We start from the raw sequence: 66866 nt of genomic DNA on the forward strand, positions 1-66866 counted from the left end.
TACCTCAAGTAAAACGTTCCACCAGCTCGTCCCACATTCAAACGATAAGCCTTCTGGTGGCATGTAAAAGCAAAAGATTTATAAAAACAGGTACACTCGTTATTTGTTAACGTGTTTAACATTAGCTGGTGTGGTGGATTTGGCTATGAGACGTAAACAAGTCTGCCAGAGCCATTTGGATGACAGCGAATATCCGCGGTTAACCCTTGAAACGCGGAACACAGTTTCAGTCTTTCGGAAAGGATTTACATGACATTATTAAATAGATCGACGCTACTTACAGAGTAGCATTACAGTGTAGTCCTGTTCGGTTAATTGTCTTGACAGACGAAAGCAGTCTAATGTTTCTCATTTGAATCAGAAACTGATTATCGTGAAGGCCAGCCAATGGGAAAGCATATTTTGTTCACAGAGGTATGACCTAAGCTGCGTTTTAACCAATACGTGACGAAAGACAGCAATTCTGCTCCGAGTGCTATTCCCTATGGGAAAATAAGCTTTACTGCCCTCTTGCGTAATAAGTAGGTCCTTCAGATAAAGAGTTAATACTTATAGTATTAGTGTAGTAAATAAACGAATACATAAATAGATACATTTCCAAAGTCGGTTTCCTTCACATCCATGCATGGACCCATGGGGCTATGTACTTTAAATTATACAACTAACCTATTTTACTGATTTAACCTTGAATAATTAACTACTGTACCGTTTCCTCCGGTTTAAACGGTTTAATCGCTGATCTCCCTTATACTTTGCCTCTAAAATTATCTGAACCCCTGTCACAAAGACCTCTTTAACATAGAAGCAGCCTACTGCCTATTGCTTGCACGTGGCTTCAATTAGCCATGGCCAGAGGTACACTGTCTGAAAGCCCTGGGTCAGGTCAGGATAGGGGAGTGGGAGGAGGTATGAATGGACCCAAAGCCACTGGTTGGGGTTCATTGCTTGTGTCTAGGTTCCCAAGTATCCAATTGTATCCTGATTAATGCTATTTGAAAGCCTATCGATGAATCCAACACTGTGGCGGCAAAATGTTACAGCTGTTAATCGGTTGATGAAATAACAGAATTAGTAAACCAGAATTATTAAAGTATGTATGAAAAGTGCATAACTAGAAATAGATTGGATATCAAATATAACTACAGCTTATTATATTGAATATTAGTGATGGGGATGTGTGAAATTAAGGTTTTTGTTCACATATTCCATAGTTATAATGGATTCTAACAGAGCAAGTTCATGATTATTTACTTCAGTTCACTTTCTTTAATGAGATAATTTGTAATAGATGACCATGAAAGCAGTCTGGGGTGGATCTCTCTTTATTCAAAAGAGAGATTCATTTCTGCAACTAGCACTAAAACTCATCTCCATACACCATACTCCCTATATGGAACTCCATCTGGAAGTTATTTTAACATCAGAGGTGAACCACTTGAGCCATTCGACACGTGACAAAAACCTGTATAAAACACACTTGTAAGACCCCTTTCAGGTGACACACGTGTGCCCTGCCACACCACCCATGCAGTTATGCAGGAAATGCAGCAGTTAATAGTCCTGGAGTGTGTGCCGTGAGGGGTGGGGGGGTTTGCCGGGGGTCTGGTCAATTCATCGGTCTGTCGGACAAGGCCCTTAATCAGCCAGTCAGTCCCCAGTTCTGCTGCAGCATGTTGAAAAGAGTCTGTCTGAGTTCTGTCAGCAACACCTTCAAAAGGGTCTCGTAGCGATGTATTCGTTCAATTCACACAAGCCTCCACAAACACCCACGGTAGGCCTTTTTTAAACATGTTTGTGTGACCGTGTCGCAGTGGTAGTGGTTGTCATGCTGGAGCATAGTCTATCCTCTATGTGGCAGCTGAATCAACCTTATAACACACTCTTTCACATTTGAGTGTCAAGTTCAACTCTGCAAACCACAAAATGCTGGATTTTCAGTTGCTCTAAATTTATTTGTTCAAAATTAATTAAGAAAAATAAATATATATTTTAACATTTGAGTGTCAAGTTCAACTCTGCAAACCAAAAAATGCTGGATTTTCAGTTGCTCTAAATTTATTTGTTCAAAATTAATTAAGAAAAATAAATATATATTTTAACATCAGAAAAAAATGATTTTTCTTTTACCAGAAGTAAATCTAAATTAATAATGGAAACTATTAGCCAAACAATGTACCATAAGAACACAGGAGTGATGGTTGCTGGAAATGGGCCTCTTTACTCTTATGTAGTAGTCATTTCCAACTACTCATTTACCACACTAACAATGTCTAGACTGCATTTCTGATTAATTTAATTTAATCTCCATTGAAAAAAACTATGCTTTTCTTTTAAAAATCATGACATTTCTAAGTGACCCCAAACTTTTGAATGGTAGTGTGTGTATATATATATATATATATATATATATATATATATATATATATATATATATATATATATATATATATATATATATATATATATATATATATATATATACACTACAGCAACGGCCACCTGGACCTGCTTTATTTTGGACCTGCTTTATTCTAGGGATCATTGGGTTGGGGAAAAAAAGAGACATAATAGTTGAAAGAGATGTGGTTAAGAGATAAACACGTTTTTAATCTCTACACCGAGCAAAGATAAGAAACGTCAGGGACTTGTTTGGCTGGGAAAGTGTGGCTTACAATGAAGCTACGGTTCCGTTACTGAAACCTTAGTTAATTTCTCTCCAACAATTCCAGCCAAATGCAACTCCAGGATTACCGTACTTTGTTTAAATTGCTTCTGGTCATTTTGTTTTCTCCATTCAATCATTCCAAGTACTAAATCTTTCCCAATGACTTCAACGTTAGGGTAAAATATTGCCCAGTGTCTGATCTGTTGACAAGGAAATTTATAGTCAACACTAACAGGGTGTTGAGGAAATGTACTGCCTGCGGTTCCTGTAGTGCAAGTCAATTTTCCCATTATGCTTCGAGACAAATATAGCACCTAGGTACACACCCTGTTCCAAAACTATCCATACACTGCCCAGTGGAGTTCAGGTGAATATGTTTAGACTTCAGTTAAATGGAGAACTCTGAAATATTCTCAAGTACTCCTCTTCCTCTCAGAGGGTCTAAGGTGAATGTATCATTAGGAGGAAAACATGATGGAGAATTTATTCACACACATCATAGTTACAACAAATAGCTACAACGGTCAGCTGGCCTACTGTAGGCCTGTAACACCCTGGTATCATTTAACAACAATCCAACAAATATCTTTAAAAAGGGCTTGTGTTACCTATTAGAATGCAATCAAACAATGAGGAGATTTAAATAAAGGTTTGTTTTTTTACAGATCTGATATGTTTGTGAGTTTTCAGTACATGGTATTTCCTGTCCTTTAAAAGGTCCACAGTACCCCTGTAAAGGAACTCATGAAAGAACCGCTTTGTCTCAAAACCCCTGGATGGAGTGGAACCACAAATATAGAGTTAGTTAAATGTATTAAATATACCACGTACTACTGCCTCTCTATTGTTCTCAGAAATATATAATAGAAACTCAAATAAATAAAATAAGCAGATAGAACCTACTAAAGAACCCAAAAGTGACAGCTTTTACAGATTATTTTCTTCTAACTCAGTATTTTGTTTTCCTTAAAGTGGAATATAATTGTTATATTTCAAATACGCCCCCCCCCCCCCACACTCACTCACTCACACACACACACACACACACACACATACACACACACACAAACACACACACACACACACACAGACACACACACACACACACACACACACACACACTCAAAGGACACGCTACCTCATACCTGCCATGTGCTATGGGGTAGGTGAAACAGTCTCTCTTCTTGCCTTGTGTCTGCACCCTCCGCCCCTTCATCAAACTTTGACAACTAAGCCCGCTCCTCAGCTGAAGGAACCCTCTTTCCAGTTTGTGCTTGTGACCAAGGTGCACTGGAGAACGGACACGCATCGATTGGGATTTAACTCACTGAAGACTTCACCAAACTGAAATATAGAAACTATACTCACTTATTTGTGTGAACACATTTCAAGAGGTAGGAAATATCTCGTTTTCTGTGTATCACATTTGTATAGATTCAAGAAGTATATCTTGGACATATAGTCATTGTCACCTTTTTTCATTTTATTTACTTATTTATTTGTTTAGTTTTTAAACTACGGTAACAGCAAATTGGGATAATGGCTTTGACATTAAGCACTATATTATATTGTTTTGATGTTAAAATATGTTATTATAATATTACATTGTTATGATGCTATAATATGTTATTATACTGATATGAGTTCCTATACTATGGGTTGCTTTCATGGCTTGGGAGATCCACACAGAACTACTTGTTTGAGTTCAAGTCCAAGTTATTCAGTTGATGCTCGCTGCAAAAGAACAATGCTCCCCATGTAGTCATGAAGCCATCAGAATGTATGAAAAATTGTGAGTTCTGCCGGCCATATGCAGCATCGGTCCGCCTCATATGCCTCTGCACTTTCTAATTATTTCATCTGAATGTGAGCAGTGTTGAGGCATGATGGGAAGGGCCGCTGCGCTTCCATACTGCAATGTTTGCATAGGCCCCAATGTCGTCAGAGCTACCATAATACCTGCCTCAGAAGGGAACAGATCTGGTCTATGGGCCCCCGGGGTCTCTACGGGAATAGCTCCCGGCGCTCGAGATCAATGAGCGCAGTGTGAAGCGCGTCGCCAGGACCCCGCACATAACTCAACCGTTGACGATGTGTCGCTCACTCAGAAAACGCTTTTAGGGGGCCTAATCAAAAAAGGGCCAATTTGGGTGGTTTGTTTTGTTTCAAAGAGTTGTGCAAGACACAGTTTATTCAATCTGGTACTCTGAAGGCATTTTTGCCTCATAAGTGTAGTGTTAAATCTTAAAGCCATTGGCATTGAATAAATAAAAACCTGAATAAGGACATTCAGCCCAGTTTGCGCAGACGTGCAGAATGTCTGTCAGTGCCAAAGCGGAAAAGCTGTACGGTTTGTTTGCTCTCTCCAGAGGGTAGGCCAGGATAGCGCTTTGTGCCAGGTTTTAAATCACTTTACAAACGTGGCAATCTCTTAGCCTTGTGACCTTTAAATTATTTTATATTAGGATTGTATCACACACTTTAACGATTTTAATCACTGCATTCATGTGATAAAGTGCCGTTTAGAGGAAGTCCAACTCAAGTTGTTGACCACCATGACACATTAGGTGCTTTTCAGTCCGATAGGTCTGTAAATAAGGAAAAAGGCTCTGAAAACCAAAGACAAATGCAAGCACACACAAACATTTGTATTCTTCACATAAAAGGTTAACTGTGAAGGATAAAAAATGTTTTAATCAATATGCAAAGTGTATATTATGTTGTTGGTTTGATAATAATATGGAAAGATTAAATCTCTGAATTGAAGATGTATTCTTTTAGTATTTAACCTTTAACTTATTCAGATGATGTGGTTTGCTTCTACCTTTTTATTTTGCAGGCACAATATGTGGAAGAGGATTGCAATACTATCAGTATGTCTAAACATCATTTCAGCAACATTTGATTACATGTACGATGACATCTCTTTTCTGGGTAAGTAAACAAATAGTTTTTTATTCATGATTATATGTATCATTCAATAGTATGTTATTCCCTTAATCACGTCATCTTTTGGATCATGAGATTAAGAACTAACAAATTTCAGATAACATTCAATCGTTTGTATTGGGAGTTTAAAAGCGCTCTCTTCCTCTAGACCCAGAAGAAGTACTAAGTGTTAGCATTCCTCTGGAGGGTCCCCAGCACCCTTTATTGGGAGGATCCCTGATTCTACCATGCTACTTCCAGGTATATTGTGCTTACATAGAATGGATATTTGCTAGATACCCTGAATCAGTTGTGAAACGTGATAGCCGGCGGTAGGTCAGGAGGTAGAGCGGGTTAGCTGGTAACCGCAAGGTTGCTAGTACGATCCCGGCTCCTCCTAGCTGAGTGCCGAGTTGTCCCTGAGCGAGACACTTCGCCCTAACTGCTCCTGACTAGCTGTCTGTCGCTTTGCATGGCTGACACCGCCGCCGGTGTGTGAATGTGTGCATGAAGTGAATGTTAGGCATTATTGTAAAGCGCTTTGGGTGGCCACTGGTTAAAAAAAAGCGTAATATAAATGCAGTCCATTTACCATATACCATCGTGATAGCCAAACACTATTAATTATCCTCCTTGTAGGATCTCACCGTCAATGACCCAGGAGCACCTACCGTTACACCTCACTCCCATCGCATCAAATGGAGCCGTGTGACCAAGGAGAAAACCACCACGGTACTCGTAGCGATGGAGGGAAGAGTGCGCGTCGACATCAACTACCTGGACAGGGTTCAGATGGTGGGCTACCCCTCGACGCCCAGCGACGCTAGCATCAAGATGTCCGAGCTGCGCTCCAACGACACGGGGATCTACCGCTGCGAGGTTCAGCAAGGCATCGAGGACCACCATGACACTGTACACGTTCAGGTCCAAGGTGTGACACCAGAACCGAGCACAACTAGAGCATATGTTGTGAGAGGTTCTTCATTCATTTAAGCTCCACCTAAAGGTGTACACTTCATACTGTATCTACTGTAAAAAAAACTATTAGGGATACCATGGGGATAATTGTGCGTTTGCTTTTTCTCTAAAGGAATCGTTTTCCACTATCGTGCCATAACTACTCGCTACAGTTTAACTTTTGAAAAAGCCAAGGCTGCCTGCATCCAGAATAGCGCAGTCATTGCTACCCCAGAACAGCTACAGGCTGCTTATGATGATGGATTCCACCAATGTGATGCTGGCTGGCTCTCTGATCAAACTGTCAGGTCAGTTGGCAACTTTCATTTAAGATCTGTGTAAATTAATGGTTTTGACAACTTGGACACTTGAGATCAATCCCTGGTACACTTTTCATCATAAGGTACCCCATTCATGACCCGCGAGAGAAATGCTATGGTGATAAAGATGACCTTCCTGGGGTCAGGACCTATGGAGTTAGAGAAGTCAACGAGACTTATGACGTCTACTGTTTCGCTGAGAAGATGACAGGTACTTAACAAACTGCTGTGATATGCTTAATCCATAATTTCTTATAGACGCATGATGCTATTTCATTTCCCCCTATTCATGTGATCGACTCACCTTTTCCTGTTTCATCTCATGTAGGCAGAGTTTTCTACAGCGGTTCTCCGGCTAAGTTCACCCATGCCCAGGCTGTGGATCAGTGCTCTCAGCAGGGGGCTCAGTTGGCCACTACGGGGCAGCTTTACCTGGCTTGGCAGGGAGGCATGGATGTCTGTAACGCCGGCTGGCTGGCTGACATGAGCGTCCGTTACCCCATCAATGTCCGGAGGCCGCAATGCGGAGGGGGTCTGCTGGGGGTACGCACTGTCTACCTGCATGCCAACCAAACAGGGTACCCCCTTCTGGAGACCCGCTACGACGCCATCTGCTATACAGGTGGGTGCCCTCAGCCACAAGACACAAGACAGGAGAACTGTTAGTTTATCACTTACTCTTATCGCTATTACTCTGCCCATCTTCCTGCAAAAGATGAGACGGATATAAACAGGCACTCGCTCGACAGGAGTACTGTTAGTTTATCACTTACTCCTATCGCTATTACTATGACCATCTTCCGGCAAAAGAAAAGGCGGATATAAACAGTCACTCTTTCTCCTCTATCACGTCCACAGAGACCCCAGACGAGGAGAGCTCAGGCATGGATTCCTTTACAGAAGTGGACGGCAGCATTCTGAGTGTTGCCACGCTAACGATGACCCCCGAGGTTCTGTTTGGCACCACAAAGGGGAGCGAGGCGGTCGGTGAGGTGGTGACTCAGCAGCCGCCCACCTTTGACTACACGCAGAGCCCGACCGAGTCGTCCCTGACCCAACCGCCCGACATCAAAGAGGACATCCACAAGGTTATAGAGAAGGTCACGACCAGGACTCACATCAACAGGGAGCCGGACAAAGGCTTTGTGATGCCGTCAACCGGTAAGGACTTCAAATATGTCTCCAACTGGAATCTAAGACAGCATAGCATTATCAACTGATTTAAATAAAGCTGGTTGTTTCTTCCTTTCTAGGCCTGGTGTTCCATTACCGTTCAGGCGCTGGTCGCTATGCGTTTTCATTCGTGGAGGCACAGCTGGCGTGCCAGAGTATCGGGGCATCCATTGCCACCGCAGATCAACTTCAGGCCGCATACAGGGCTGGTTATCACCAGTGTGATGCAGGCTGGTTACTGGATCAGACAGTCAGGTAATTATTACATCCTAAACCTTCAGAGCTAGCTAGTGTAGCCCTGTAACCATTCAACATCCAAACTAAAAATGTCTTCCACAATTATTCATCCACATCCAGGTACCCCATTGTGTCTCCTCGTGGTAAGTGTGCAGGAGACCTCATGGAGCAGCCCGGGGTCAGGTCCTATGGCTTGAGACCAGCAGACGAGCGCTATGATGTGTATTGCTACGTTGATGGGCTCAAAGGTGGGACTATTCGAGGCATACCAATTTTGGTTCCCAAGCTCTTAGCTTAGCTCTTTAGCTTACTTCACCAATACTGACACTTTCTCTCTGCTCCTCTAAATATCTAAGGTGAGGTGTTCCACGTCAGTTCCGCTGAAGGTTTCACATATGATGAGGCGCTCTCTCGCTGCCAGGAGGAGAATGCCAACCTGGCCTCCACAGGAGAGCTGTATGCCACCTGGAAAATGGGCTTTGATAAGTGTCGTGCGGGCTGGCTCCTTGACCGCAGTGTTCGTTACCCCATCAACAACCCCCGGGCGCAGTGTGGGGCAGGGAAGTCAGGAGTGCACACAGTTTATACTCACTCCAACCAGACTGGATACCCTGACCCTTACGCCAAATATGATGCCTATTGTTTCAAGGGTACGTAGTGCACCAACTCCATCAAAGTTTTCAGATAATAACACATTTATTGTGATAACAACAGCATGTTATGTATGATGATTTCTATAGTGGATATTTTGCTCATCGCAAATGAAACTGGATTGAACATCACAGAGATCCAAGAAGCTTTGTTAAACCTTACATCAATCAATGATTTGCTCAGGATTGGTAAGTTGCGTTCTTCTCATATGCAAAGACATAGTTCTCCCAAAAAATCCCAGTCGCCTCTCTCTTCTTTGTTTTATACCTGGATTTGCTCCGTATGCTATTTTCTTACATGGTTCCTGCATCTTCTCCTTTCTACAGCACCTCCTTCCATTGCCCTGCCCATCCCTGTGGAGCCTTCAGGTTCTGGATCAGGCTCAGCGGATTATGGGTCTGGTCTGGGTGTCAGCATTGCCTCTGGTGATCACTCTGGAGACCTATCAGCATCTGGATCTGGGACAGGGCCCGGCTCTGGTGACACATCTGGTTCCGGGGACGATTCAGGATCTGGTGTTATGCCTGGGCCTGGTGACCCGTCTGGTTCCGGGGAACAGTCAGGATCTGGTGTTATGCCCAGGTCTGGTGACCCAACTGGATCAGGAGACCTGTCTGGTTCCGAGGTCCTATCTGGTTCGGGAGACATGTCTGGTTCTGGGGTCCTATCTGGTTCCGGGGACTTGTCTGGTTCTGGGGTCCTATCTGGTTCTGGAGAACTGTCTGGATCCGGTGCCATGCCTGGTTCTGGTGAATTATCAAGTTCTGGAGACATGTCTGGTTCTGGAGACCTGTCTGGTTCTGTAGACCTATCTGGTTCTAAGGTCTTATCTGGATCCGGAGACCACATTACTTCAGGAGACATGTCTGGATCTGGACAGCAGTCTGGCAGTGGAAGTGCTGAACTTCCTAGTGGAGGATCTGGATTGAGTGGCGACAACCTTTCTGGATCCGAGGGCAGTGGATTGGGATCAGTCATCAAAGTAATCTTCTCAGGTAGTGGTAGTTTTCTGTCTGGAGAAGGCTCTGCTTCAGGAGGACCTCAAGAGGCAGGAAAGGGAAGCACAGAGATCATCACGTACCTTCCTGACAGCAGCTCTGGGATGTTAAGTGGCAGTAGGGAGCAGGCAGGATCCGGTTGTAGCTCTGGTGAGAGTGGCTCTCCCTCCTCAGACATATCTGGCAGTGGAACATCTTGTGGTACGTTGTCTGGTCCTGGCTCAACCCAAGAGCTTTCTGGGTTCAGTGGTCTCCCATCAGCATTCTCAGCCTCAGGAAGTGCCAGCGGATCATCGGGAGAGGAATCAGGCAATAGAGAGGTTCGCATCCTACTGGTAGATGGTGAACTGGTTGACGTTTCCACCCCAGTCGATAAGGTGTTTGAGCTGGGGGGAGGTCTGCTTGAGTTCAGTGGTTCTGGAGGCATTTCAGGATCAGGCCTGCCAAGTGGTCTGAGTAGTTCAGGCTCTGGAGAGGGCTCTGGGTTCTTCTCGGGTGTGACCTTTGTTGGATCAGGGTTAACTGACCTCACAGAGTCATCCTCTGGAGAAGGGGAGGCTTCTGGGGTTTTATTATATGGTTCTGGACAAGAGAGTAGTGGAGACCTGTCTGGATTTGGACCCTCTGGTTCCGGGTCAGGCTCAGGGATTGGCTCTGGAATCTCTGGATATGGTATCTCTGGATCTGGAATCTCTGTCTCTGGAATATCTGGATCTGGAATCTCTGGATCTGAGTCGTCTACTAGCGAAAAAGAGGGCAGTGTAACATTCTTGTATGGAAATGAGATGACAGAGCAGTCCACCACAGCCACTCAATCCCTTGAGCTTGGACTAGGGTCAGCGGAGTATAGTGGAGACGGAAGCACCGGCAGAAGCTTCTTCTCCGGTAGTGGGAATAGTAGGAGTGGGAATGCCATCTCACCCACAACCAGTGGTGGCTCATCGGGGGATACCTCTGGAAAACCCCTGGTTATACCCACTACATCTGCTGACAGGGAGCTCACAGAAAGCACAGCAGAGCCAGAAGTGGGGAACACGCTCAAGGTAGAGACTGCAGAAGATTTGTATGGGAGCATTAGACCTGACATTGCACCAGCAGCACTGGCTGTCAATGTCACCCAACCCCCGGCCACCACTCTTCAGGCACCTAGTGTCACTGAAGGAGTAAACGGTAAGTCACAATATTCACTATGGCTATTCACTATAAGCTTCTAACCCTAGCAGTGTAAATACAAGTACATGAAACTTAATAACTGTACTAATGATAATTTTTCTGCTCTCTGTTCTGTCCTGATTGTTTGACCTCCGTATTTTGATATCTATATCTATTTTTGAGATATGTTGTGTTGCATTTCATCTTCATGATCTATTGGTTTGCGTATAATCTCATGGTTGGTGGGTTGTCCTATGTGTCAGTACGGTTTTTTTTTGATACGATGTAAGGAAATTATGAATCACATTTGTTGATGACATGGTTCTTCAGACAGGTCCGCTGTGCCCGTAAGTCTGCTCTCAGTCTGCTTACCGCCTGCTCAACCCGTGCTACATATGATCTCTGGCATCGTATGTGTGCTCAGCTCATTTGCAGATTTGAATTCTGACGCATTGAACTGCTGATCCAAAAGTAAACTGTCTGCAAAATGCTCAATACAATTGTATCAATCCCTTAGGGGGAGGATTCAACAGACATGCACTGAATGACGATATTAACACTATGGTTACTCAGTGTATAAGAGTTTTTGGATCATGGGACATCAGTCAAATTCGACCAGAATCTAAGATATGCTGCTACAGCCAAAACACATACACCTCACCTGCCGATATGCCAAGCTTTGCCTCAAATGCCTCACGCCAACGCCTTTTTTGCAGAAGTAGATGTGTGCCATTCCAACCCCTGTGCCAACGGAGCCACCTGTGTGGAAAGTGCCGACTCTTACAAATGCTTATGCCTGCCCAGTTATGGAGGGGATCGCTGTGAGATTGGTAGGGTTGGATCTGCTTCAGCTTATAATTACTAACACCAGACAACATGGAGGCCAGCAGTGGACAGTATCATTATGAGATGTGGTTATGCAGAAGCTATAGTCTATAGGCTTTGCTTCAACAGCTTTTTCATGATCAACACGCTGCAGCAAGTCATAATAGAACCCTTCTTACAATGCAAAATGTCATAGTATGCTATTTACTTCAAAATACTGCACATGATACTCAAGGTAAAGTATTGTGTAAAATGCTGCATTCTATTATGGGAGATTTATTGTTTTAAGGTTCAAATGTCAAGGTGGATTATGTACTGTATTCAACCCCTATTTATCCATTATTGACTCATTTTTTGTACGTGCCAATCCATTTTGTATAATATGGGTTTAACTACACAGAACATACCACTTAGTAAGGATCATACAAATGATTAGGTAAGAAATAGATCTAAATTGTTGGGGTTGAACAGATCTTAAATGTTAGTAAACCACTTGGTAGCTTTTCTGTGTACGTACTCTGAGTAGCAATTGGAAGTTTCCAGATGAAGGGACAACATTGATTGAATTGGGTGTGGTTGCTGACAGATGAACAAAAGTGCGAAGAGGGATGGACTAAATTCCAGGGCAACTGCTACCGGCACTTCTTTGCAAGAGAGACGTGGTTGGATGCAGAGCAGCACTGCAGGGACATTGATTCTCATCTGGTCAGCATTATCACCCCAGAGGAGCAAGACTTTGTCAACTGTGAGTAACACTCTTGGTTGGGTCGGTTTGTGTGCAAAGGAACAGTTTAGAAGCGAAACACATCAATCGTTCACTGTTTACCCACAGCAAACGCACAGGACTACCAGTGGATTGGGTTGAATGATAAAACAGTGGAGAACGACTTCCGCTGGACGGACGGAACGCCACTGGTATGTGTAGGTTAGGATATAACATAGCAAAGAATAGAAGGAAGAATAATTGGACTGCTATTGAAATGTAAACATAACAGACACTTGGACGTCGGCATGACTGGGTTTACCACTGAACAAAATAACCCTTGATATTGTCAATCCGTTCTCAGCAATACGTGAACTGGAGGCCCAACCAGCCAGATAACTACTTCAACTCGGGGGAGGACTGTGTGGTGATGATCTGGCACGTGCAGGGCCAGTGGAACGACGTGCCCTGCAACTACCACCTGCCGTTCACCTGCAAGAAAGGCCCAGGTAGGCACGGCCTGATGGAGCTCAGTGGGAGACAGAATGCACCGAGTTTTTATCGTTTTATTCATGGAAAGAAATGAAAGCGCATCAGGTGATTAGGAATAGGCTTAATTAATCTTAATTAATAGGTTTAAAAAAATGTCTAAATTAACTTTGATTGTGCCTGCAGTCTTATGTGGCACACCGCCAGAGGTTGAGAACGCCAGCAAGTATGGGGATAAGAAGGAGTACTACCCGGTCAAATCCATCATCCGCTACCAGTGCAACGCAGGCTACAGACAGCGACATACCCCAGTGGTACATTGCAAGCCTGATGGACAGTGGGAGAAACCGCAGGTTCAATGTACTGCCGGTGAGTCCATGCACATACCACCACACACACATAAACATGCATGCACACAAAGACCCACACACACGCAAAGACTCAACTGCACAAACACACACGCACACATCCACAGCAATTGTTCACTAAATGACCTGTTATTGGGTGGTTTTGGGTGCTAATGGATCGTTCTTGTGTTGACTTTTTCTTTACAGTGAAGGGAAAGCCAACACTACAGCGGAGAACCACCAGGGCCAGAGGAGAATCATCCATCAACGAGCTTCTCTAAGAAGGGAATACAATAATTTATTAGCTGTATTAAATTAACATCTAGCGAAAACCAAATTCCTTAACTAAAAATGTAAATATCCAGACGGAAAAAATAGATAATGGATTAAACAAGAGTATATTTTATTATTTTATTGGTAATTGTATTTGTCAATTCCTCATCAGGGCAATATGTTTTTGCTGTGCCCTGCCCCCTGTCATTTATACAACTTGTCCTGATATATGATGATCATTTCTAGTGAAGAGTTTCCAGTTTTCTCGACATCCTGAGTCATTCCTATGGGCTACGTCTTCAACTTTTGTGAGTAATGTGTTCACAGGGAATGACTAGCTCACTGTCTGTCTGGTCCATATCCTGGCCAAACATACAAAGCCCTTCAGAGGTCAATATTCCACATACCTGACTTCTGTCTCTGCTCGGAATTCAAACTGACTTCTGGCACTTTATTATGAGACATGATGGAAATGGTTTGTATTTTGAAAGATGATTCAATGGTGATTCAATTTTAAAAGATTCTCTTTCAGCAAGCTATGCACCATGATTTCAATGACACAGATATACAACAAGCAGTGTCATTTACAAAAGTAATCTGCTGAAAATCAAAGATTTTGTCATTTAATATTTCTTGTTTCCAATCAGGTTATATATTAAGCGGCCTAAAGCTATCTAAACATCAAATAGAGAAGTAAATTGGGCATTGCTAATTTGGCACTTGCTGTTGTGTCTGCTGTAATCTGGTTGTTTTCAAAACTCAAAGTAGGGTTATGTCTCCGCTAATCGGAAACCATTTATTTATTGATCACAGTGATCGTGTCTCTGCTTAACCCACCCATTAGCCATTGCCCTGCACTGCACTGGACTGAGCCAACCGCCCTCATTCCCATTCTACACTTTGACACTCTTACTTGTATTGACACACAAAATACAAAGAATAATTTTACATTTCTATTTTCGAATCAAGTTAGAATTGATTGCAACAGGTTGTCATAGTTTCTGTGTGATCAGTAAGTTGCCGTCTTCTTCCACAGAACTGTGCAGAGCACGTGTCCTGAGTGTATAATAATAATTATAATAATAACAATAACTATAATTTAATAATAATAATAATTGCTGTTATTCCATTATTGTGCTCTGCATGTAATGTTTCTAACCTGACCTCAGTGGATCCAGACTTTTCCAAGACACGGTGTGTCAATTTTGTCCTACAAATGCTTATCTGCTTGTATATTGTGTCTACTGTGTGTTAACTTTATATGGGAGGCTGAGCCTCTTCAATCAATCCTGACTTAATTGTATGCGCTCTTTGATAAATAACACCAGCACCTAATAACATCTTTGGAAGATACCTGTAAGTGTATGTACTGTTTGTCAACTAAGCGCTGTGGCACTTATTTAATTGCGTTTTCTAGTTTAATTATTAATATACTCTATATTTAAATTCTGTTGCAAAGAGGGAAATTTAAATTTGTGTGGTGTTGGTGTGAGAAGAATGTCTACATTAAATAAAATGTTTAAAATATATATTTGCACAATTTCCTTTGATGAATGGAACCTGTTATATTGCATGAGTCCAAACGGGTGTGTGATGCAGTTCTGCGCCAGATACTTAAATATACCTGTTTGTTTATTATCTATGAATGTCAAACAAAAATAATTTGATGGTGATACTTTGTAGGTGACATATTTGACCTTTTAGATACACACATCATGTATAAACGCAGTCCTGGTCAAAGGCATGTTTGACTCCAATAAATGAGATAATTAGTCTACTACAGGGATCAGTCAAACCACTCATTCCAGCCGGGTTGCCACCCAAATGTTCCGGGATCAGCACCCAAAAATTCCAGGTACAGAAAACAAATGGTCCTTTCACCTGTCGACCAGGTCCTCCGCCTACTCACTGTTTCTATGGCACCAGCCGGTGGAAATAGGACATAGTGCTGCGTCATTGGAATAATGTAATTACTGCACATTTCTATTTGCAAAACAGGGTGGGGGCCCAGATGCCATCAGTTCTGCCACGGTGACTGAAAGGGGTCTCTTTTAACAACTTCTCTCCATCCCAGCCACCGCCTCCCCGGATAACGGTTTGCAGGCAAACGTAAACACACCTTTCTTTTTCTAGCCCCGGCCTTCGAGAACACACCCTTTGACCAAATTATACCATTGGAGCGCTGCTTACATTGTGTATGTTTATGTTTGTATTACAGAGTTCATGATGCTGTTTAAGTGGAAGACTCAGAAAATGTATAGCATGTAAAAACGAAAATACTTGGGTAATGTTCATAATGCAGACAAACTCGAATCAGACGCAGTAGTGACTTCACTTGTGTGACCACCATACTCCTTTTTTAAACAATGGAAGAAAAAGAGGATCCTCACCATGATTTTGAGCAGCCAGTAGTGTTGTCAACTCCAGAGAAACCATTTATAATTCACTCCATTGATTGGCAAAAGAATAGTGATAACTTCATGTATAATGATTGGTGTGTGAGTATGTGCATATATGTGTGTGTGTGTGTGTGTGTGTGTTTGTGTGTGTGTTTATGCACGTGTGTATAATCTAGTTGGCATATGCTGTAAACCCACTAATGGAGGTTCACCCAAAATCGATCTGTTGGCCAAGTAGAGAGAAATTGATTGTCTTCACTCTCTCGCCACAGAGGAAATATTTGCTACCACAGATGGCATTTACTGAAGGCCTCTTTATGCCCTAGTCTCTGTTGGAAATAAGGCAGCATTTCTTTCAATAATAACAAAAATGGGCATGTCAACAGATTTGCTTTTAATTTTTAAACCACCATACATGCTATACAAAGTATAATAAAACAGATTATCAGATTCAAACATTTTTTTTCTTTTTTGGATTTAATGTATTATTATTTTGTTATAATTCCTAATATACCGATATTAAAATCAGTATTTTAGATAATGGAACCATACATCAAGTTGATATATCGGATTATCTACTTAATACTAGCAGGTTGAATAACAACTTATTTCATCATATAAACACAAGGTATGTATTACCAACCAAATAGTAATAATAATAATAATAATAATAATAATAATAATTAGTATTAGGTTATTCCCATACTGTTTTGCAAATATGTCACTTCTTACCATCAACTGAAAATAGTGCGATCTAATTCAAATGATTGAGTACCTACCTAGTTAATCCTGTTTTCGCAGTTTCAATTCCATATCACAATTCACTATCAAGTTGAAATAACCTTTAAAAATCGGCTTGATTGCAGTGAGGTGGTGTGTATGTGTGCTGTGTGTATATCTGTGTGTAGTAAACCTCTCTCCCCTTGCTCTACCAACATGCATGTGCACCTGGAGAAACCGCTTCAAAGAGTTTCCCTCTATTGATGGCGGAGCATCAGATAACTTCTTAAAACAACCACACATTTGTTTCTGTGATTGTAATCCATGTCTTCAAGGTATAAATGCCAGACTGCTGCAGAAGTACTCTTGGTGAACCGGTTGTTAGTTTACGGTAATACTGCATGCGTTAAAATTGAACATATTGCTTTAGCAACAGAATTACGAATATATATCATGATAAACCTATTTTTTCGAATTTCTGTGCTGCATTTACACAACAACATTTAAGAATTGAGTATGTAGTATTGTTGTGTTTTCTAAGCTGTGGAAATGAGACCTGATGTGAATTGGATGGTGTCATCTGATTGGGGAGACAGAGAGAGTGAATGGAGTGATGCTGTCGGCAGTAGTGACGTACTACAGAGTGTGGAGAGTTACTGTTCATTTGACAATAGAATTGGCACTCTTGGTGCTTACTCCCAGAATGGTCTGTACCTCAGTCATTAGAAGGCCATGATCCCAAAAGGGGTTTCGCCAACCAGTGGGACAGGCAGTGGTTGCAGATAAGGTTGGTAGGGGTGGAATTTCACCCAGGGGATGCTGTTGTGAGTTTGTAAGAAAAGCTTATAACAAAGCTTTGCTTAACAAAGCTGTATGTGTGTGCGTGTGTATGCGTGTGTGTGTGTGTGTGCGTGTGTGTGTACTTATTGTAGGTTGACTCTATTGTATGGCCTGTGTAGCTTTTCTCCAGAAGGTATTCGATTTGCCATTAAAGTTCTAACAAAAACACATACGTTTTTAGAATGGCAGCAAAGATTTTGTAGATGGCAGCAAAAATTACTTTGCTGCCATCTACAGTTTAAGGACTATCAAATATACTATAATGTAAACATTGAATTGATGCAAAACCTTTTTATGAAGGGAGAACTGTCTCTGTTTAATGGGTTAACTAAAATATTTGGTTGAAATTAGATATTTTAAAGCGTTACATTTTCTTAGCTATTTAAAAGCATAACATTCTAAGTTTACCTCTCCCTGCGATGTACACCTTACTTGTATCCTCACAAAATATAACAATAATAAACATCGGCCTCTAGTGAGTTATAATGAGTTATAGTAGCCTACGTTACAGGCCAATATTTGTACGATAATCATATGGTATGTATGCCTAAATATAATGGTGTGTTCACAAAAAAAAAAAAGGCATCATACATCCTTACTCTCAGTAGATTTTCATAATGAAAACGTGTTTCCTAGGGTGCTTATTTCCAATGAAAACCATGAAAAACATTCCAACATTGGGCTTCTTACTTTAGGAATGCTATTCATCCATGTATTCACCCAGATGCATTAATAGGAACGACATATCGCTACTCGTTTTCCCGTCGGACAAATAACAAAGGGCACTTCCGCTTGTGCAATTATGCTGTAAAACGTGATCTTTCCCAGAGTTTCTCTTGAAGAATATTCGATAATTATTTAAAAAAAAAAACACACTGACTCCGACGGAGTTGATTAGTTACCTTTACCAACCCAGGTATTTAGCATCAACTTAATCACTCCGTAGTTGACGAATAGCTGATAGCGCTAAAACAACTAACGTTACATTACAGCCTCTGTTATTACTGGTAGCTTTGCTTGCTGCAAACGTTGTATTTAACAAATGTGATACACATATCTTTATACAGATTAATTAATTTGAACGTAAATTGCTTCACCTCCATTCGCCCTTATTGATTTACCAGTTAATCACTTCACAGCCATCCCACTGACAGCCAGGGTGCTGAGATTGCTGGCCATAACTGTATTTCCCTGAGTTAGTGCTGAGATTGCGTTGCCTGTTTATTTACTATTTATTCGTTATTTTTTTTAACATGAAGTTATCTCTTCTTATCTTATTTTCTATTAATCTATTTATTTTACTATTGTTTCATTCAAAAGAGCCATGGCGCTATATATATATAATGTGCACTGCCAAATTACCACTTGTTACACACACTGTGCTCTTATAGCTTTGCATGATTCCTTTGCTTTGACGTCTTATAGTTACTCTTGTATAATCGAGTTACGTTGTCAATTCTCATTTTCCACAATATAATGTTGTGGACAATGATAATATAGATTGTGGAACTGGAGAATAGGACTGTACGTAGTGTTAACTTTTTATTTTCTTCTCAACAAGATTTAATGGCCAGCCATGACACACCCCTTGGATCGTCACCTCTCATGGCCTTGCTATCGTCCCTGCTGCCAAAAGGCTTTGCTGTGGGGCCATCCAGGGTCTCTGAAGGCAGGCTGGGGTTGTGGTGGGTGGGTCGATGCCTTGATGCAGGAACGATTCTGGGTAGAGAAGGTGACACTGAGTGGTCCTGGATGAAAAGCCATGAGCCTGACTGTGATCCTTCTAACTGTCACCCTGGAGGAAATGACCCAGCGGCCCTCGATGCTTGCCCCACAGAAGCACAGACCTACAGCACCAACGCAAGAGAGGTGAACATTATTTATTTATATTTAACCTTTATTTAACCAGGAAAAGTCCCATTGAGCTACAGTAACTCTTCTCCCAGGGAGTCCTGGCCAAGACTGGCGGCAAAAAATGTATACCGCCATAATAGTGTACATGTTAGTGACACAGGTGTGACAAAGCATGGTCAACGAGTTACAAGTAATTAATGTGTAGGAAACATTGTGGACGAATGTGGACGAATCTACAAACAGAGGACAGTACAGAGTAAACAATAGTTTAAGCATGCAATGTGTAAGCTAAACACACCAGGTTAGTAATACTAGTTGTGTTATTGAGGCGCCACATGCAGTAACCTGAAGGTCTGTGGTGTGTTTTTGCTGTCTTAGGAAACAAGGGGGATGACGGCGGACGAGGAAGTTCTGCTGGACAAAGTCTTCTGGATCAGGTAGCTAACTAGGATATAGTCACAGCTATTGACTTCAAAGTCTTCTGGATCAGGTAGCTAACTAGGATATAGTCACAGCTATTGACTTCAAAGTCTTCTGGATCAGGTAGCTAACTAGGATATAGTGACAGCTATTGACTTCCACCCAGGGTCGGTCGAGGAGGAGACATGGTTTGTTTATTTGTTTATTCATTTATTTATTTAAAAGGGACAGTGTACATCAATCGGCATGTCCATTGCATACGACATGTAAATGTACCAGATTAAGTTATACAAACTATTTTTCATCTGTAGTCCCTGGGTGGTTAAGGGTGGAACCCATCGCTAACCCCCCCATTAGACAAATTGCCAGACCTCTTCGTGATTTCCGTGATAATCCATTAGGAGTACGTATGACGCTTGGGACTCAAAGTGACAAGAGCTCAGGTCCAAATGTCCCCTGAACTCCAGAAAGATGTGCCCTAGAATTGAAATGGCTTTAATGGTGTCTGATTATGTTCATCCTGTCACTGTTGCTCCGTTTAGCTTTGCCAGCCACACGCTGTGTAAGGCCAGGCAGAACGTGGAGGTGTGTGGGGGTGGCTGTGGAGGTGCGCGTCTGCGTGTGAGCCAACAAATCCAGACCGGATCTGAGCTGTTGCTGAGCCGCTGCAGAGCCGCCGGCGTTACTGCAGCGGCTCCACAGAGCCAGTCTGAGAACCACTGCACTCAGAAAAACACAGGTACTGGGTACTTCCCATGTACTTGCATGGGAATTCAAGTGTAAAGAAATGTTCAATGTAATGATCTGTTATCCTAGAAGGTCTTGTTTGATATATTTTTCAGTTTTTTGAAGGTCAGTCAGCACCAAGAGTTGCTAATTGGCTTGATATACAAAGCTCAGATGTCAAGCACATTGAGGGTGGCCCTATTTCGACACAGTGTCAAATTAGGCCTTGAAAAATGCTTTCTTCATTCTTCAAAAAGATAATATATTTTATCTTCAGAGGGTTTCACTAAAATTGAGTTCTAATTCTTCATTAATATATCCAAGGGAATTTTAAAAAGTGTGCAAATATTCTTTTTGAAATCTTGTTCCTTTTGATCCTGACAGGTTTAAAGATCGAATGCATGAAACAAAGGCTTAGTTCAAAAGGCCGTTCTTCCAGACTAACTCTGAAGGATGAAGACGAGGGGGAGGAGGAATTGCTCGAGCCGTCAAGTGTGGGGATAGAAGAGGAGGTACCAGGGGAGATACCGCAAGTCAAGGAGACAATAAAGGAGGCGTCACAGGTCAAGGAGACACCAGAGGAGATCCCTCAAGTCAAGGAGACACTAGGGGAGACATCGCAGACCAAGGAGACAAGAGGAAAGGAGAAGAACGAAGGCCTCGAGTCCACTCCACCAGTCCACTACAGGAGGAGGAGGGGAGCCGAGAAGATGACGGCCAGCGGCACAGACACGTCTACGGACTCGCAGCATCTGTCAGCTGCACGGACCGATGCTCAAACCATCCTCAACCCAGACCTACACAACAGTGTCCCGCTAGATCTGGTCCCTGGAACCATAACAGTTGCTGTGGAGACCACCGACACGGCAGGAGAGGAACGCACACCGGTACCGGCCGCAGAGTCCGGCAACACCAGCGGGGAACCCCAGGCACAGGAGCTACATTGCGTGCACGTGACAGAAAGGCCGACCGACCCCCGACCCCCTCCTGCCCGTGCTCCCGTCCGCACCAGCTCCCGTCTAGCCCTGAAGCCCCGCAGAGTTCACAGCCTGCCCGGCCACCGAGGCCCCAGGGCCGGCCAGCCAACGGACGGCCGGGGAGACGGACGCACCGCCGAGACCGATGTGCAGGGCCCCGGTGAGCCGGCCGCGAGTGGTGCCGGACCCGTTGCCACGGAGACAGTTTCCACGGAGACAGTTTCCATGGAGACGACGGGTTCTGCAGACGAGGTGGGTTCCGTTGCCGGGGAGACTCTGCTGGCAGGGCCATCGGAGATGTTTGATGTGGTTGCTAGGGAGAGGAGATACCAGTGTTCCAGCTGTGGGAAACGGTTCTACCAGTTGTGCCACTTGAAGAAACACCAGTTCACCCACTCCGAAACCAAGCCCTTCTGCTGTGACACCTGTGGGAAAAGCTACACCTCTGTTGAAAGCTACAAAGCCCATCAGGTAATGGCAGTTTGTGCGCGTTTGATTTGTGCGTGTAAATGCAACAAACAAATTGCTTCTCTTTTGAGTTATAAAAGATATACACTCTTTTTCCTATGCTATAACTCAAAAGAACATATTTAAGTATGTAAGTATGAAATAATACCACTCTTGTGAGTGCAACTAAGAAGTTGTGTCAGGGACCAAGTTGTGTGTTTGGTTCCCTTCGTTACATTTTTGTCTAGTACGGTTAGGCATATATGATCTGATATTCAATTCTCCTATTGGTTTCCAGATGAGCCATCGCGGGGAGCGGCCATTTTCCTGCCCCCACTGCGAGAAGAGCTACGGGCTGAAGAGGGACCTCCGGGAGCACATGGTCCTGCACACGGGAGACAAGCCGTACGTGTGTGACCTGTGTGGGAAGGCGTTCGCCCGCCGGCCCTCGCTACGCCTCCACCGCCTGCACTACTGCAGCAGCAGGCTGAACGAGAAGTCTCCCAAGGTACCGGGAAACTCAAGCGCTCATTCGTCCACCTTTAGCACAAGCCCAACCGTGTTCTCGTACTATAATGTACTTAATGTACGCACATATTGTATGCAGTGTTTATTTATAGTACTTAGTTATGTAGTATCTTATCCTAGCGATCTTTGTTGTATACGGGGAATGGGGTTACATGCTGCCATTCCGACATGCTGCCAGTCAGACATGCCCCCATTCCGATGTGCCCCCGTTCCAACATGCCCCCATTCCTAACCCTAACCCCGACAATGAAGGCGGTCCCCGGGAATGGGTTAACGTAGTGATTGTTATTGCTTTCACTTGGTTCTATGAACATCCTTATTGTACCAACAGCGATACATTGTTTCACTTTCTTATGACAAATTTACTTTGTAAGTCGCTTTGGAAAAAAGCGTCTGCTAAATGCCTTCAATGTTAATGTAAATGTAAATATTTTGCTCACAAAATTATCTAGCTCTACTGTGTGCCAAAACTCCCATGGTTTTAACATGAGATTATGGTGCGTTCCAGGCAACCCATAATCCGTGCTTTCACAACCTTCTGCCCGTGAAAGTGCCCTGGAACGGCAGTCAAACCCGCAACTCACTACCCGTGAACTCGTACCAGATCGATGTACTCCTAGTTACAGCCAGTAACTTACTGGCTAAAAAGTGTCCCTGGAACGCAGCATTATTATAGTTTTCTTTCATAGCAGTGTTGAGTGTAGCTTTAAAACTTAAAAATCTCTCCCTTCCCCTCTCCCAGTTGCAGTGTCCAGTGTGCTCCAAGTGGCTGGCTAACTCTGGCTCTCTGAGGAACCACATGAAGCTCCACACAGGGGAGAAGCCCCACATCTGCCAGCACTGCGGACAGGCCTTCAGGCAGAAAGGTACCGTCACGCTGACCATTCTCACACGCCGCGTCCTCAACATGAACCATTGTGCTAGGGCAGAACGGTTTGGGGAAGTAATGTAATTGCGATTATTTCAGCCAATATGCGTGCCAGATCATTGATATTTAAGATGAATGCGAGGGTTGGATCTCAATCATCAAAGTGCATCAAATCAAAGTACACCATTGAAGTAGTTACAATGTTTCGGAAAAGGTCCCTTGAAATAAAAACTGTTTTTTTAATTCTATGAATAGGCATCGGATTAGTTCGGATAAAAATAAGGACTTCCAACGTTTGAAGGTAGTGCGGCTTAAGATTTTGAGTTAGTGGTATTCTTTGATGAATGGCTGATCCACTGATGTGACGTTCTGTAACACAAAAGGCAGAGAGAGAAAGAAAGTTCACGACACAGAGAGTCTGCAAAAGGGCGAACATATCAGAAAAATACCAAACCTGCTATTTAGGAATCATGTGCTGAAATAATTATATCTACCAAGGACCCGGGAAAGGTTACGGTTTGGCAAATAATTGAGCGTTTCCCACACATGACATGTCGTTTCATGTAATTACTCATCAATTGAATTATTTAGAATGAGAATTGCCGATGAATTATATAACTGCGATATATGTGAACTGTGATAGGCTCCCAATGGTTCTGTCATCAATAAATAATTGTACATTTCCTAGTTTCCTATATAAGGCAACTTGTTATAACTCGGGTTTTGTGGGCGTTGGGGAAGGGAAAAGCAAGAAAAGACACGGTTGAACCAGCGGAATCATTTAGGAAACGATACGGATGGAATCCTCCCATCGGCCAATCAGTGTGCAGTCTGAAGAGGTGTAGGAGTTGGAGCATGATTGAGCTGGATTGCTTTATGATTAGCCCCCGAGACTAAAGAAGGTTCAGTCAGTATACCGCCACCACCTATCCTGAAACTCTGCACAGAATACAATGGCACTATTCAGTTCACCTGTCATATCGGATTCTAGCATCTCGGTCATCTTTGTTTGAATCTCTTAAGTCCATATGATGGATCGAGGTTCTGTCCTTATGATTTTTCTGCAAGGGGGAAATTGTCAATTAACAAAAAGCTGGCTTCACAGCAATCCAACCAATCTTTTCCCACCCTTAACTGAGCCAATCCACCAGCCAGCAGGGAACCTTAACACATCTCTCCGACACAGAGAAATATCAATATATATCTGAAATAGGAAAAACCCATTGTACTGTATGTTTCAAAACGGTATCACTACATCTCCTCTGCCTTGCTCCGGTCTGTTTCTAAACGTGAATGCCTGTGACGCGCTGTGCTCCGTCCAGGGAACCTCCAGGACCACCAGCGCATCCACAGCGGGGAGAAGCCGTTCCCCTGCTCCCGCTGCGAGCGCAGGTTCTCCCACAAGCGGGAGCTCCGGCGGCACATGCTCTCCCACACCGGGGAGGTGTTCCTCTGCAGCTACTGCGGCAAGGCCCTCAGGGACCCGCACACCCTGAGGGCCCACGAGAGGCTGCACAGCGGGGAGAGGCCCCACCGGTGCCAGATCTGTGGCAAAGGTCTGCGCATTGGGTCGTCATGCTCGTTCATTTAAAGGCGTCTGCCTCTCCTGACTTCACAAGTGGGCGTGTATGTGTACCTAGATGTGTGACGGGTAGATGAGCAACGTTTTGCTACCGTGCACTGGGAAGGCCGCTGGACAGATCTATCCAGGTGTACACGTGGACGTATACAGGTGGACACGCCCCCTTGTGGTGTCAGAAGAGGCAGATTTCAAAAGCGGCTTGTAAAACGGCTGATCAGACTCACACCTGGTGGCATAATATGTCGCCTTCACGTGACGTGAAACGATTTTAATTCCATGTAACAATGACTAAAGTCAAATAGGGCCAGAGATTCTGGCCGTGTGGATTTGGTCGCGATCAGTCATTTTATTTAAAGGAAATGTATTCGGACAAACCTGTGAGTTTTAATGATGTCATTTAAATGCAGCCCTGTTTTAATTATCTCGTTTGCTGTCCCCATGGCAACCGGCAGTGCCTCAGTGCCTCAATTCATATCACCTCTTTTCAACACTAGTTGCGTAATAAGCGTGACCAAGTGTCACTAGACAAGCACTAGACAAGCATCAAGGATATAGGAGACAAACCACCACTGGATAGGTATGAAACCGAGCATCCTCACCTAGATGAGCCTCCAGGCTATAGGACGCACCCTAGCTCTAGAGACTGAAGGCTTAATTATGGTTCCACATTGACACAACGTAATGACCACGCAGACTTACACCTGTTTCTGTTCTGACTCAGGTTTTAGTGAGCGGACCAATCACAGCCTTTGCTGCTGCGTCGCCGCGACGCGAGGTTACAATTTTTGGGAGGCGCACTTCAGGCCCTTGCGGTGGACGCAAGGAGGGTCCGCAAGGACGTAATGGTTCCGTAAACCCCCTTGCGTTGTGTCGACGTCCAACCATAACTGAGCCTTAAGGCCTTTTCCCCTATGGTGCGATCCTCACCCCATGCACTCTCCTGGGTCCCCCCTACAGGCTACATCCTGGCCACCAAGCTGCGGCGGCACATGGAGTCGGCGCACGTGAAGGAGAAGGCGTTCCGCTGCCACTGCGGCGCGTCCTACACCCTGCGGCACAGCCTGCTGCGGCACCAGGCCCGCTACAAGGACTGCCACCGCGCAGAGGGGGATCAGGGGCTGGGCGAGGGGTCCGAGGGGGCAGAGGCCACGCACCCGCACCCCAGGCCTGTCTGGGGCCGGCCCAAGAAGCGCCGGAGAACCGAGGAGGAGGAGGAGGAGGAGGAGGGGGAGGGGGAGGGGGAGGACGGGGACGATGGAGATGAAAAGGAGGAAGGAGGAGCCTCCGAGCGGAAGAGAGGGGTCGGAGGAGGGAGGAAGGGGAAGGGATCGGAGGAGGGGGGGAGGAGGAGGCCTCTGGTGGAGCGGGGAGGTGGGGGACAGAGGGCGGGGCTTAGGAGGATCCGGCAGGCGGGGGGCGAGGGGCGTGGTCTGGGGGCGTCGCCGCCCCACGGAGGCCAGCACACCGTGGTCTACGTCCAGACGTTAGGCGGGGGGGGCGACGCTCGCGACGGGCAGAGCTCCGCCCCCCTGCTGCTGGCCTCAGAGGTCCTGCTCCAAGGGGCGGAGCACGAGCACGACCTGGTGGAGGTGGTGGTGTCCGAGGGGGGAGAGCAGTGCATCGTGGTCCACGGACAGCAGATGGCGGGGGGGCTGGTGATTTTGCAGGGTGACGGTGGCGCGTGTTCGGTGGCTCAGACGGTGGAGATAGAGAGTGGATAGGAGAAGGAGCAAGGCCCGGCCTGACACAAGCTGCTGGGGCATTGCTGTAAAGGACAGTGCTGCAAAGCCATCACTGCGTTTTTCTCTCCCTCAAGGACTTGCAATATGTAATAGAGACTATACTTTAATGTATTGTTTGCTACTTTTGGTTCCTTTGGATCAGTCTGGCGTGACGGAGACAAGGGTAGTTCAAAAGGCTTCTGTTGTATGTCAACTGAGCACAACAAAGTTGTGATAAGCGTCCGTCACGTGAAGTGGGGTACGATGTCCCGGTTGCACTAACATCAATGAAACCAGGCCACCCTCTGCGTCGAGAAAGCCTTGACGCAAGCGGAGGAAAGAAACGGTTTCAGTCTGGGCTTTTGTTCCACGTTTTGCCGCTGTGCAGCAACATTACACTCTGCCAATAAAGGACACGTTCATTCATAACATGCATGCGGCAGTGAGATATGGTGCCCTGAACATGAAACAGGCCATCTCCTGGTTAAATAAATTGTTCTTTATAGCCCTGACTAGTTTGCCTGCTGCAGCGTGGAACTCATTTTCACCTCGATGTCTGTTGTTATTGTGTATCTCTTTCCATTTATCTGTCTGGCTGCCTCTGCCTCTTCTATGACCATGTCAGTAAGAGAGCTATGACTCCCATCCAAATTTTCTCACCCCAACTGTGTGTGTGTGTGTGTGTGTGTATTGGAATGGAAGGGGGCTTTGGTTAGGCCAATGTCTATATTGCAGCAGAGCTGTCGTGCAGAAATCAGCAGCTTTCCTATAAACAGTGAGTGCAGCAATCCACTTAAGCTCAAGGGTGAGTCAGCTGTGTGCTGGCCATGGGCTTTGTGTCAAGTGTTATGGCTGATTGGGTTCTTTAATGAGGGAATGTTTGTTTCATTACATGAGTATCAGGAGAGGTGCTAAACGATCAACTAATAAATGAGTCATGGTACATAATTGCTTCTGTAAATGTTACAATCCAAATGTCATACGCCAGGGCTCCTGAAGAGACTGTTAGTTGCATCCCCCAAAATAACTTGAGCAACAAAGATACTTTGATTGATATATCTACATGTTTTCACACTTTCATATAAAGCAAGTGAGATTTAACAATCAAGACAGACTGTCCACATTGGAGCCACTGATTTAGTTATGTAACTTTTCGTGAAGCCACCCCTTTTGTTCAACAATGCTACATTTCTAGTGTCTAAACAATAAGACCCACCCACTCAAGGCGTTTTCAACCAGTGCAGTGGTAAAGGCGAGAAAATCTCGATGTCAGAGAGCATTATGAAAAGAAATTAAGAACTTCAAACCTTTTTATAAATATTCCAGCCTTTTTTTTAAATATATATCAAGCAATGACTCATCGCCAGTTACACATGACAACATCAGTGGGGGCTACAGAAAACATAACAGACGAGTCAAATGTTAAAAGCAGTCCCAGAGGGAGAGTTATAGCTACAGCGGTACACTTTCACCATGCGGGAGGGCAGGACTCTAACCCAGGAAAAACACATTTAAGAAAACGATGAATGGTTTTCAAACTGGGGTTTGTGACCTGCGAGTGGGCTGCAGTAGCGGCCCAAATGGATTGCGGGATATTATTTCTATTTTAGATCTTTATTTTTGCATTAGTATGTTTGAAGATGTTTCCTTAACACTATACAGCCCATTCACAAATGTCAATGACCTCATTCGTTTTACATTGTGGTCACTGAGGTCCTGCATGTGAACAGGGTCTGGATTGCGAAGTTCCCACAAGGCACTGCTGGACGCGGTTCAGAACCAAAAGGGGTGACCGGGGGCGTAGGGACAGATGATTGTTTCCGTGAGTGTAGAGTGATCACTGACTACCCTGAATGCAAGCCACGGGGGTTATAACTTGATGAGGGATTTTAACACGAAGTGGGCTGTTGCAGGGACACTGGAGGGGGATGAAATGAGAAGTGCACATGTGTGCAATCAGTCTGTAATTGGCTGAGTGGCAGCTGTTGATGCTTAACCACTAATTACAGATTATGGCACCTCTCTGCTGTAGAAGATAAAATGAAATAATATATACTTAATTAATCCTAGATTAGACATGTGGCTGGTCAAATTAAGAAAATCCAGCGATTTAAGTTGGTTAGCGCCTAGAGTAAAGTTTGGAGTAAATGTTAATCCTATTACATCCTGCATGGCTTCCTATGAGACAGCTGAGTCACAGCCTATTCATTGTGAATGTGAAGAAGCATCACCCTAGGCGCCATCTTGGGAGACAGAACCAACAAGAGTAGTATATACCTGCAGTAGAGGCTGCAGTTTCAGTAGACACTAAAGTACTTTTAAACTAAAGGTAGATACTTGGACTGAGGATCCTAGACCTGTGGCCTCTCCGTTGCAGAAACATCCTGTTGAGCAACAGAGGCAGGGACCGATAGCATTATGGCACAGTGGGTCGTCAAATTCACATTCCCCTCATTATATGAAAACATTTTAAAAAATTGAATCACACATTTTTCATATACAATTATCGACCTGTATAAATGTGTGCGTATACAAAAATATCTATGCATAAAATACATACATACAGTATACATACATACAGACATGCGTACAATAAGGCCTTGTTATGCATTCATCCACCATTTCAGAAGTAAAAAGTTAATTTGAACTCCTCGTCTTAACCGAGTGCAGTGGCAGATGAAATATGTGTTTACTCAGACGATACTAGAATAGGCGGACAATTCACTGGAGACGTGGTTTCGTAGGATTGCTTTTTATCCCCCCTGCTCCCCATCCCCATTCCCTTGGGATAATGACGTCACAGTGCTGCTGCTGGCTGTGTTACTCTAAAAAGCTGTTTTCAAATCCACAGGCAGATTAGTGTCATTGCATGCACATCAATTGGCTTGTCAGAAAACTCCCACAGCACTGCTGCTTCACAGACAGCCATCGCATAGAGCCATTGCCTCTCCGCCTCGGAAACCACGGCGCAATTGGCGCACGCCATTCGCTGCGCTTCGACACAACTTGCGACGGTCACCTCTAGTTCCAAGGAGGCTTCCCCACAGGAGTGACACAAAGGCTCACCGACCACTCCGAGCCAGCCTGACATTTCCCTTGCAATGGCCTGGCGTCTCCCTCGTGTCTGGCATCCCCTTGTCTTAGCCCTCTGAGCTCCACTAAGTTCCCCCCCCGCCCCCATCTCATGGGTCTTACAACGCTTGCTGAGCTTCTTCTTTCCCTCTATTTCACTTCTAATTCCTCATCCCCCTCTTTACTCCCTCTCCACTCCTCCTTTCCCTCCTCAACTCCTCTGTCTCCCCTGTGCTCCACTATGACCGACTCTTCTTTACACCCCTACTCGCTCATGTTTTGCTCCTGCTCCTTCTTTCATACCAGCCGCCTCTCTCCCACTCTCATCTCCACTCCTTGCACACTCTCCTTTCATCTTTCCCTCTCACTCTCTCTCTCTGCCTCTCTCTCCCCCCCCCCCCCCCCCCCTCTCTCTCTCTCTCTCTCTCTCTCTCTCGCTCGCTCTGTTCCAGCCGTGGAGAAGCAGAAGCATCAGCAGTAACAGTGGCAGTGTCATCCTGCCACTGAGCTGGCTGTGCATGGAGCTGGAGACCTCTTTTGCTTCCCTTCTTCTCAGTATTTTCTCATGTTTTCCTTCCCTCCGCCAAACTCTCATTCCTCGTCCTCCTCTGAGCCATCCTCCTCGGACTCTGGTTTATTTTAAAAAAAAAATCCAACATCTTCATGGTCTATTTTATTATGTTTTTTTCGTTGAACGGAATTCGTCTGCTCGAAAGACCTCTACCAAGTTTAAATGGTTGTCTTTGTAGTGGACATCCTTTTCGATTTTTATATCTTTCATTATATCTTTCAATTTTTATTTCAAGCCCATCATTTCAATTTTTGGTCTCAGACAGCACAACTACTGAGGTGACCTGGTATTTTTTTGGGATTAACATGACACTCTTGTCAGTAAGGTAACTATATACATCTTTCTAACTTAAACAAATATGCATTCATATATTTCATGAACCTATTACTAACCTATTACCGACAACTACACGGTGCATTGTCTTAATTTATTTGTGACTGTGTGTCGGACAGATTGCAATATCCCTAATATAATAATTTGAAATACTTTCTTTTCACAGGGATTGAGAGGATCAATACGCGTGGGAGGAGAGAAGGGGGGGGGGGGGGGGTTGTTATGTTGATCTTAGCCAAGATGGAATAGCCAAGATGGACATTACAGCGATCAGGCCACCTTTCATGACAACGGTATCGGTGCAAAACTCTTCTTTGGAGGGCTTAAACCACACAGCCCCTTCTTCGCCACAATATCCTGAACCGCCGCACTCCAGGTGGGCATCAACGGCAATCGTCTTGCTGGTCACGGTGATCATCCTGGGCACAGTGGTGGGGAATGTGTTGGTGGTGGTGGCCGTGTTCACCAGCCGAGCTCTGCGTGCTCCCCAGAACCTGTTCCTGGTGTCCCTGGCATCTGCAGACATTCTGGTGGCCACCTCGGTGATACCCTTCTCCTTGGCCAATGAGGTGAGGTTATTTTCTTTTGGGATTAACCTAAAAGGTAAGTTTTCTTTTGTGTTGTAAAGGACGGGATGCCACATCGGATTAATCCATGGAAATGTTCTTTACCCTCATTACCATTCGCTGATTTCTCTTTTGAAGTCAGGAGGTTGGGTTATGGTAAGGGTCTTGCAGGTGTTGGCAGATCGTCTTGCTTTTGGATATGCTACCAAAAGTTTCCCCTCCTACATTACATGCTTCATTCCCTGTTCTCTTTCTGCTCATGATTGGTTGTTATACTCCAGATTGAAAGATCATTTCAGGGTTTTTCAACCTTGACCCAATTTCAAAATCATTTGATGCAATTTTTGAAAATGTTCCAGGGTTTAGAGAGGGTGCCTCAGCCTTAGCAGCCTATTCACAGCTCAGGGGTGCCAATAGTTCCATCGAGTATGTCCTCTAAAAGAGCTTGTTGCTCCCACTGACAGGCTCAAGCAGAGGTCTCGCTCTGAAATCTCATGTTCTGAAAAGATGAGCTGTTGCACGCAATGTTCCTATTGTCATTGCAATCTCATTCCTCCTTCAAACTTTTAGAATATAACAAACAGACCCGGTCAACAAACAAAGCAAACAAGTTGTATTTTCTCCAGGTAACCTTTCCTTAATGTAATCAGACACTTATATTAAAAATCTGAGCCTAACAGATTTCAAAAACCAGACACTGATGGAGGATGTATATTGACAGGTCGCTACTGGCCTTAAGGGATACATTGCAGCCGTGAACGGGTTGTATTGAGTGCACCCGTTCAATACTGGACCAATTAAAAATGAGGATTGTTGTCAACATACTCACTTATACCCAACAAAATGGGGAATAGAGGTGTCCAGGTTGAAAAACACTATTTTTCCTTTAGGCTTGTGCTCTATGCTTGATCAAATGTATTTTGCCTTGCTGCACACTTAAGGTGCAGGAAATACCAAAAATTATAATTGTTAAAGTTTTTCCAAATTTTAACCTTGATTTAAATCCCATTGAGCACTGCATGGCAGCTAAAATAAATTCCATGAAGCTATCTAATAAAACTGATATCAGCAAATTCCACCATACTCTTGTGTGTATTCATATTCATATTCACTGTGTGCCCAAAGTTCCTCTGGGAAGATTTTCAATTTTATTATAGCTGCTTTTCATTTCACTTTCATTCTTGATGTCCGGACGTCATTATTGTAAAACTTCCATTAAATGTTGACAAATTAGCCTTTTTTTATGCAGCCATTCAACAACAATGAATGAATGCTTCACGGTGCAATTGAATTACACATCATGCTCCAAAATGTTGCCAAAATACATCACACAGCCCACTATGTAATGTATTTGTAAGATGTCGGCAAAACCATTTCCGATGATGAATTTGCTTGACGAGAAGACAACTCATTAACTCGCGTACGGTTTGCACCCCTACTTCTCACACTGCCTGTGCATAATTAACAACATGTGCATTCTGTCCAGACCGTGATAAAGGATCAATAGAGCGGTGTATATGTTGCTTTGTGCCTCAGTTTCTATGTATTTAAACAAAGGAGTGTTACAGGCTTTTTCTCAGATCTGGCCTCTTTAGACTCGATTGTTCCTTTATACAGCCGGTCTGGACAGCAGCTCATCAATTCGGTTAATATATTCAATCTAGTGCTTAATATAAACATTTATTGTTCGATATGATGATTCAGCCTCAATGTGAAATGTGTTTGGTTCAGCTACACTTCGAAGTCATGATTTTGGCCAAGAGATTCAAACCACTTCCTCACAGTGAATGTTTTACCTTCACTTGCCAGAGGAACCATAGGACCCCCGACTCCAAGATGGCGCCCTTGATGACTAAAAACATGACTAAAACGGTCTCTTGTCTTCCTAGGTCATGGGCTACTGGTACTTTGGTCCCACCTGGTGCTCCTTCTACCTCGCTCTGGATGTTCTATTTTGCACCTCCTCCATTGTCCACCTGTGCGCCATCAGTCTGGACCGCTACTGGTCGGTCACCAAGGCCGTCAGCTACAACCGCAAGAGGACGCCCAAGCGTGTTAAGACCATGATCAGCGTCGTGTGGCTGATCTCCATCGTCATCTCATCGCCGCCCCTCCTCATGCACCATCAGGAGGAACCGGACAGGAGCCGGCCGGACGAGAAGGACACCCTGCAGCAGAAGTGTCTCCTCAACAACCAGACCTGGTACATCCTCTCCTCCTGCCTGGTGTCTTTCTTCGCCCCGGGGGTCATCATGATCCTGGTCTACTGCAAGATCTACCGCGTGGCCAAGCAGAGAGCCTCCACCGTGTTCGTGGCGAAGAACGGGATGGACCGGCGGCCGTCGCACTCGGAGACCTGCTTTGACCCCGCCAGCGGGAACTTCCAGGGGGGCGGCTCGGGCCTGGCCCGGTCCTGGTTTCAGACGGAGAGCCCGCGCGCCGTGTGCCGCCACAGCTCGGCCATCGTGGGCGGCCATGGCGACGGCCACCGGCGCAGAGAGCTGGAGGACATAGAGCTGGAGGAGAAGAGCTGCAAGTCCGAGACCAAAACGTCCTCCTCCTCGTCCTTGTCTTATTTCAGCCCGTCCTGCGTGTTCTCCAGGAGAGCAAGCGGCAGGGCGGCGACGGAGGAGGAGGAGGAGGAGGAGGAGGAAGCGGGGAGGGTTAAAGGGACGGCGAACACTCTCCAGCTCCCCCCACCTCCTCACGCTCCCTCCTGCCCCTCCTTGTCCTGGGTGTCGACGTCGGACCAGTGCTCCCACCACCTCCTCCTGCCCTCTCCGCTGCCTCCACCGGGCGGCCACGTCTCTTTGTCCAAAACCAAAGTGGCTCAGATGAGGGAGAAGCGCTTCACCTTCGTGCTGGCTGTGGTGATGGGGGTCTTTGTCCTGTGCTGGTTCCCCTTCTTCTTCACCTACAGCCTCCATGCCGTGTGCAGGGAGAAGTGTCCGATCCCCGACACACTCTTCAACCTGTTCTTTTGGATTGGCTACTGCAACAGTTGCGTCAACCCTATCATATACACCATCTTCAACAGAGACTTCAGAAGGGCCTTCAAGAAGATTTTATGTCAGGCCCGTAATGGAAAATAGGGCACTTTTTCCAAAGGGCTTGGACGTGTGTGTGCGCGTGTACTCTGAATATTCACCTCAGAGGCTTTCCATGCACACACACAAACACACACTAGGAAGAGGAGTTATTTTACACATGTCGCCCACGCGATGCACTTCCAAGTGACTAGTGTCTCAGTCCAACATAAACAACTACAAAGTATTGGCCCACACAGCTTTAATCCGTTATTTTCCTTGGGGACATTAAAGTGCTTTATATATATATATATATATATATATATATATATATATATATATATATATATAGAGAGAGAGAGAGGTATATTTCTATGTATGTATGTGTATGATTACAATTATGTATAATAATATATCATATAAAATATTATATTACATACGATATGTATTTATATATGTATGTATACAATTATATAATATGATATTATGCATAGTAATGTATAACATATATTTATTTATTTATATATATATGTATGTTGTATCTCTGTTATTATCTGTGTCTGTTGACAGCAAGTAGCTAGGGGGCAAAGACATTAAGAATTCATATCTGGCTAGTAGATGGGCTGAACTGCTGTAAACAAAACAAGAATGAGGAGGGAGAGAACATTCTTTATTAACAGGCTCATTGAGGGAGGATAATTATTATTTTTTAATTATTCTCCGCAGCTCAGGACAAATAAGCCCTTAAGATATGATAATGATAATAATTAAGAGGATCATGGCTTTGCCGGCTTCGCAAAGCAAAGCCAGTTTTGGCTGAAGCAAAATCACAACAAGTTAGTTTTGTTTTTAAACTGGCTTGATCAGCAAAATGTTTTCTGTTTAATGTTTGAAATAATAATTGTAACAAAAACTAAGTGTAAATGTATCTTTATGATCTACTTTCTTTTCCTGAACTGGTCAAGAAAAGAAAACAACAATACTGATGATCATTCATCACCTTCGTCCAAAAATGGACACCTCTTGTTGTGAACTGAGGCGTGGAGACAAGACTGCACTGTGTTGAGTGAGCTCAATCTGTTTACATTGTTTGAGTCCGGCAGCAGCCTAATGGCTCTCACCATGTGCCAAAATCCATTTGGTACAAGCACAAGCACAATCACAGACTGTATGGCACCTGACATTGCACATGTCAGCCAATGGCCAAATATGGAATTGTTATACAGTATTCTGTGTGTTTTACATAAAATGAGGGATTCTTTTTTTCCTTGAATTGAAATACAGAATCGAAGCAATACATGTGCATTGTCTAACAATATTGTAAATGTAAAAGTAGTTGTGAATATAATGTACCCAAATACCGTCCAACTTTATGTTTGGGGGGATGTTTTCAATGTAAGCCAAAAACATACAGTGGCAATGTATTTGGATAATTTATCAGCAGGAGCAAGCTGAACAGAGGTGTGTGGAAAATGCAAAAAGAGAGATAAAAGATTAATGAAGAAAAGATTTATGTGAGCCTGGTTGACAACAGGTAAAAAAAAGTTATTCAACATCCTGATATAAATCTTTCTCCCCGAGACAAATGACAATCAATGTGTTCAGAAAATTGGATTTCATCAACTATTTCAGAAACCAATAATCTGTCAGTAAATTTTTAACCTGTGAGAAATTAACATTTACCGAAATGTTATATTTGGGATGGAAGCCTGTGTCACGATGGACAGCATTCTCCCTTTATCCAAACCTATTCAACATACAGTATTGCCACAGTGTTAACACACACAACCCTACATTCATTTCAACATTCTGCAGGCATTTTTCTGAATAAACATTCCTGGAACCAACTCAAAAGTTATATTTCAAATGCATCACCACCATATGGCCTTGGGCAGGCCCAGACGGACCTAGTGGCACTGCATCTATTACCACTCACACAACAATATGTCAGTCGAGTTCCATACAGGACTGACCAGGGAGTCCTCGTGTTCAGCAGGGGTTTGCGGTAGCAACAAATCATCACCAAGCACTGAGTAAGTAATAAGGTATGATATTGATTGGTCTTCAACAGAGAAGAGAGAATAAACAAATAATACTGCTAGATCGGCCGTTGCCTGATAAGATTCATTGTCTGAAGTTTTTGATTCAAGATCTTGTTATAGCAGCCTTAAAAAACAATAGTCTTTCAAATATCGTTTTCTATATGTTCTACCCATATAGTTTCCGACTGATCTTGGATGTTTTGTGTTTTGAGTATTTGTACAAATTCCATCTTGCTCGGCCTCCCTCACTCTCTCCAGTAAATCACAAAAAAAACAACATCTCGATTATTCTCCTCTTCCCAAAAGTGTCCTGAGCACATTCTTGCTTCCGTTTATTAAACTCGAGTGTCGCCTGGAAAAGAAAAGCTCTTTCAAGGGTTTTCTAAAATAGGAAGCCCTTCACAAAATGTTCCCTCTTGTTTAAACACACATTTTAAAGAGAAACGCATGCGTATGTATCTCCTGCCACACCTCTGAAACAATTACGCAAAGCTCATACCCCATAGTCAAAATGAGCACACGCATATGCACCGCTGTTATGTGGATGTTCTTTTGGTGGGAAGCCAGGTTCCCCCAGACTAAACTACAGCACCTGGTGTCCTCTCTCCATCTGGTTTGTACACCCTGCATCCAGTACTATAGAGACATGGTTTCTAAAAAAATATATTGTGTGTTTATATATTACATTACGTCAGTGGTGGGAGATCTAATAGCAGAGGAGAAAGTAGGTTATTGTCTAAACAGACCATATTTTCATTATTTTCGCAGCTACTGGCTGCAGTCAGTCGTTTCACATACTGATGCATGTAATGCAGCTCTAGGCATATAGAGATATGACAGATATTTCTGTTGTTATTTATTCATTCACGTAGATACAGTTCATAGAAAGAATAATTATTCTCCAAAACTTGTTGCCTAGTTCCCGATGGAGAGGCAATTTCTGTCTAGACATTTATTCTTCATAACCTACGGCTATTTTCTCCAATTGTAACCACAGTTGTCTCTTAAGATGAATCAAACACAAAAATCATTCAGTTCAAGTCGTTACAAAAAGCTCCAATACAATAGCTCATCACGGTTGCATTAGTACCTGGATGGATATTGTATAGTCATAAACAATAGTTTCTTTATCTGTACTCCTACCCCATGTCAAATATAATTTATGTGCTTCTTATGTTGAAATGAGGGATGTCAACTCAGATGAAAACCACCATGCGATCCTTCAGCAGCATTTGTTGTTTGTTTTAATGTTCTTGTTATGGATTTGGACAAAACCAAAGATATCTGCCGCTCATTAACACCAACAATAATCAGCTTTTCTATTTCTGATGCGTCTTATGACGTCATCGCTTTATTGTTAAACTTGAAGTGCGAGAGTTAATGCATTAAATGGAATTGGTATTCAGTGTTTGAGATTGAACAACAGAGTGGAGAGGAGCACAGATGAAGTGAAGACGCAGACTCTATTCTGACCACGGCTGCTCCGATATATTTCACTCATCTAACCTTTCATCTTGTGAACTTCATTCCTCTCACAAAAGAAACAAATGATGCAAGGACAAATTATGATCAACCCAAGTTATGGTCTAATGATGAAGAAGACCAGACTATGTCGTCTGTTGTCTTGACCGAGGCCCAAATAACCATCCTCACGACCCATAGTGATGAAACGCCTGATGAAACCCCCTGCACACTCTGACACTAGCTCTCCCTTCAGTCCTCCGACACATCTGCACTTCTGTGCACTCTAAGCGAAAAGTAATGTGGTTTGTTATCTCCCGGCTAAGGAGCAGCAGAAGAGAGCCATTGAGACGTACTTGAGATACGTATGAAAGAACCTCCCTTCGGTTTCTGAAAGGGCCCTCTCCAAACCTTCCATTCCTATTTATTTCTCATTTTTATTTCTTTTCTTTGCCTGTGTGCCTTAGGAGTTTTTGTGCCGCCCTCTTGTCCGGCCAAATCCTAGCTTCTCACCTTAGGTTCTGTCACCGTACCCAATATGTATATGCTCAAAGCATTCCTGTTTGAATACAAACTATTGATTTGATATTTATGTATTTTATTGTAAAAAAAACAACGGTGCCATGCACAAAGAGTGCCAAACCCCTTATGGGTGTACAAGACTCCAAAAGTACAGTATTTGGTGCAGTGGCCAGATATTCCATTTCCTTATAAAATCGAATGTTATTTTACAGCTCGGTTTTCAATCGAATATTCTGCCTTCTCTCCCAAGCTTGGCAAATAAAATCTGCGACAAAAAAGTAGCAGCAGTTTTCTTCCCGAAGCATTACTCAAGATTCTCATAAACCCAATGTAATATTCAATTGATACAACCCCTTCCACACACAGTATTTACGAGTGACGTAAAACATCTCAATATACTCCAAGACCTCAGGTGTATTGGAAAGGGAATTAAAAAAGCTGTTTATCATCTCCTCACCACACACACACACACACACACACACACACACACACACACACACACACACACACACACACACACACTAATTGCATCCACTCCTGAAGTAAAACTAATTCGATCCTTTGTGGTGTGGTGGTCTCGTGCTAGGTATGACTCGGAGAGTGGTAAATGTTCAACAATGTGGTTTATTCTAACAGAGACACAAGGGGCTTGCTTTCTGGAGGTGGTTCATGAAGCATCTCACGAACACAGGTAAACAGACAGTTATATTGGGAGTGGGCGGAACGGTAAATAGGCCACGACTACACGTTCTAATTTACCCAGGTAAACCATTGGTCTGTCTGGGCTTAAACGGAAATGGCAAAGTGGCCATGTTTGTAGTCTTTAACTTATCTATAAAATCCTTAAAACCTTATATGGTGTTATCCATTATGTGGTGAAGAAACCATTCATAACTATGGTTAGCTTGAAACATCTTATCAGAAATAGCATAGACTAAAATAATTTACATCACTGCTCACATACACTTTATTTGTGAGCACCCACAGATGTCCGCTGAGCCCCGACCACCTGAATGACCAGTCAGCCAACACCCAGAGTGGGAGTGGGAGTTTATCACAGCCCTAAGCTACCCATTGGGAGCCGGTCTCTTGAGGGCCACTGTCAAAACGACTATGTAGGGCCACTCCTGCTGACAAACATAAATTCATAAATTCAACCAAGAAAATAAAAAAATGTGGCCACAGTGGCATGAATAAAGTTACGTGAATGTGTCCATATAGATACCAACCCTTTCCCTGTATTGTATCTTATATAACATAAAGACTGCTCTCTGTAGGCCTACAGCTTGCATTTTGCATGAGTTACGCAAAATGGTTATGCATTTTATACATTGCGCAAAAAATGTGTTCGCAAAAATGTCCCATTATGTTTCGCAATCTAACCGATTTATCTGGTTCCGTGCTACACTATAGAGTGGCGAAGTCACGCCTCTTCCGGTAGAGCCCATGGGACCTATGAGATCGAAAAATATGAATGGGTTTCAATGGAGAGAAAGTAATTATTTTCTGGTCCCAGTCTTTATATCGACCTTCGACCAGCATCAGTTTGCTTATAAAGCAAACAGGTCGACAGCTGATGCAATCGCCACTGTCAACCACACTGCAAGCGAGTCACCCGGAAAAAGAGGGGAATTATGTCAGGATGCTTTTTGTTGACTTTAGTTCGGTGTTTAACACAATCTTGCCGAACATTGTCATCAGGAAGCTGACTGACCTGGATTTCCAGGCCACCACCTGTGAATGGATTGACAGCTTCCTGACGGACCGTCCACAGACAGTGAGGATGGGGACACAAACATCTTCCACCCTGACACTCAGCACGGGCTCCCCTCAGGGCTGTGTGCTGCTGAGCCCCTTCCTGTATTCTCTTTACATGCATGACTGCGTCACTGCCCATCACTCAAATGTCATCGTCAAATTTGCGGATGACACTACAGTGATGGGTCTAATCTCCAACGGTGACGAGACAGCATACAGGGAGGAAGTCCAGAGGCTCACAGCCTGGTGTTCAGCTAATAACCTTTTGCTAAACACCAGCAAAACCAAGGAGACGATGTTTGACTGGAGCAGGACGAGGTGTCCTCGCCCCACTGCAGATAGACGGGGTCTGCGTGGAGAGGGTCTCCTCCTTCAAGTTTCTGGGGGTGCGGGTCAGTAGGGACCTAATCTGGCACAGCAACATGGCTGCGGTGGTCGGGAAGGCTCAGCAGAGGCTATAAGACTAAGACTAAGACTAAGACTAAGTCTAAGACTGCTGAGAAAATGCCAGGTGGGGACAAAGCTGCTGCAGACCTTCTACCACTCTGCTGTTGAAAGTGTTCTGGTTTATGGCATTCTGGTGTGGTATGCAAACTGCACAGCCAGAGACAGGAAAACCCTGCAGGGGGTTATTAAGACAGCAGGAAAAATCATTGGCTGCCCCTTGCCCTCCCTGGAGGACATTGCAACCTCCCGTGGGCTGAATAGGGCAAGGAGGATTATGAGTGACTCATCACACCCCGGCCACGGACACTTCCAACTCCTCCCTTCGGGTAGGAGATACAGGTCCCTTGGGAGCCGGACAAACAGGCTGAGGAATACCTTCTACCCCTGGGCAATTCGGCTACTAAATGCCTGACATCACATTCCAAGTGCGGGTGGTGACATATCAAAAACAACACGTGTCATAAACAACACATGTGTAATCCAGGGCATATAAAGACTGGGACCAGAAAATAATTACTTTCTCTCCAATGAAACCCATTCAAACTTTTCGATCGCATAGGTCCCATGGTCTCTACCGGAAGAGGCGTTACTTCGCCACTCTATTTTTGTCTTCCTGCTGCCGTCCTCGCTCGACTGAAATGGAACTGTCACGCACGGGTGACTAACGTCAATAGACTAACGTTGTATGAAGTGTCCTTCAGTATTTCTCATCGTTCTGCCACTGTGTTACCGCTTTGTAAATTCGATGTATTCCGTGAACGATACAATTTTATTGAGTGCTTGTCTAAGTGAGTGTCAAACTTTTTTTTTCGAATTTTAGCTTAAAGAACTTACAATTTTGTTTATCTAGGATAGATAGGTGTGTTGTTACCATGGAAACAGTTTGGAATAGCGATAATATAATACGTAATGATGAGTGTTTCATAAATCATTCAGTCTCCCTTTTCTGAAAAAGTATTAATATAAAATATATTTATTGACTTAATCAGTGATATTCTGTGTCAATTACTTTAGTTATTGGTAATTAAAATCAATATAGGTCCCTGAAAGTGTTTGAGCCAAAATTTAATGGTGAATAATAGATCACCAACGGGTCGATACTAAGGAATCAATAACAATACACGATTGCTTGAATTTGTTATATCTAAATGTGCCAGAAACATTTTGATTTCCTGATTCTAAATGATGAAGCAGGAGAATGTCCACCTGGGGACATTAAAGATACAGGCATGCCTAGAGGTATTTGACAGGCAGGAAGGGAACAAAGGCAAACCTTCACAAATACGTAACCAAGCTAAGTGTCAGGCACTACAGATGATGATGTGTTTTGCACTAAGCATTGCCTCCCAGTAATGTAATGGCTGCATTGGATTGCTCCATGTTGTCATCATTACCATCAAAAAGGCCACCACTGAAGATGGACCACTTTAACAATTTGATTGTATTGCATTGTATGTTTCAATTGCATTGGTTATTGAAAGTATTTATTTTTTTAACATGGTTAATTATGACCTATTATATTTATCTTTACAATTTCGCAATGATAAGACCAATCACACAAATATACGCGTGTACACACACACATGCGCGCACACACACACAAAACAGAGAGAAATGAGAGTGGAAAGAGAACTAGGCTAAATCTTTAACAAGTCACCATGGAAACACGCTTCAGGTTTCTGAAAATCCTCAGACTACCAATCTTCTGCCTGTAGTTGTGTGTATGAATTTCTGTGTGTAACGTGTGTGTGTGTGTGTGTGTAGATAGACAGTATGCCCCAGGCCTTCCTTCCAAATGTGTCTGCTGGTGGTTATTAACTGCCACAGACATATTGTCTATTTGACTAATCATCTGGGTTTGTATTTTGTTTGTTTATCTGATACTCCATGACATTTTACCCTGACAGTAATGTACCACAATTCTACAGATGAATAGATCAATAGTGTTTTTGGTAACTAATTACTGCTCTCACTCGGTGTCTGTCTCTCTATAAAGCTTAACACTGAAACGTGCTGGGCTTTCTGTAGCCATAGCCATTTACTGTAGCTGTTAAGATGAGCTTTCCTATTTATGCTACATGGGTGGAATGCAGGGTTAAAGAATTCAACTCATAAGCATATTCATAACAAAAAATTAAGCTCAACAAAAGAAAATCAATTGACAGCAACATTTGTCAATAGACAGTTTGAAAATGCTCATTATCATAACAACACAGTAAAAATTCAGCATGTTAATTTTGTAAATGACTAATAATGAATATGAGAATATGAATGCATATGGTAGTGCAACGCCATTTTCCATATAATTGGAATATATAGATCCTTGGCCTTCATGCTGCTTTAAGAGGGAGACATTATAGAAAAGAGACTGGTGCTAACATGCTTCAGCATACACACTACTCAGTCAAAGCAAGAAAACCAACATAGAAATGCAATGATAATAAAAAATCGTAGCAATCAAATGTAGAAATAACAGCATGGGGCTCTCTCTCTCTCTCTCACTCTGTCTCTCTCTCTAATCATACAATCAATTCACAGAGCAAAGGCTAATCTATAAATTGCCTTGTCATTGTGAGTGTTGAACACATTATTACCATGAGGAACTTACCGCATGACCACTATTGGGAAAGAAATAAAGACACTTAGATGTCAATTCAGCAAATACAAAGGTCTGTGATGCTTCCATTTTTATCTTGCAGTGATTGCAAAGTACTTTGAGAAATAGAAAAAGAGAAGGGAGGGTTTGGGGTTGATTCGAAAAGGCTGTTTGCTGCTTGTGCGTGAGTGAGTGTGCTTGTGTGTGTGTGTTTGTGTGTGTGTGCATATGTGTGTGCATGTACGTGTGTTTTAATAGTGTGGAATACTGTTCATGTTATGGCGTTAATTGGCATGATACAGAGTAGGAGGACGGAAAGCAGTGAGTGACCCATATACTTATCTATCTGGCGTTGTCATACACAAACCAACACTCCATTTGCATCAAGCCCCTGGCACCAGAAGCAAATTCTCACCTGTAACCTCAGTATTCTGTCATCCCGCAGAGTTAAAGTAAAGAATATACAAAATGAGATGTGCAAATCGGAATGGTTCGCCATGATTAACATCAAAAGTAATATGAAAACTGAATAATTTCATAAAATAGGGATAGAGAGATCGTTTTTTCTTAATCGTCCAATGACGTCCGACCCGTGACTTATTCTTAACCTGTCCAATGGTTTGATTGAAAAGGCCATTGATTATTCTGCATACAATGCAACCACAGTACAGTCCATACAGGCTGCATCACAGTGGACACCTAGCTGACATGGCATAATACTACTTCTGTCAGAAACCAATGGTGTAGAACCGAAAAAGAAACCTGTAGAAGCCTTCTCTGGTTAGCATAGCATGGGTACACTGTTATAAATACATGTGTGTTGTTCAGAAGACCATCTTGTTTGTATTGATTCACTACCTAATGTCACAGACGATCCAATGATGATCTAGATCTTGAAGGGTAGAACTGACCTGTTTCACCATAGAGCCTTGGCAAGTTCATAAACATCAGTTAATCTCCCTTCAGAACACAAATTGGAAGTTAACTGTGAAGAATTAAATCATTATGGTTTGTTTAAGTGTGGATCACAATTTGCAGATTTATGCTGCTCTTGTTGCTCTGACTATATGTTGTTCCTTGAGGCTGTCAGTAAAACTTAAATGAGAGAAAAAAAGATCCCCCTGAATTTATGAAAATAGGGATAAGCCGAAATGAGGCAAGACACAGAACCAGGGAGACACACTTTCACTCATGTCAGACACATACACACTCAGACACTCACACGAACAAACACACACACACACACACACACACACACACACACACACACACACACACACACACGAGTATCCCCAGCAAAAAATGGCAGTTATAGTTTGAGACAGAGTGACAACATAAAATGTGCCTCGTTTTCTAAGAACTCCAATGTCGAATTATTGCACCCATCAGAATAAACATTGACGGTTTATATATGATTGACAGGTAGTGGGCTGAGGATATTCCGCTCAGTGTAATGGATTGTTAATCATGATCCCACACTGCAGAGTGATTACTCATCGGCCTCGCAATCATCATCTGTAATATAAAGCACCGCATTTGGTGGCAGTTTGGATTCATTACTGGTTAGCATGACAATCATTTGTAATTAAGGATTGCCTATGAAGTGTCAGTCAGCGGGGGTAATGTAGTGAAAAGCATTCAATATCTTACATCTTCAATTAGATCTATCTTGCTTAATAATCCAACCATATATTAGCTGCAATAACGCATCTGCGTATTTAATTTAGAAATTAGGATTGATTGGTTATAATGATATCGGCCAAAGTTCATCATTTAAATGATCAACACTAGCTCAATCATACATTGAACTCTTAGATGAGACAGTTATGAAGAGCTAGTCTCCTGGGCAGGGACACATCCGTGAAAAGGTTTGACTTCCGTTTTTCCCTCGTGAGTATTGCTGAAAGGTCAGCAGCACTACAGGAAACAAAGTGTTCTCAGGCCGTTTGTCACTGTACAGATTGGATCAACAATTCATATTCCAAAAGGTTCTTTATTGTTACATTTTCATACAGCTAAATGCATGTCTTAAAGTCAATGTTTCGAAGGTAAGGAAAGTTGTTGGCCTTGCTTTTACCACAGCTCTCATTCAGAAATAAAGAAGAAAGAAAAAATTTACTAAACTTGAAAAAGAAACAAAACACTTGAGATGCATTTTGGTTGTATTCTTTTGGTTGTATTCTTACCCCCAAAAACGTTGTTTAGTTTATCAGTTGATTATCCTGTTGACAGGTATCAAGTTCAGATCTGGCTGGGATGTGGGTGACTACTTCATAGTCGTGGCATCATTACCCTATAGGATTCAAAGCTAAATGTACTATTTGACTTATTTATTAGAGCAGACGTACTGAGGAAAGTGGTTCAAATTGAATGATAAACTATACTTTATCAACTCTGGAATACATTGTAGGAATTATGGGTTTCCAACAATAAGGCAGATATCAACAGTTATCAACTATTTGCAACTAGTATCTTGAAAACGCCATCTCCATGATAATTCATAGTTCACAGTTCATACTATATATAAATATATATAAATGTATATATATTTATATATACATAAATATAATATTTGTTGAATAAAAATATCACAAAGACTTTGGTTAACGTTTGGCTAGTGAAAGTCGGTACTTAGCTTAAAGGGGTAGTTCGGAATTGGGACATAGGGCCTGATTCCCAAGTTAGCCTTGGTGTTCTTTATCATTGGAGACAGTTTTCAACACATATCATTCAGTCCTTCTAGTTGCAGAGTTTGCTCGTGCTAGGCTAGCGCACGGCAACGGGCAATACTAGCCTGCTAATAAAACAGTCTTACCCACTCCACAGTTCACCCGAGGCAAATCAACTATAACGCCAGACTATAGATGTAAATGTCTGTGTTGATAGAATATTGTTAGAAATAAAACCAACCTTGCACTGCATTGCATTTTTAGGGACTTGCTGTGTCTCAGCAGCAGTGTTATAGTCCTGGTAGTAGGCTACGGCAGCGGGGGACTGATATCTAGGTTAAATTCCGCTGCTGCTGAGAAAGTAGTCCCTCAAAATGCGATGATTCATGCGATGCGAGGTTAGTTTTAATTCTAACATTATTCTATCAACACAGACATTTACATCTATAGTCTGGCGTTATAATTGATTTGCCTCGGGTGTACTGTGGAGTGGGTAAGACTGTTTTATTAGCAGGCTAGTATTGCCCGTTGCCGTGCGCTAGCCTAGCACGAGCGAACTCTGCAACTAGAAGGCCTGAATGGCATGTGTTGAAAACTGTCTTCAATGATAAAGAACACCAAGGCTAACTTGGGAATCAGGCCCTATGTCCAAAATTCTGAACTACCCCTTTAACTATGACTGCGTGTCGATAATGTAAGTAGAGCCTATTAAAATTAGATTTGGCTAATTTGGGTCAATTTTGTTGGATATGGCAAAATAAGATGCAATTACTTCCTAAATGTGAGATATATATATATATATATATATATATATATATATATATATATATATATATATATATATATATATATATATATATATATATATATATATATATTCCTCGATCACAGTCAAAGTTATTTGATTTAACGTTAGAAATGTAAAATGCGATCGAGCAATATCACATTAACGAATTAATGATTTATACATTATTAAAATAAATGCATCTGCATATATTTGTAATCAACTGCGCCGTCACGTTAAATTTAACCAGGACGACAGCGTCAGCTAGCGTTTAAACCCGCTGGGACGTGTTCTCCAGCACGTTATGTTATTTAGTCGGGACTAAAATTAGGTTTAAAATGCCTTCTGATAGACAAAAATGAGTAGTGTGCGACACTGTTAGTGTGCGACACTAGCGGTTTAAAACACGATGACCCTTCTATGATATGATAACCCGATTGAAAAAATAAAAAACAGGGACGGGTAACCTTTTCCTTCAGTTTTACCGGAACACCTCAAGCCGGAGTCACATGACGAGGGATGACGCGTTCGGGTCAGCTGATAAAAATCGTAACTGCCGAGCACAAGACTAACTGCTCAGTCATTGTGTAGCATTGCGCTCTGGGCTTTTAAATTTATCTGTTTGGTCTACTGTGATTTTAAAATGAGAGTGTTATCCCTGCTTACTTTTGCTGCGCTAGCCCTGATCAGCCATGCACTTATTCGGTAAGAAATCCTCTTTAAATACAAAGTCAAGTAGCATTTTAGTAAACATCAACAGATTGGGTTAAACTACCCCCTGGTTACGTGATAGTCCACTGTGGTTCACATGTCTGCAGGGAACATTTGCCTGTCTTGCGTTAACTCAAAGTTGCAATGCTACACTGCCTTTGTCAAAAGAATGCCAACCTATAAATAGTTGGTGTCAAATATGAGTATTTAAGCAGGGTAAGATATCCTCAAGGTCTTATGGTTGTTATCACGGAGCTATATTGGTGAATATCAATCACATAACTAAACCCAATAGAAATCATTGGGGGTGTTGTAATTTACTAATGTAGGCAGTTTGCTGGTGTTGACTACCAATCCCGTATTTAGACAGTCTGGCTGTACAGATAAGGATGTAGGTCATGCGGTGTAACGTACCTGCGCAATATAAAATCTTTCGCTTTTAATAACGTGGCGGACCCTAAACAAAACAAAAGCAAACAACAAATGTTGCCTTCATATGTTTTTTGTCCCGAACACCAGAATCCCCTTGAAGAAATTCCGCTCCATCCGACGACAGTTGACGGACTCCGGGAGGACATCAGAGGAGCTCCTGGCTCCCAAACACTCCCTCAAGTACAACTTTGGCTTCCCCTCCAGTAACGCGCCCACTCCAGAAACCCTGAAGAACTTCTTCGACGTGAGTTTTCTACTGCTCCACGCCTCCGCTGAGTACCCTGCCAAAACTAATGACATGTGGACTCCTTCAATAGTACTCCATGTCACTAAATGACTTCAGAGGAAGCTGAAAGAGAAGCACAACAGAGATACTATTGTGCGCTGACTGCAGTGGCCTTCTCTTCCGCCCCCCCTCTAATTGAATGCAGCATTACACTTGACAGTCATGTTGACACCCCATCATTTAGACTAGGTGGGGGTTGGCAGGGTTTATCTTTCCTTCAAAGGAGGAAGCCTGAGTCGGCCATGTGAAATGTCGGCTATTGAACGAACTGTTCCATAATGTTTGTCGGTTTTGCCTGATTACCCTATTTTAAGAACCTGCAGGGATGGCATTTTGAGTTTAGTAATAAGGATTATAGGAACTAGAGCTTAGAAACCATTTTCCTCATTAACGCCTTTTTTAAATGGGTTAGATTGGTAGACAACAATATACAACCTATTCCTAACTTAGGAATTTGTACAGTCAGCAAACCATTACGTCCGACCAAGGCTGTTTGGTTTTGATATACAAATGAAAATCAATAGTTTGTTTTGGATTGTGGTATAACCTGGCACCTGTTTGTACCTAGAAGCAAACAAAGGCCAGGTTTGCTAATTTGGCCTGATGTCTCTGAAGCCTACACCAGCAGACGAGACACTGGTACTTTCCCTGTCACAATACCGGAGACACTCGTGGTCCATGGCAGATGTAGACGGCCCGTCTATTATTAAATGGAAAAGGATGCCCTGCAGTACACTGTTTGCATGTGCATGACATTATCTCGGCTTAAATCTTTTAATGTTTAACTGTAGCTCATTACTTTTGCTTCTTCATTGATCTTGCAAGAAATATGTTTTTAGAGCTGCAATCCAGCACATCGTTTGGATGCAAATGGTTTCCTGTGTTTGTGGTCAGGGGACAGGAAGTGGCGACTACTCATATCATTTCTCCTTTCTCAGTAAAGAGTAAAAACCAATCAAGGCGACTTATCTGTCGTGCTTGGGACTTTCATTGTGCTGATACGAGCTGCTGCATATCGGCAATGAGAATTGAACAAATATGACAAATGTCAATTTCCAATATATATTTTCAGGGTGTATTCTTTATCTCTTTTTCATGTCAATCTCTTAAGGAAAGAGCTATTTTATTTATTTTTTTTAAATTAGATCTGTGCAGGTCTACCTCTAGGTGAGTGACATTCATTATTTTTCTGTTTGTCTTTGTTTGCCGTGTGCCCAGGCCCAGTATTACGGAGAGATCGGTCTAGGCACTCCCCCCCAGATCTTCACAGTGGTGTTCGACACAGGCTCATCCAATCTGTGGGTTCCCTCAATTCACTGCGCCTTCACCGACGTCGCCTGCTGTAAGTCCCTCTCTTCCACCAAGGCCATTCAGCCTCCCACCGTTTTGACTCATTTTGAATTTCTCACAACGTGCAGACGTTTGTGTTCTAACCTTCGTTTCAATGTATTAATTAATTTCTATCTATGTAGATATTAATTTCTAATGTCTACAATGTATAGTTAATTTAGCGAAATAAATTGATATGCACATGAGAAAAGTTAAAACGGTAGAGACTTGTATCTTTAAGATGAACAGAACTTTTGCATGTACTACAAGTGAAGTAAGTTGCAATGAATGAATGTCCTTGGGGCATGTTGCTTTTTTGGTTGAGTCTACCTCCTGGTAGACTCAACCACAAACACAACATGGCCCAAGGACATTGTAATCCATGTCTACCAGGAGTTAGACTGAACAACCAGTTCAGACTAACCAGTAGGAACAGGCAACCTGCAGCCTCATGCTTGAGAAATGCAAATACCCAATAACTAATATTTTGTGTCCTGTAATTGCCAATGTTTCCTTTTTTGTTTTTCCACAGTAACTTGGAACCACTAAGTAAAAGTGTTCATTATATCAATTGTTTTGCATGGCTTCACCTTCACTTTATACTTTACTAATCAACATTCCCCCGCCCTGTTTTTTTTTTTATTTTGTATAATTTTCTTCCCTGAAGGGCTGCACCACAAGTACAACTCTGCTAAGTCCAGCACATATGTGAAAAATGGCACCGAATTTGCCATCCAGTACGGATCTGGCAGCTTGTCTGGCTACCTCAGTCAGGATACTTGCACAGTAAGCTAGATGCATGCCAACGATTTTAAGCTTTGTTTTTCAGTGCATTATGTGTATGGCCGTTTTTCATTGACCCTTTCTGACTTTTGTACGTTTGTCACCGTTTCATCCAGATTGGAGACCTATCCATTGACAAACAGGTTTTCGGAGAGGCCATCAAGCAGCCAGGCATAGTCTTTATTGCTGCCAAGTTTGATGGCATCCTTGGCATGGCTTACCCACGCATCTCAGTGGATGGGGTGGTGCCAGTGTTTGACAGCATCATGGCCCAGAAGAAGGTGGACCAGAATGTTTTCTCCTTCTACCTCAACAGGTGGGTCAGGGTTTAGTCTGTGCTTTCGTTTTGGTGGGGTTGGTTTTATTTGTATTCTATCATGTTATATACATTCCAGATGGCTTCTTATTTGCAGTTTGTTGGTCAATTCAACTTTGCTGATAAGATAAGACCTCCTAGTTGCTGTGTTCCCACACTCCTTGCCGAAAAATGCTACAAAGGGAAATAACATGCAAAAAACGGAAGTGTGAGAAGGTGACTTTTTATGGGTAGAAACTGCAACCAAAAGGGTTAACTCAGGTTATCGCAATAGCAACTTTCAAGGAACTGTTAACGTGTGCAATTATGTGTTCATTTGGTTGAATTTTGTCTTTTTAGTATAGAGCCCATTTCTGTCCCACCCCAGTTTGGGTTTACTTGTCAATGCACCGTACCAGGGTTATTTACCTCTGTGCTCAGGAACCCGGACTCCGAGCCCGGTGGTGAGCTGCTGCTGGGAGGAACTGACCCCAAGTACTACACTGGAGACTTCAACTACGTCAACGTCAGCCGCCAGGCCTACTGGCAGATCCACATGGACGGGTATGGGTTCACCCTCAGACGCCAGGCTAGCAGTAGGCCCTGGTGTTCTTGCTACAGCTAAGCAGAACCCAAGTGGTGCATGAGGCATTATATTGCGAGCTACCTTTCCAACCTGTTGGAAAGTAATGGGCAGCTAGTTACCAGCCTTAACCTTTCAGTAGCTCGTACACTATTCAGTAGTTCCGTTTGACTCAATGCCTTGGTCCATGACAGGATGGGAGTGGGTAGCCAATTGAGCCTGTGCAAGGGGGGCTGTGAGGCCATTGTGGACACCGGCACGTCCCTCATCACGGGCCCCGCGGAGGAGGTCCGGGCCCTGCAGAAGGCCATCGGAGCCATGCCCATCATCCAGGGAGAGGTAAATCTCAGTCTGATGGCAGACAAGCTGAAATCTGGGTGATTTAGGAGTTCCACTTTCCCCAATCGTGCTGCATAAACCCGGCCAGCAGTTTTAAACTGTAAAAAAAGTGTCTGAAACGTTTTTAAAATCAACACGTGTAGACGGCGTGGCAGGCATTGGCGTGGCCTTTTTTAAATCCCCTTCTGAAAGCTCATGAGATTAGTTTTCTTCAGGACAGGCAGACTTAAAGGGGCAATATTTTCAGGATGTTTCTTGAACACCATGTCAGTTCTGGGCTAACTCCTCAAATACATTGAATGCGGTGCGACACGTCCGAAGTAAAAACTTTCTAAACAAGTACACTCCGCTTCAATTACCTCATACACAATGACGCAGCAGAGAAACTTTTGTTTTTTACATAAATAATAAATGGATCCAATCAATGTGTCCATGATCCCAAAATAGTCTAGTTGATTTATTCCAATTAATGTAGCGTAAATCACACTTGCACAGCCTGCATAATCACTTGGCAAAGCTCAATATGCACACACTGAAGCCGATCTTCAGTGTGGAAAAAAAATACTCTCAATCCACACAACTTCATACTACAAAGACGTTATCTCTGCAGCAGATCGAAACATCTCGCTCCGCCCGCCAACCCGTCACCTCCGTTTCCCCAAGTATTTTGGCGGTTAAACGGTCTTCTTAAAACAAATTTTACTGGATGAACATGTCGAGGCGATGGAAGCAGTTTGTGGAAACGTGTTTGGTAATGGTCTACATATCGCCTGTGTCGTTTCAGTACATGGTGAGCTGTGACAAGATCCCCACGCTGCCCGTCATCACCTTCACCGTGGGCGGACAGTCCTACTCCCTGACGGGAGAGCAGTATGTCCTCAAGGTGAGTCTCTCTGTGTCTCTGTCTGTCTCTCTGTGTCTCTGTCTCTCTCTGTGTTTCTCTCTCTGCCTCCCTCTGTCCCTCTGTCTCTCTGTCTCTCTCTCTCTGTGTGTGTCTCTCTCTCTGTCTCTGTCTCTCTCACTCTCTCTGACGGGAGGTGCAATGATTGCCAGCAGAGGGCAGCAACAGCTCAGCCCCCACAGCTGTCACCACCACAACAACAACCTCGTGATTGTTTCATCATGAAACCACATAAATGCACCATTGTTTTCTTTGGCAAGGCCCACGGCGTTCCCAGTAGCCTGTATTTTCGTTTCCCCTACCTCAGTCGACTGATAATATATGATTAGCAGACGATGTACTGATAATGTCTAATAATTTGACAGTATTTACTGATTTATATATAATTTGTACACTATTGTATGCAACTTTTATAAAACAAAAGGAAAGCTACGTTTTTCAACTGTGTTTAATGAAATGGTAAAATATATCTTTTGTATAGTTCTATGCTCAAGTATCTCAATGTCCTCCCTTCCAGGAAAGCCAAGGGGGTAAAACCATCTGTCTGAGTGGTTTCATGGGCCTGGACATCCCCGCCCCGGCTGGGCCCCTGTGGATTCTGGGAGATGTATTCATTGGCCAATATTACACCGCCTTTGACCGCGATAACAACAGAGTGGGCTTTGCTAAAGCTAAGTCAACTTAGGATAAATCGTATGCGAGGGTTGGCAAACTTAGAAACTACACAGAGATGACCATTTTTACTGCACATGCTACTGCTGCTTCAGAATCCTGAATAACAATTGGTCTGTGTGGATTGGAAATGCACTGATTTTAACATTGCATTGCGTTGTTGTGTATTTAAAGTCCCAGCAGAGTGTTAACGGATGTAATGTGTCATTATGTTGTGTGCTGGGTGTATCTGATTAGGGATGATGGGATTTCTACTGTCTGTTTTAAGCTTAGAATATCAGTGTTTTGAAATCAGGGACCTGTTTTAGACAATTGAACACTTTAAATTGTAATCTACATTATGCAAGGTGATTGGAAAGCTTGCTTTGATTTGATTTTAATTGGCTTCAAATAAAAACTGTTAAAGACATGTAATCGTTTGTAGTTTTTGGACTACGATGCTTCTCCATCTAATTACCATCTCTAATTAGATGTCTGTAGCCTTCAGGGATATCAAATACTTCATAGGCTTAATTGCAATGGACGAGGCAATTCATAACAATGGAAGTGACGCATCTTTCAATGTTTATTATTCCATCAAAACTACACTTTCCACTCTATACAAAATGTCAGCTTTTATATTAACATACTCTATCACAAATGGTTATCAACAACAATGAAATAAACTCCACGGAAAAGTCCCTGTTTTTAGTATTCACTAGATCCATGCCTTGATGCATTACCCACACATGCGTGCATGGGCCCATTTATGTGCCTGTGTGATGGTCCTGTGATAGGCAGTTCCATGTGCATGCTGTACATCATCCACTTTCCCATCTGATACCATTTGAGATTGGTATTATTTTGGTCTGCGATATAAAATGGCCATTGACGTCAACCGTCAATTTGTGTAGTGGTTGATATGTTCTTGCACATGCGGGGAATTTGATATCTCACAGTAGCCTTGACGTAGTGGTACCCTACTACACAGTGGTGCCCTACTAGTCTTTCACTGCATTTCACCTCAGACAATCCTGAGTTTCAAAAGGGAAATTGAGATCAGGATGTTCTCACGGGCCTAACAAAAAGGTAAAATAATCTTTTAACGTCAATAACTTGTTGCTTAATAATTGAAAACTGAAATGAGGTTCCTAGACGAGGTTCTGCCCCTGTAATGGTAACACCACCATCCATTCACTGTTCTCTGAAGTTGCGATGTAGAAACGGGGGATGGGCCGAAATCCAGCGACGCTGAATCATCAAGAATTCAGCTTCATATCACAGAGTCCTCCGTTGGCTGACACATGGAGAATGTAACACGAGAACAAACAGCACTTTGTTCAGTTTGGTGAACTCATCTCCAATAGTCGGGCCTACTGAAGAAATCATTTAAAAAGGGATTTCATTACGCTTGACCTCCGGTGTTCTCGTGTCCTTCTCCGTTCACCTCCTCTCCCTCTCCCTCCTTGGCAGAGTCACTACCTCCAGCGCCCACATCCTCACTAGGTTCCGTTTTTGCGTCCTCTTCCCCGCTACCCCCCGTCGCCGTCGGCGCCGCCACCGTTTCCCCGGCCCCGCCTTCCATCTCGGCGTCCATCTCCTCCGCCGTCTCCTCGGCCACCCGGCCCACCGTGTCGGGGATTATCTCCACCTCGATGTCCGAGGAGTCCTCGCTCTCCTTAAACCAAACAGTCTTCTGCCCCTCCCTCTTCCTCCGCTTGAGCTTGGTCTCTAGGTCCTCCCAGATCCGGCCCGACGCGCGCGCCAGGGGGCTTCCCTTGGGCACGTGGTTGGTGTAGAGGCCGCACGAGGAGCAGTGGTGGCCCCGCCGCTCCATGGGGATAACCCTTCCCCTGGCCTGCGGGACGGTGGTACGCTTGGCGGCGGCGCTGTTCCATCGCCGGCCCCCGCCGCCGCCGCCGCCGCGACTCGGGTCGCTCTCGTTCTGGAAGCCGTCGTTGGTGTACTGCATGGAGTCCCTGTGGCCGCTCTTGTGCTGTTTGGAGCGCAGGCAAGGGCTCAGGCACTGGGGAGAGGAGGAAAGGCCTTTGGTTAAAGGTGACATATTATACCACCAGGTGTGAGTGTGATTAGCGATTACAAGCCGTTTTGAAAATCTACCTCTTCTGACATCACAAGTGGGTGTGTCCACCTAGATGTGTGCTGGATAGATCAGTCTGCCGGCCTACCCAGTGGACTGTAGCAAACGTTGGTCATCTATCCGTCATACATCTAGGTGGACTCGCCGCACAGTGTTCAACTTTACAGATGGGGTCCCTTTGAGTGTCTGCTGGGTGACATTGCTCAGGTGTTGCACAGAGCCCTTTTGACTCTCAGTGGATAAATATTCATGGAAAAGGTCAGCACAGGAGAAAGGAAATTGACAGGAGAGTCTGAAGCAGGGAATCTTGATGCAAATGTCAAAGCACATTGACATTTCTACAAAGAAATAGGCGTGTTGTGTTGAAGAATGGATTTTTCTTTTACATTCTATTCCATAAGAAAGAGTGTCTGGCTCACCCTAATTTCAGACCTAAAATGATGTACCACTTGGACAATGTATACAAATATATGACATGATGATCCATAGCAATCAATACTAGCCTGTGCTGACCTCAGATAGCTTATGGACGTTGGTGTTCCCCTTCCACAAGTGCGAAATCAGGAAGCCAATCACGATGAGGCAGAGAATCAGCAGGGCTGCCATGATCAGACCCAGGAGAGCCATGTCTCCCGCCCGGTAGCCTCCGCCGGTCTGGGAGGGGACAGCCACCGCTAGGAAGGGTGGCAGGTTTCAGCATGCATTTATACACAAAGATGTCAAAAAAAGGTTCTCAGTTATCTCAATTCTTCAAACAAACAATTAGTGTATCTAACTATAATTTGAGCAGCCTATTCTCTCCTTTGATTTTTTCCACAACCGTTCATCCGATGAACTTTGAACCACTCAGGTGTATTGCGAGTGTGAGGTTGTTAGGATGAGCGGTTCTCGAGAACGCTGCAAGCAGGTATAATGGAGAAAAGCAATCTGCCGTTCTGAAACAGGCACACTTTGAGCGGTAGCTGCACTACTATTGAGAATCTGAGTAAACTGGAAACTGGTTATTCCCAAAGAAACGTTTTAGTCTTCTCTTATATCCATTTTTTATGTCCTACTGGTTAGAATTTGGTCAACCTATGGGTGGTCTTACCAGGTATAACCTGAACTGTGAGGGCAGCTGTACCGTACTCCCCCGTTGTGGTGTCCACAGCCTTGAGCTTCAAGGAGACAGTAAACAAGAGGCAAATGAGTTGCACACAAAACTCCCATCGCTCATGCATGTTCTGAAGTGTGTTAGACTGTGCTGTATGCGTGTATCAGGTCACCTGCAGTGCGAAGGATTCGGTCTTCACCACCCGCTTCAGAATGACAAAGCCCTCAGCGGTGACGTTGACGTAACTGCTGTACTGCACCTCGTACCGGACATCAGGGTTCACTCCCTAAAAGATACGGGTCAATCTATCAGCACTAGCGGTGGATACAGATCACCTGACCTAGAGAAGGCATCTAAACCCAAGAAGACAGTGGGTATTGGATAGCATGATCATTTGATGAATTGCATTGATGAATTGGTTTGTTAAAAAGCGATCAAACAGGTGATTGATAAAATAAAATATTTCTATAGCTCTTTCTAACCCCTTAATTATTCAATCTGTACTAACAAATGAGTAATTGTTGAGAGGTAGTCTCAGATATCAGATTCCTGTCTAAAAGTGTGTATCAGTCCCCCACTCACAGTGGCAAAGTCCTCATCCCCCGCCCGGACCCTGTAGGGTCGGTTGGAGGTGCGGTCTCGCAGGATCATGCTCTCCGGTATGGAGTTGCTATAGATGAAGCCGTCATAGCGTTCCCTGTCGAAACGGGGCGGGTTGCGGCTCTTCTTCATCACCTCTATGGTCACCTGTGTCATGGCAAACTGATCCCGGTTGGTCACTTGAGAAGCCTGCAACTCCACACCAAGGAAGAAGATACATGAGCTTCTGTCCCCGACAGTGATGGAGGTCTGATTTAAGGCTGTTATGGTTCCAAGTCGAAGCAACGTAAGGGGATTTACGGACCCATTACGTCCTTGCGGACCCTCCTTGCGTCCCCCGCAAGGGCCTGACGTGCGCCTCCCAAAAATGTTACCCTTGCGTCAAGGCGAGGCAGCAGCAAGGGCTGTGATTGGTCCGCTCACTAAAACCCGACGCAGAACCAAAACAGGTTCACGACTTTGTCAAAGCGTCTGCGTGGTCCTTGCGTTGCGTCGATGTGGAACCATAACTGAGCCTTTAGTGCTCAATATTGTAGAGAGGGACCGTACCAGAACAACAAGAGTGATTGGACCGACAATGTCAGCAGCCTTCACCATGGAGATGTTTCCTGTTTCTTCATTAATCTGGAAGATATTGCCCTCGTTCCCTGTATAAACACAGAGGAATGTCCATATGTATCCCTACGATAGCATGAAAACGTCCTGATTCCAATACAACTTTTGGGAGAATACAAACTGCCAAACCTCTGAGTATTTTATAGCTTATGGACTCGCTTCGATTCTTGTCTCCATCCTTTGCATACAGAGGACCTGGCTCCAGTATCAAGTTCCCCTCCTGTGAATACAATCCAAGAGGCCTCAAACATTAAAATAAAAATTAATTATACTATAAATGTGTTGTTCAATGTCTGTCAACTGCAAATGACTGCAACTACAAAAGTGTAATTAGTTCTTCTGACATTGTGGCAAAAGTTGTGAATTAGGTTTTCAGAGTAACAATGCAATTCCTCTTAATTGACTTAATTCCACATATTGGTTCCTTTTAACACTGCTTCTGCCCAATGATACGGCAGCATCACACCCACATTAGAGTTTGAAAGATGACACCTTGCTATTTAAAGCAAGGGCATTTGTTTTAGAATAATGTTTTCATGTTTCTTTTGGGGGGGGGGGCTGTCTTCGGAGGGAGATCTGAAGGGGGTGGAGGATTTTTTCGGTTGAATACATTCAAAATCTAGCGGATGGATGTTTTTTCCAAATTGCCTCCCCTAGCTTTAAACCAGCAAGGTAGCGACAGACAAAGAACCAGAAGAACAGCCGAAGAACAGCAACAGATGCTCACCTCTTTCTCGGTCAGGTTGACTCTGCCCTTATAGCCGGTGCTGACACATAACTTTGCCATTCCTAAGTTGGCCCTCACACAGGGCTGGTACCATGGAGGTCTGTTGTCAATGTCCTTCACATGGACTGTGATTGTGGCCACCGATGTGAAGAAGGGCTTACTGGAGGTCGAACCGTTGAGTATGTCCTGAAATATGTGACAAGATACAGGGGTCAAGGGTGAGATACAATGTTGAACCAAGCCAAAGTGTTTCTGTTAGCTTAAGTGTTGAGGATGGTTAAGTGTTTTGGTACCTGGACATGCAAAACCAAATTGATCTTTTGTATCACGTCATAGTCCAAGATGTTTTGGACCAGTATCCTTGGAGTGTTAATGTTCTCAAGACGAAAATACTTGTCCTGGAGTTACATTAAAGAAACACAAACACACAATAAAAAAATATAGCTTTGTTTTTAGCCTGTATATTTTTCCCAAATATGCATGGTTTGAAAGCCAAGTCATGACAATATTTTATCCTTTTTTAAATTTATTTTTTAATACAAAAAGTACTTACTGTGGTGGGCTCTAAGCGATAGTACAGCACCTCCGAATCAATATCCGAAGCGTCTACAACTCCAACGCTGGAGTTCAAGGGGCTGAGCTGCAGCAGACAAAACAACAGTCAGAACAAGTCTCTCAGCACTCCCAGCTCACAACATGTTCTGTGAAACAAGCCCTTTGCCGACCTCATTCACTTCTAGAACATAGTGGTCCTGTAGAAAGTTTGGCGGGTTGTCGTTGACGTTTTCAACAAACACTTTAACGGAGACATTCACCTAAAATAATGAAAAAAACATTGGAATTGGACCAACTTCAAATGGAATGAAAATAACAACACAGGCAAATGTTATTTTACAACATACAAGTTAAACTAACAATGCAATATGTTTATTCATGAATTACGACAACAGCGTCACTGACATGTGTCTATGAGCATACGGTTGTGTGTTTTTGTGGCGGGTCCACTTCTAGAAGTGTCTTCACGTTATACTCACAGATCTGGAGCCTGATCTGCTACACTGCACCTGCACCACCTTGGCCTCTGCTCCTGATGGGGACTAAGAGAAACACACAGCAGGAATATATACAACGGTTCAATAATCAACATGTCAACCATTTTAACACAGTTTACTCATAATAATGCTCAAATGTCAGTTACTATTGCCATCATGGATACTAACCGTATTGAGACTTAAACCTGCACTATTAGGGTTTCCCAATAGCAGCCTCTAGTGGCTTGAGTTGTACATAACAGTTACTGTCGTTTTAAAATGTTAATACAACTGAATGGTGTCAAGACATGTTATACTACGCACACCAAATCAACTGAAATCTGCGATTATGTCTTTCAGGCAGGTAACGCCGTAATGTTTTAAATGACCTCTTTAAAACCAAAAAAAGACTGTCATCTCGTATCAGATCCGTAGCATCCTATGCGACAAAGCTAGCATCGAGAATTTCCCACGGTTGGGTCAAGTAAAAGTGGACCAGAATAGCATGATTTAAAGAGAAACATTCCCTGAATAAATGGATTTGTGGATAGCCCTGTTTTATTCTTAAGAGACTTTTATAATCAAGTAAAATAGTTGCAGTAGAAAAATGACATAGTGCAGGTTTAATCCTCATGCTTTTCAAACAAGAAGCCACTGTTCACTTTGGAGACAAGTAAACAGCTTGACTCCATGTTTGTTTTGTTCCCCACATTCCCTTAAACTCCTCAACTAAAACACATAAAATACACAATGGCTTGTATATTTCTTCTGTATCAACATAGTGTTCTAATATAAAATTACTATCAAACAATTATTCACTTCATAAAAGTGCATCATAATTCATTCCAGCCCCCCTACTAGAATACAACCTAGCCTGTGGCCCCCAAGGAGTTATTGTAGCGCTCTGTCTTAATAGCTTCTGTTTTCACTACGCTCCCTCAGTCTGGCTCAAACTGTGACCCACAGTGACAAAGACATAGCACTTCCAGTCATGGGAGATTACCTCATAGTCGAGGCCTTTCTTCACCAGCACGTCATCCCCCTTTAAGAAGAAGAGATCCTCCGGGTTTTTGACGATGGTCAGCCTCACGTCGCTATCGGCGTTGATTTTTGCCACCAAGACATCCATGGTGTTGTTCTCTGGAACGAACACAGGCCCCGGAAGAACTGTACAAACTACAAAAGAGAAAGATTGACGTCAAGCAGGATCAATACACGCTGTTTGCTTGTTAATTCGCTGCAACAAGTGGTTTCCAACTGCACTTGAGCCTGAACACACACATACTGAAGCAAATGGCTGAAAACAACAAACTCCAACCAAGAAACAAAACCAGGAACCAGACACTCGGGCCGCTTCACTGGACGAGCATCTCAATGAAATATCCAACTCTGGCCAAATTGTGACAAAAAAAAACAAAAAAAAACAGAGATGTTCCTCTTACTCTTTTGTGCACGACAGAGGTTGCAGAAGGCGACGAGCAGCACGCATCCCAGCAGGAGGTTGGCAGGTTTGTGTCCAGGTTTGTCCTCCATGTCCCCAGCCTCAGGAGGGTCCAGTGAATGAAGTGGCGAGGAGGATGAGGGCACCGTGGTACCAGCTGGTACTTCTCCACATAATGCCTCGTCTGTGCTCGTCCCCGGCGAGTGGGAGTCGACTACAGTCGCAATGTTTGTGACTTCATTTTACGGGGCATATATTGGCCCAAGTGGCTGTCCAACGGCGCGACTCACAACCTCCTACAACAAAAATACTTGCATCTGTTTTAGCCTCGACGGGTCTTTTTTTTCCTCCGCGTGCTGCTGCAGCGACCCCGTGTTCACAAAGCCCAGGCAGGAATCTGAGGAAGGAATGTTGGGTTAAAGACGTTTCCATGACGATATAGGGCTAACTCTTTCTTATCATTTTGTGGTTATTCTGGAACCATTCGTAGTGGGCTTCGAGATTCTCCATGCGACCCAACGTGTGTTTTATGAATGTTCATGTGCTTGTTACTGAATATTTGACATCCCGATGCATCAGAATAAACTGAGAGACACTGTGTTCACATGGGGGGGGGGGGGGACTACTTCATATTTAACCCTGTGTCACTGCAAAGCAACTGCCTACACACACACACACACACACACACACACACACACAGCCCCTCTTCACCCCTCTGTGTGGGAACAAGAGGCATACAGTGGCATGGTGTCACGTGAGCTTCACTTGGTGGTCCCTTAAGTCTGCTACACGCGCACCAACACAACCACATTCTGTTAGCATTGTTTAAGGGGTCAATGTTAAAGCCGAGACAGTCCTGTTTGTTTAGATAGCATTGCTCTGTCTGGATTAATAAACAGATTAAAATAAATAAATAATAGGAATAACAATAATAATGATTCTCAGAATAATTGAAATCATTGTTGCCAACGGTCATAATACATACAAATATGTGTTTCTACAAAAATAACTGTTGCAAACTTTAATCCATGAGGGAATGTAATTTATAGTGCCAGGGAAATTATGAGTAAAATGGTTTATAAACCATTTTACTCATAATTTCCCTGGCACTATAAATGTATATGATATAAATGATTATATCATATCATATATCATGTATATGATTCAATATTGTAAAATTGCCTGTTTTCGCTTTTCTTTTTCTTTACTACATATATATACACATGATGACAACATGTACTGTATTTTGTGTTGGCATCGTGTGTACTGGAAACTTAAGACTGCACATCACTATTACCACCAACAGAAGGCACTAAAGTACAGCATTTGAGTGAACTCAATCAAATCCTAGTTACAAAACTGGGTGGCGCTGAATCAACGGACGTATAAGGATAAATGCATATGTGCAACGTAGTTCGATGCGAACACTAAACATAAATGCACACTAATGTTTGTTTATAAGCAGGTTGTACACCCTAACAGTTACAGTTACAGACAGTTGGATGACCTGGTTCTGATTGGACGTTAGCAGAGCACGTGTCTGCCTATCTATAATATTGTCTGCTTTAATTGTATTCAGCCATAGACGAAAACACAGGGAATTAGCCAGAGGCTTACAGCTATGATATAAATAAACCTACAGCTTAAAGGAGGTCAACTGCTGTCCTAATTGTAGCCAGCATTTTAATATATGAGGCGTAAGATTGGATTCTGAAGCAGTTTGGAGAAAAGTATTTGCATCATAGATATCTTCACAACCAGAATACTGCAATAATCAGTATGTTGGCAGGAAGAGCCCAGAACGGCCAATTTACCGGACCACCCAGGGGATTTCCCCAGCCCACCGTTATAAACTCCGTCATGTCCGGCAATCCAGTCTCAATGACTGCCTTCTGCTGCAGATTCATTTTAATCTGATGCAGGCATCTTGAGCTGATCACTGTATGGCTTGCATTTTTTTTTTTTTTTAACTCAACACTCTGTAGTCATTTGCTTACATTCTCGTTTGCAAGCTAATGTTTTACTTCCTAAAGATTATTTTCACATGAGGTGTGTGAAAAGGGAATGACAAACACAGGCTTCACTCATAACGCTGGTTCTTCGCATTTGCATGTGCCAGGGCATCCAGATCCATCAGTTGAGTGTACTACCAGGGCACTGGTACATAAAAACAGCAGACACATTTTTAGTGTTAGGAGCGACATCTGCGTTTGTCCTTCGATGATAGCCCCTTTAATCAGTTGATTAATCAGTTGATTAAAGCGGAAAGGCCTAATAGACTAATGCGTTTGCGTTGTTATTGTTTTTGTATAGCTAATTGAAGTAGCTGCGTGAAGTACAGTAATCTCACCGCAGATTATCAGATATCTACTTATAAGCATACCTTCATTCCTTTGTCTGCATACGGATCTCAGAGAGGCTGGCCTTTAAGCTCTGACTAGTAGCACCTCGGTAAAGTGTCTATTCAAAATTCTCACTTCTTCATTTTAATTGAACTTTGTGACGCAAGTTCCCTTCCTATTTGTTATAAATCAAGGTCCACCCTGGACCAGGCGTTGCAAACAAGCGGCACACGGCGCAGGCCACATCTGGCCCGCCAACAATATGATTTGGCCCCCAGATAATTTCTAAATGTAAAAAAAAAAAACACACACTATATATACTGATTTATTTTCTGTTGTCCAAAAATGAAAAATACTGTGTAAATAACATAGAACCCACATAGAAAACAGATATAGAGGGGTACATGAAGATAATGTCTTTATTAGTATCTATGTGAGAGTAGGCCTAAGACGCAGTCCTCATGCTGGCTTGACCAGGTCACCTGACTCAGAATGGGGGATGTTAAACACTTTTTTGTTAAACGCATTTTCCATTATTTGATATTACTAGACACATTTTGTATTACTGTCGTCAGACGTTTATTGCTTTGATAGTGTGTATTTCATATGGCTGCTACTTTCTTCTTAAGATACAGATATTCACTTTCTGTCTGTCCTATTTTTTTCATTCCTACACCTTTGTGCCGATGTGAGCTGCTGACTGTTATAGGCCTACCTCAATTTCCCCACTGCGATAATCAATACTATCTATTGATTTAACTATAAATATATGTATGTTAGCATTCAAACCAGCTTTCTGCTGCTCTTTGCTTTCCACCTTTCTGAGATTACCTGTCAAATTGATTTCACCCTTCATCACAGTTAATTACCAATCACAAAAGCTTTTCATGAAGAAAAATAAATATACCTTGCTGGGGATGGGGTGAACTATGTCCTGCATCGCCAGACCAAAGAAGCTCACCTTTGAGTTTATATTACACTAGGCAAAAGCTATCCCTGCAGTCTATATGGATTATGATTAGAAAGGTATCTTTTGCTGAGGCCTTCATGTCTCGCTTCTGAATGGCCGGCATAATTCTTCTGTATGATCCATTTCATAGTTTCATGTGTTGTGTTACATATGGGATTCATTATTTTACAATATATGGTTATTTAAATCCAAATTATTCCATTAAATATGAAAGTCATGTTGGGTCTTTCGAATGTTTTCAATGAATTATACATTATACAAAAAATGGCTTTTGAATTGAATTGAAGGAGATTTCAAAATGTCAGCTGGCGTCCAGAGATATCTGTTCAACCACTTTAATGTTGTAATTAAACGATAATAATAGTATTCACATCAGTAAACCACCAGCAGTTATTCAGTCAATTACATTTGTATTGTTTTATCTAACAATTATATGATCATGGCCTGCATGTCAATCAAGTAATGAGAAAGTATTTATAGTATTTTATGTTAAATATTTGACTTTCATAAACTACAGCATAAAGTTCTTAAATATCTTGAATTGATAGCAGGTCAGAATCATCATCTTAATAATATGGATTTTCCTGTATTTCACCAAGTGAAATTCAAAGCATGATATCAAGTCAGTGTTGATGTAAACAAACTGACCATTAGTCATTTCTGTTATGGCCTGTGTTTCCACAGCAGCACAATCTCAGTGTGTCTCTCAAGCGAGACACACAGAGAGTGAAATTAACAAAAAACAGAATCACAGTAAGGTTTCGGGTTTAAATAATAACAATGGGTTTACTAAAAAAGGGTCAGGTGAAGTGAAGTGGAAATCCAACTTAAAGTCTTCCCGGACAAGGCAATCATTTCTCCGAAGGGCTTTAGGATGATGGGTCTGCTCAGACGCCAGGAGAAAATAGGTAAGACCCAGCAGGTAAGACAAACAGCAGATCACCCCTCAATATGACTCACTTTTCATATTGAAATTCCTTCCTTCATTATACTTTGGTTCCATTTCCACTGGCCGCTAACTATTCTGGTCTCTCTACAAAGGACATACACAAAAACAAAACAATGAATGAGAAATGTAAAAAGAAAAGCATCAGAAGGTATTATATGCCAGGGCAGACATACTTTCATAAAAGGTTGCGGCAAATTCAAAGCTTTGGGCCCTGAAGTATATCTGATGTGACGTGTGTTTGTTCCCAATAAGTGGTACATGAAAACTAAAAGCCGCTGCACAATGCTTGGCTGGAACCTTGAGACAGTAAGCAGTCGAGTCCTGAACGATCTGACGGTTGTGGCGGGTTCATAACACAGAAGCTGCTTTATAAACTTGGCTAAGAGGCAGCCAGTGCATTGATCTTAGCACTGGAGTAATGGTCTGCTTGAGCCTTTTAATGGAAAAAAAAAAGCATGGATGGGTCGGTCTCTTGCTTAGATGTGAAAGGATACCTGGTTGTACCTCATTCACATTTTCGCGAATAAAGCATTGTCCAGACTAACTCAGAATGGTAAAACATGACCCATAGAATTCCAGTTAAAAAACATGCAAGTGCAAAATCTGAGTCAATAAATATAGTTCTTTAAAATTGTAAAAAAAAAACTACAATGTAAATGTTTGATAGTTTAATAGTTTAATAGCAACATTTTTTCCATGTCAGGTTGGACTAGACTGGGAACAGCCAGGAATCAGACTAGTTTCCAGTGTTGTTTAACTGCAGTCCAACCAGGAAGTCAATAATACTGAGAAGGAAAAGATCCCTATAGTGTCTGGCAGTTGGTTTAGTTCACAATAGGATGTGACTTTCTTTTTAAGCTGGGCACACACACACACACACACACACACACACACACACACACACACACACACACACACAGACACACACTACCACACACTTCCTTTCTCAGTAATTACGTATATTCCATTAATAACATGTATCTCAAAGTACCCCTGTCTTATAAATATTTAAAAGTAATCTCACTCTTTTTCTCAAAAGTTGCAAGGAACCCTGAGGAACTGTATAACCATCCCTCTGGAATCAAGCATTATTCACACTCCTCTTCATTCCTCGAAACGTCTTGCACCTAGTACGTGGAAGACTAGTCAGACCATTGCTCTTCATTAAAATATGAACTGAATGTTCGTCTGGAACTGATTCAAATCATTTCTGCTAAAAATAAATCAGTGGGTTCATAGTTGATTTAAACAAAATCAAAGGGACGTTTTTGAAGGAGTTCCCGAAAGGTTTTGGAAGACAAAAAACATAGAACAGATACCCAATATTGTCTGCTCAATATTAGCTTTTCTTACATCTGCTGTTGCTCCTCGTTCAAAAGGTATTCATTGATTTGAACTGTTGAACTGTTTGAACTGTGACACACAATACATATACAGAACCAATACAATATGTCTCCCCAATCAATAAGGCAATCCATATACTACTTCAGTAGTAATACTGTTGCTATCATTCCCTTTTTCTCCTTCAAATAGCATGTGAGTTGTTGGGGTGAATGTGTAATGTAAGACATTTGGAGTTGTGCTACCATGTTATTCACTGTGTTAAGCCATAGAGGCACCTTTCTTTACAGACACATAAACAGATGTGCACACTCACAAGCACACACACACACACACACACACACACACACACACACACACACACACACACACACACACACACACACACACACACAGTTCCAGCTTCCAATGACCAATTGCGAGTTGTTCCATTGCTATTCTGGCCAATCTTACCCTGCCTCTTTTCAGTGGCAAGTCCTCTTAAAACGAGGACGTCCCGCTCCCCATGGACCAGAGCTATATGTGAATCATGAGCCTTTTGTTCCACAAGTCCTGTATTCACCACACTGAGACACGTTAGTCACCATATAGCCAGATCCACTGAATTGCTTAACAAGCTGCCCTGGTTCTTTGTGTGGGTTTTCCCTTTGACTATGCAGTATAAATATAGGTCTGGAAACATTGCAAGGTGTTGTGCTG

At 43.0% G+C, this 66866-nt stretch overlaps 5 protein-coding genes across 8 annotated transcripts in view; 4 read left to right on the top strand and 1 right to left on the bottom strand.

Annotated features, from left to right (window-relative positions):
- LOC307076232 (inositol hexakisphosphate and diphosphoinositol-pentakisphosphate kinase 2-like) overlaps positions 1-365 on the bottom strand; it is a 35834-nt gene extending 35469 nt beyond the window's left edge. For 3 of the 4 annotated variants that reach the window (XM_079737152.1, XM_079737150.1, XM_079737153.1), the window contains exon 1: positions 282-365. The gene's annotated coding sequence lies outside the window, so the exon portion shown is untranslated. Of the gene's footprint in view, positions 1-3; positions 107-281 lie in introns of those variants that run through there. The other variant, XM_079737151.1, reaches the window with a different exon arrangement.
- Positions 366-3930: 3565 nt separating this feature from the next.
- On the top strand, positions 3931-15208 carry LOC307075480 (aggrecan core protein-like). The gene is made up of 18 exons (XM_079736081.1): positions 3931-4059; positions 5505-5599; positions 5763-5854; positions 6233-6524; positions 6684-6858; positions 6954-7081; positions 7199-7492; positions 7729-8031; positions 8124-8298; positions 8401-8528; positions 8637-8930; positions 9021-9119; positions 9258-11099; positions 12493-12651; positions 12739-12821; positions 12974-13118; positions 13285-13467; positions 13653-15208. Exons 2-18 carry the CDS (start codon positions 5512-5514, stop codon positions 13724-13726), a joined length of 4554 nt encoding a protein of 1517 aa, XP_079592207.1. The 5' UTR covers positions 3931-4059; positions 5505-5511; the 3' UTR covers positions 13727-15208.
- Positions 15209-19428: 4220 nt separating this feature from the next.
- LOC307075783 (uncharacterized protein) lies at positions 19429-26800 on the top strand (the record flags this gene model as incomplete). Its single annotated transcript, XM_079736478.1, has 9 exons — positions 19429-19546; positions 19910-19968; positions 20494-20690; positions 21062-22125; positions 22400-22609; positions 23372-23495; positions 24820-25053; positions 26037-26244; positions 26476-26800. The coding sequence occupies exons 1-9, from the start codon at positions 19430-19432 to the stop codon at positions 26798-26800; spliced, it is 2538 nt and encodes an 845-aa protein (XP_079592604.1). The 5' UTR covers position 19429.
- Positions 26801-31030: 4230 nt separating this feature from the next.
- On the top strand, positions 31031-34434 carry LOC307075444 (alpha-2Db adrenergic receptor-like; the record flags this gene model as incomplete). Its single annotated transcript, XM_079736026.1, has 2 exons — positions 31031-31345; positions 33232-34434. The coding sequence occupies 2 exons, from the start codon at positions 31031-31033 to the stop codon at positions 34432-34434; spliced, it is 1518 nt and encodes a 505-aa protein (XP_079592152.1).
- Positions 34435-47186: 12752 nt separating this feature from the next.
- Positions 47187-53387, top strand: ctsd (cathepsin D). Its single transcript, XM_079736832.1, has 9 exons — positions 47187-47352; positions 47878-48034; positions 49295-49418; positions 50073-50191; positions 50305-50504; positions 50925-51047; positions 51261-51405; positions 52190-52288; positions 52824-53387. The coding sequence occupies exons 1-9, from the start codon at positions 47291-47293 to the stop codon at positions 52989-52991; spliced, it is 1197 nt and encodes a 398-aa protein (XP_079592958.1). The 5' UTR covers positions 47187-47290; the 3' UTR covers positions 52992-53387.
- Positions 53388-66866: the final 13479 nt, after the last annotated feature.

This window comes from Pollachius pollachius, assembly GCF_949987615.1.
Source record: "Pollachius pollachius genome assembly, chromosome: 5".
Taxonomy (NCBI): domain Eukaryota; kingdom Metazoa; phylum Chordata; class Actinopteri; order Gadiformes; family Gadidae; genus Pollachius; species Pollachius pollachius.

Coding starts and splice junctions, on each gene's coding strand:
- LOC307075480 (XM_079736081.1), top strand. CDS start 5,512: ATGTGGAAGAGGATTGCAATACTATCAGTATGTCTAAACATCATTTCA. Junction 6,525..6,683: donor TGTACACGTTCAGGTCCAAG/GTGTGACACCAG, acceptor TTTTCTCTAAAG/GAATCGTTTTCCACTATCGT. Junction 8,032..8,123: donor CTTTGTGATGCCGTCAACCG/GTAAGGACTTCA, acceptor CTTCCTTTCTAG/GCCTGGTGTTCCATTACCGT.
- ctsd (XM_079736832.1), top strand. CDS start 47,291: ATGAGAGTGTTATCCCTGCTTACTTTTGCTGCGCTAGCCCTGATCAGC. Junction 48,035..49,294: donor CCCTGAAGAACTTCTTCGAC/GTGAGTTTTCTA, acceptor CCGTGTGCCCAG/GCCCAGTATTACGGAGAGAT. Junction 51,406..52,189: donor TGCCCATCATCCAGGGAGAG/GTAAATCTCAGT, acceptor GTGTCGTTTCAG/TACATGGTGAGCTGTGACAA.